The sequence below is a fragment of the Esox lucius genome, chromosome 21 (assembly GCF_011004845.1).
Source record: "Esox lucius isolate fEsoLuc1 chromosome 21, fEsoLuc1.pri, whole genome shotgun sequence".
Taxonomy (NCBI): domain Eukaryota; kingdom Metazoa; phylum Chordata; class Actinopteri; order Esociformes; family Esocidae; genus Esox; species Esox lucius.
In genome coordinates, this window is record NC_047589.1 from 20,303,788 (window position 1) to 20,375,876 (window position 72,089).

Genomic DNA, 72,089 nt, shown 5'->3' on the forward strand with positions numbered 1-72,089 from the left:
AACTGTTAGATAAACAGTCTGCAGTCAAAACATTGCACATCTCCCTGCTTTTTTTAATTTACCTGATTTGCCTTGATTCAACTAAATGTACCAGCTTTAGGTCTGTCTTGATACAGTGGATATAAAATGTCTACACACCCATGTTAAAATGCCAAGTTTTTCTGATGAGTGAACAATTACATTGAAAAACACACTGAAATCTTCAAGGGGGAAAAATTCAAAATAAAACCTTATAATAACTTTGTTGCATAAGTGTGCACATACTCTCATAACTGGGGATGTGGCTGTGTTCAGAATCCAGCCAAAGGCCCGACCTGAATCCAATTGTGGGGTGATCTGAAGAGGGCTGTGCACAGGAGATGTCTTCGCAATCTGACAGATTTGGAGTGCTTTTGCAAAGAAGAGTGGGCAAATATTGTAACGTCAAGATGTGACATGCTAATAGACTCCTTCCCAAAAATACTGAGTGCTGTAAAAAAATCAAAAGGTGCTTCAACAAAGTATTAGTTTAAGGGTGTGCACACTTATGCAACCAGGTTATTGTGAGTTTATTTATTTAAATTTTCCCCCTCGAAGATTTCAGTTTGTTTTTCAATTGAATTGTTTACAATATAGGTCACATTAAAGAGGAAAAAGTTCTGACATGATTTATCTTTGTCTCATTCTTTCACATGAACCTGGCATTTTAACAGGGGTTTGTAGACTTTTTATATCCACAAGTGCATCTGTGAAATTATTACAGTGTAAATGTAAATATCCCATCATTATTTATGCTCACCACCTCCCATTGCACCGTATATATTGTAATTTTATGCTAACTTCATGATGTCTGTGTTTTTTGTCCACAAACTTAAACTCTGATTATGTGTACATTTACATGGCAATCAAAGTTGATTTTGATGGTTCCAGTAATAAACACTGAGAGCATGTCTGCCTGTGTTTGTGTGTATGTGTATGTGTCCATGTGTGCATGGTTCCTCTAGGATTTTACATTATTTGATGGCCTTGTTGGATTCAGTCGAGCTACTGAGTTGTGGTGGTGTTTGTCAGGAGCTGCTGCATGTCTGTATGCAGTTCATCCACATTGGGGAAGAGATGCTTGTCCTTCTCGGTTCACTGTTTCAATGCAGGATACAGTATTTTGCATTGCTAATTATTGGCACAGCCAGAAGAGGATTGGACACCCATCAGAGTCTATCTCCTCTAGGCTTCTTCCTAGATTGCAAACCTACTAGGCTGTTACTCCTTGCCATGTGTTTCAACTTGTTGTTGTTGAATGGTCTGTGAGAAACACTACATTTGAAATGAAAAGCTGATAACAAATCTCAAAGCAAAATGACAGATTTTCAAATCAACACCCTTGTATTCGGGCATTTCTTTGTATTGTATGCCAGACTTCAGCTTTTAGTTATAACTATGGGAAATGTGAACTTCCTAATTTATTATGGAAGCCTCTGACCATTAAGCCACCTCAGTTAGTTAGTTGTGTTAATGTAAGTTTGTTTTGTTTTCATTTCTATTTTTCAATAATTGTTGAATTGTCTCCAGGACTTGCAATGAGTCACCAACTCCACCTGAGGTGGAATATTAATCCTTAAAGTCATGTTTAAAGGGATAGTGTACCAAATTACAAGTAAACAGATTGCTTGCTTTTATTTTATTTACCGGTCACTGTTTCCAATTTGAGCGTTTTGTAATTTCTGTAATCTATCCAGTCCTGAAATCCCTGTTATTTTGGAGCATCATTTTCAAATCATGGAAAGGTGACTTTGTTGAGCTTTGCAATCAATTTAAAATACTTTAAAATTATTTAGACATTACCCTGCTTACAAGATTAGAAAGTCAATATGTTATTTGTAGTTTGGGTGTACTATCCCATCACGTACAGTTGATTGTGAAGGTAATAGGGATCGGATAATGCCTCGAGAGGGATTCTGTTCAGTCGACTTGTTTCACCAGTGGTTAGCTGGCAGCAGGTAGCCTAGTGGTCAAGGGCATTGGGCCAGTAACTGAAAAGTTGCATCTTCAAATCCCAGAGCCAGCTATACCAGCGCCAAGCAAAGTCTTCTGTGCACTAGGTACTTCCCCCAATTGCTCCTATACTGTAAATCACCCTGGATTAGTCCACTAAAGGGCTTGAATGTAAAATGAGGTGGTTCCCTGATTACGCTGATTTTCAATAAATAGTTCAGCTCCCTAAAGTGATCTTAGGACCAATACCTGGCAAATAACAGACCTTTTTTGAGATATCAGCCCAGCAGATGAAGGAGGTGACTGCCACCCACCTGACTCCACACCATAATAATCACTAATGAACAGTATGAGTTCATTGTGACCATCGTCATGTCACTCCAGTTGTTTGCAACACCAAAGGAGCATCATTATCCTCCATCTACATGATGCATAGTGCCCAAGTAAACAATCGCATGTATTAGCTCAATGATTGCATTCTAATTATATCAGACATCTAATTAAAACCTTCATTTGGAGGTAACTGTTGACTAGTGCACTCCAATAAAAGATTGCCTTCTAAATTGGTGAGAAAGAGAGCGATGTATGCATGTAGGAGTTCTTCTCAAGATCGTTGTTATTTTACTTCATTTTTCTTTCACCAAACGGTATTGATCAATGTTAAAAGAAGTTAACAAGCCCATTGCATTGCCTAAATCAAAGATGGAGCAAAAACTGATGTATTTAACATTTCTCTCTTCTTCATTACCTACCTCATCTCTTTACAGTGTCAATGTGTCTGAGATGGTTAACAAGAAGTGGAGAACCATCCGTGCTATTGTCGGATGAATGGCTTGCAAAGCATCAGAGATGTGTTTCATTAGTAATCCAACTTTGATGTTCTTTAACGTACAGTTGCTCCCATGTGTACAGCCCATAAAGAGAAAAGTGAAAACATATCTGTTGAATTACAAAGAAGCCCCTCATACTGTGTCCTTGAATAACCTTCTGTAACCTGTTTCTGTTCCATCCATCACACACAATCCCTCTGGAGTTCATCAGGAAGAGATGATACAAGCCTTGTCAAAACCGATGAAATGTAAGCCTGCAATAGTACACAAAACACCGTAAAATAGAGACCCTGAGGAACCCTACTAATCACTCTAATAGAGATGTCGGCCAATGCTGAACTTTCCTAGAACAGATTGGTGGATGAATTTTGCTTGTTTCAAGCACTTCTTTACTCGTAAGCGGAGCCAACCAAGAAGAGCGAATGTCTCTGACTGACTGACTGAAGCGGACTTGTGAACTATAGGTCCGGAGATCGTATCTCCGCGCAGGCGAAGCGAAGTACTCATTATTCCGTATAGATGTAAACTTTGCTGACAAAAAAAAAGTTAGTAAATACCAGTAAGCCTATTGTTGGCTAATAAGCTGTTTAAACGGCCAGTGGCAAAAGCTAACAGTTCATTTGTGGTGGAGGTAAACTTAATAAGAAACATTAGTCATTTCACCACAATGCTCAATAGTGTTTAGCAACTGATGAAATGCGTAATGCTGTAGCGTTATGGTCAGTGGAAGGTTCAAGTTCAAGTATTTATTTTGTTTCCACGATTCTCTCGTCGTTACACTTGATGAAAAAGTTAGTTACGTCACCTTTCTTGATAGTTATTGTATCAATGTTATTCACGAATGGAAGAAAAAATACGTTGTTATGCCATGAAAGAAAAAAATACGTTCTTATGCCATGAAATTAAATAGCTTTGGCAGACTCACTAGCAATTGCTCAATTCCTATAACTAGTCCAGTAAGTTAGTAGATACTGGTAAAGCCTATTAATGGCTAAAAAGCTGTTCAAACGACCAGTGGCAGAAGCTAACAGTTCGTAGACGCTATTTGTGGTGGAGTTAAACTTAGTTAGAAACTTTAGTCAGTTTAACTGTATCAATATCATTCACGAATGGCCAATTAGCTGTTAAAATGACCAGTGGCAAAAGAGGATTTGTTCATGGACACAAGAGGCTATACTGACACATGTGAAACATACAGCTCTATGGTGTAGTAGTTAGCGACACAGCCTTTCACATGGGTGACCTGGGTTTGAATCTCAAGAGGGCGATACTTTCTATTGGGGTCCGGCTGAACTAGGTACAGCCTGGTTTCTTGTTTTTTTACTTGTTTGGTTTATTTCCGAATTTTGAGTTTTCAAAACCTCTGAACATGTCCAGTGACGTTGGGAGTCCCAAAATAAAGTTTGTTGACACCGCAGCACAATACAGTCTTGGATGCACATGCTAATCAATAACAATGTCTGTTTATTTCACTTCTCTGCTCTTCTTGTTGACAGGGGCTCACTTCCAAGGGAATTGTCAGATATGATTTAGTATTGTTACATCACCATTACTGTATGTAGAGGTTAAAGGAAGTAACATGGTGGCCACTGGAAGACTGTTCTAAGATCCTGCTGGTTCCTGTTTGGTATTCATGTTGTTTAAAAACATGGAGTGATATGAAAGATTCTATTAGACCTTGACCATTGTCATGCATACTTTAGGTCCGGGCATATTTGGAAACGTACACAATTTTCATAATTTTGTCTCTGTATGCCACCACAATGGATTTGAAATGAAACAGCCGAGATGCAATTGAAGTGCAAACTTTTTGCTTTAGTTCAAGGGGCTGAACAAAAATATTGTATAAAACATTTAGGAATTGCAACCATTTTCAAACACAGTCCCCTTATTTCAGGGGCTCAAATGTTATTGGACAAATTCATGTTAATTTCTAATACTTTCTAAGTCTGGAACGCATGGACATCACCAAACATTGGGTTTCCTCCTTTGTGATGCTTTGTCAGGCCTTTACTGCAGCTGTCTTGTTGCAGCTGTCTTGTCTCTAGTTGCTGTTTGTTTGTAGGTCTTTCTGCTTTAAGTTTTGTCTTCAGCAAATGAAATGCATGCTTGATCGAGTTGAGATCTGGTGATTGACTCAGCCATTGCAGAATATTCCACTTATTTGCATTAAAAAACTCCTGGGTTGCTTTTGCTGTATGTTTTGGATCATTGTCCATCTGTAAAGTGAAGCGCCATCCAATCAATTTTACTGAATTTGGCTGAATCGGAGCCGACAATATATCCCTATACACATCAGAATTCATTCGGCTGCTTCTATCACGTCATCAATAAACACTAGTAACCCAGAGTGATTGGAAGCCATGCATGGCCATGCCATCACATTGCCTCCACCGTGTTTTCCATTCCAAGTCTTCTCCATACTTTTTTGTTCCCATCATTCTGGTACAGGTTGATCTTAGTTTCATCTGTCCAAAGAATTCTGTTCCAGAACTGGGCTGGCTTTTTTTAAATGTTTTTTGGCAAAGTCTGATCTGGCCTTTCTATTCTTGAGGCTTATGAATGGTTTGCACCTTGTGGTGAACCCTCTGTATTTGCTCTCATTAAGTCTTCTCTTTATGGTAGACTTGGATAATGATATGCCTACCTTCTGGAGAGAAGATTTTCTTGGCTGGATGTTGTGAAGGGGTTTACCTTTACCATGGAAATTATTCCACCACTGTTGTCTTCCATGGACGTCCACAACCTTTTGTTGTACAGAGCTCAACAGTGCATTCTTTTTTTTTCTCAGAACTGTTGATTTGGCCACTCCTAATTTTCCTGCTAACTCTCTGATGGATTTTAATTTTTGCAGCCTAAGGATGGCCTGTTTCACTTGCATTGAAACCTCCTTTGCCAGCATGTTGTGGGTTCACAGCAGCAGCTTCCAAATGTTAATTCCACACCTGTAATGAACTCCAGACCTTTTATCTACTTAATTGATGAAAAAATAACAAAGGAATGGCCCACACCTGTCCATGAAACAGCTTTTAAGTCAATTGTCCAACTACTTTTTGTCCTTTGAAAAAGAGGGGGCTACATATTAAAGAGTTGTAATTCCTAAACCCTCCAATTAGGATGTGAATACCCTCAAATTTAAGCTGAGAGACTGCACTTTAAGTCTATACTCATTATTTAACTGTAACTTGAATATACTTTGGTAAACAGCCAAAATAACAAAACTTGTCAGTGTCCAATTATGTCCGGACCAAACTTTGGTCATCAAGGAAGGCTGTGGCAGAAGGAATGCAATTTTATTTTGACAATTCATAAAAAGCTACTTTTCCAGGCAGTTTTAAAATATTGGCTTTTACTCAGTTTGGTTTGAACTATAATCTTTCATTAGCAGCTGTTAAGTAATTTTAATCCAGGAATGATCAGATAGAGAGAATTGGAATTTGGGAGAGAAATGCTGAAAGATTAGGAGACAAGAAAGAGAAAAGGACAGAGAGAAAAAGAAAATGGAAAGAGAGATAAATAATTTTAAAAAAGGAAAGAGAGATAAACAGTGTGTGTCACCACCACAGCAGGGCAGTAACAAGAAATAGAAATAGCAATGCATTTGAGACCTTTTTATACCATTTGACTGTTTGAATCCATGTTATTCACCAATAGCATACAGTGCAAGTCAACTTTCAATCAGAGATCAAACCCACACAGAATGCAAAGAGAACAGCACCTCTGCTCAATGGAGGCCACACAGAATGAGGGGAAAAGACAGCATCATAATTCCTGAGGAACACAAAATAATCTTTGATTCCATAAAGTTGATAAGCATCACTTTCTAGGGTGATGGGTTGCTCCTTAAAAAGTATTTTGGAGCCACGTGGCCCCAGGGGGCAGAAAGCTGATGTTGGGTGCTGGGCCTACAATACAACTGCAGGATCTAGATTAGATTAGGAGGGTCAGCAGAGATTCCAGTCTGAAAGAAGATAACCATGCAATTAATGAGCCTCCCTATTCTTTTCACCTAGTCCTCCAATGATAATTAGACTAATGGTTTTACCTACCTTTATTCCCACACTTTTGTTCTTTGTGATCAGTGTTTTGCAAGATTTGCAGATTTATCCAAACAAGCACATGTCACTTCAGAGTGGATTTGCATTGCTCCCATGGTGTTGTTTCATGTGTTCATGTTTCATGTTTTGAGAGATGCTCTCACACCAGAGGCTGTGCTATTCCTTATTATCGTCAGCTCACTAGAGCTCCGTGTTTGATACAAGTGCTTTTAATTTTTGCTCTTTAGCCCCGACTCTTTACTGTGATGTATGCATCAAATAAACTTTGACGGGTTATCTCTCCTCTACTATCTCTCTATTTAATTTTGTCTCTCTCTCTGGCCATCTCCTGACAAAATGGTATGCACCTTTCTTTAATCTGACTGGGTCCACTGCCAAGATTGTTGCATCTCTTGGCAGACAAAATGGTATCTCCGCAGGGATGTGCCTTCCTCCCAAAGGTGTACTTTTTACTTTTTAAACATCTTATGCTTATTTTATCTTGTACATTCAGTAAAATGTTAGAGTCATGTGCTTATATGTACACAGATAACTATGTTAAAGGCATTTACTCTCAGGAAAGATAATGTGGTTTTCCATTTATAAAGCAAAGATAATCTGAAACATTTGGCCTACACAGATAACCGTTCCCACATGGTTGTTTATTGCTTAATTACCTTTGATCCAAAATAGATTGTTGTTAAATGGATCCGACCAAGACGTGTTTAGAGAAGGACAGATATACATCATCTATGAATATACAAACCCGATTCCAAAAAAGTTGGGACACTGTACAAATTGTGAGTAAAAAAGGAATGGAATAATTTACAAATCTCATAAACTTATATTTAATTCACAATAGAATATAGATAACATATCGAATGTTGAGACATTTTGTAATGTCATGCCAAATATTGGCTAATTTTGGATTTCATGAGAGCTACACATTCCAAAAAAGTTGGGACAGGTAGCAATAAGAGGCTGGAAAAGTTAAATGTACAGATAAGGAACAGCTGGAGGACCAATTTGCAACTTATTATGTCAATTGGCAACATGATTGGGTATAAAAAGAGACTCTCAGAGTGGCAGTGCCTCTCAGAAGTCAAGATGGGCAGAGGATCACCAATTCCCCCAATGCTGCGGCAAAAAATAGTGGAGCAATATCTTAAAGGAGTTTCTCAGAGAAAAATTGCAAAGAGTTTGAAGTTATCATCATCTACAGTGTATAATATCATCCAAAGATTCAGAGAATCTGGAACAATCTCTGTGCATAAGGGTCAAGGCCAGAAAACCATACTGGAAGCCTGTGATCTTCGGGCCCTCAGACGGCACTGCATCACATACAGGAATGATACTGTAATGGAAATCACAACATGGGCTCAGGAATACTTCCAGAAAACATTGTCGGTGAACACAATACACCGTGCCATTCGCCATTGCCGGCTAAAACTCTATAGGTCAAAAAAGAAGCCATATCTAAACAGGATCCACAAGCGCAGGCGTTTTCTCTGGGCCAAGGATCATTTAAAATGGACTGTGGCAAAGTGGAAAAGTGTTCTGTAGTCAGACTAATCAAAATTTGAAGTTAATTTCGGAAAACTGGGATGCCATGTCATCTGGACTAAAGAGGACAAGGACAACCCAAGTTGTTATCAGAGCTCAGTTCAGAAGCCTGCATCTCTGATGGTATGGGGTTGCATGAGTACATGTGGCATGGGCAGCCTACACATCTGGAAAGGCACCATCAATGCTGACAGATATATCCAAGTTCTAGAACAACATATGCTCCCATCCAGACATCGTCTCTTTCAGGGAAGACCTTGCATTTTCCAACATGACAATGCCAGACCAAATACTGCATCAATTACAATGTCATGGCTGCATGGAAGAAGGATCAGGGTACTGAAATGGCCAGCCTGCAGTCCAGATCTTTCACCCATTAAAAAACATTTGGCGCATCAAAGACCTAAGACAGTTGAGCAACTCGAAAAGAATGGGACAACATTCCTAATCATAAACATGAGCAACTTGTCTCCTCAGTCCCCAGACGTTTGCAGTCTGTTATAAAAAGAAGAGGGGATGCCAGACAGTGGTAAACATGACATTGTCCCAACTTTTTTGAGATGTGTTGATGCCATGAAATTTAAAATCAACTTATTTTTCCCTTACAGTGATAGATTTTCTCAGTTTAAACATTTGATATGTCATCTATGTTGTATTCTGAATAAAATATTGAAATTTGAAACTTCCACATCATTGCATTCTGTTTTTATTCACAATTATACAGTGTCCCAACTTTTTTGGAATCGGGTTTGTAAATATATATATATATATATACATATACATATATATATATATATATACATACAGTATCTCATGGGAGTACACCCCTCACATTTTTGCTAATATTTGATTATTCAAATTATTCAAGTTTTCATGTGATAACACTGAGGAAATGACACTTTGCTACAATGTAAAGTAGTGAGTGTACAGCTTGTATTACAGTGTACATTTTCTGTCCCCTCAAAATAACTCAACACACAGCCATTAATGTATAAACCGCTGGCAACAGAAGTTTGCCAGCGGTGTACTCACTTTTGTTGCCAATGGTTTATACATTAATGGCTGTGTGTTGTTTTATTTTGAGGGGACATCAAATGTACACTGTTATACAAGCTGTACACTCACTACTTTACATTGTAGCAAAGTGTAATTTCCTCAGTGTCGTCACATGAAAAGATATAATCAAATATTTGCAAAAATATGAGGGGTGTACTCACTTCTGTGAGATACTGTATATACATACACATACAGTATATCTAATATTTTATGAAAAAGAAGTTCACAGAACTAAAAACTTAGTTTCTGTTCATGTTTCCAAAAGAAATTATACTAAATGGAGACAATGATTTATTGGGAGGTGCAGTGACCCTGTATCATTCTGTTTATTTTATTTCATCCTATTACAAATTAAGGTCAAGTGCTTCTTTTCTACAAATTCAGAAGCCATTTATAACTGTTTGTTCACAATTTTAGAATAAATCATATTAGGGCGAAGTGCAAGTCACAGTATATGAGTGTGAAATTATTTATTTATAATTCAGCAAACAAAATAGTGTGGCCTAATGTTATAATTTGCTTATCCATCAGTAACCTTAAACATGTACTGCTGACACATTGATGAAGTTGTCAAAACAATTTCCAATCCTAGACACTCTTGACATAGTTCAACGCAATATCATGGATTAAAACTCCATATTATGACATTAACATTCAGTAAGTCAGCAATTGGAATTCTGAATAACTTATTATAGGTACCAAAGCAAAGGAAACCTTTTGATTTTTTTTTTTACATATCTCTTCAAACTGCTTAATCAATAGCTAAATTGCATTTATGCAACCATCCACTGACATTGACTTAACATTTGTAATCTTTTGTAATCTTTCAAAGTTTGTGTGGATTGCAATGGCAAACAGAGATCTGACCTCACTGACTCCTAGCACTTTCAATTAATGGTAGGAGTCCAGCCAGGCAATGTCAGAGAGGGCAATGATGGAAATTGGTGTTATTGGATTGGAATGATACTGTAGCTTCTTCTCAGCAGAGGGTTTTATCCCAGCAGGACATCACAAAGCTGTTATTCTAACATGAAGCATTTCAGAGGGCTTTATGTGGATCAATGTGATGTGATGAAGTACAGTGTAGGATCTCCCTGGAGCTATGCTGAAAACCTCATTATCTTATCAACAGACCTCAGATGTATGGAGCCCCAGAGGTGACATTAAGGGGAAAAACGTTTCTGTTACCTCAAAATAATGTATTTGTCTCGGTTGATATCGTCTGTACTGGTGCAGCCTTCTGCAGATAGTCGTGGCTAACATGTCCATGCTTATGTTCTTGAGAATGCTGCTGATCTGTTTGTGATAATTTTTTTCATTATGGTAACCATACTTCGGTCAATTCATTATAGATCCCTTTTTTATAAAATGTTTATTGTTATTTTGTTTTTATAGATCACAATTCACTATAGATCCCTATAGTGAATTGATATTTCAGTCAATTCACTATAGATCCCAGGCCATTTGCGATTGCTAACCAGTATTTTTTCCTTCTTTGTAATTACATTCCAAACTGTTGTTTGTGAGGATTTTATGGAAAGCCTATAAAACATCAAATGTATCCCTGTTCCAAGTATATGGACTTTCTAAGTATATGGACTATCATAATACTATTATAATTGTTATTATATATAAACATCCAACTTGAAACAACTTCAACATAATATCATTCCTATCAGTCACCATCCTATATCCTGGTATTTGCATGTTCTGTACAGTCTGCCAGAGATGCAAGTTGGGGATAGTATAGCACAGCATAAATCATGCTGACTCCATACATATAGAAATTATTTTGATTTTTGAATTTCCGAAGGCACAGGTGGTGACACACAGGAATCACTAATTCCCTGTCATTATAAATCAGGCCACGGTGTTTTGCCCTGCCACTCGCTCTTTCCCTCCCCTATGCAACCCTTTTTTCTGCATCCCTCAATCTTGCCATCCCTTATCTCTCTCTCTCTTTCACTATTTGCCTCGGCGGCTCCCTCCTCCTTCCCGATTCATTCTTCTATCTGCCTATACACTTTCCACCTCTCTTTTAGATGATAAACGGTGCCAGGTCAAGCAGTATGGAAAACCTTGCTGAAATCCATTTGACTCCTAGAAAAAAGGATTATGGTTCATAATTGACAGAGGGCAACAGGATTTGGTGGGATTTGTAGCCATCTGAACAATCCTCTGGTCTGATATCCATCACTATGAGGACCAGCTTGTTCTTCCATTGGCACACCTTCAACTCCGCCCCATTTAAAGCCCAGAACATACATTTAGTTTTTATTAGCGTGTATGACTGAACACTGAGTAAACACAAGTCACCACTTACACTGCCTCCTTTCAATCAAAACAATATTGCAGTATTTCAGTTGTAGCTTTTTTTCCCCTGTGGTCAAATAAACTCACAGACTGGTCTTAGTTATATAAACAAGGGGGGGGGCATAATGTATTTATACAATGGAAACACAAGACATGAGACTTGACATGAGAAGTGTAGGTTACCCCAAGGGCAGGGCTTTGAAGTGGTGAGGGCTGGGATTCAGTGTCTTTCTTCTTTTGAAATGAGGGCCCTAGGTTCTCATAACAGCAGGCGTAAAGGAAGACAGAGGAAGGGGATCACCTCATCCCAGCTCTTTGGGATACTTAAGAGGGCTAGAGTGTGATTCAGAGCCAAAAGAAGGCCAGCAAGGATGATTGACCTTGTTGAAGCCAACAGGTCAAGTGGGAAAAAACAAGTGGTAAGGTGAACATTAGTCAACAACCTGTGACAGATTCAAGAGCAATGATTCCCCTGGCTTTGGGCGTGCTTCCAGTGCTAGAAGCTAGACACTTGCTCTTCCATCCATTCAATTATTTATCCAACAAAGTGAGAGTTTCTCTGGCTGTGGTCTGTAGGCCATAGATGCAGCACAGTTCATCACTGTTAGGGCTTTGGTCTTCCTATGGACGGGCTTACAGGGTAAAGGGTTGCACCATGAAAACATATTTGAAAAGAATGGAAGATCTGGCCAATGTATGGGGCTGGTTTTGCAGGTACAGATTAAGCCTAGTCTAGGACAAAAAAAAATCTAGTTCAGTAGATAACGCCACTGTGATTGTTGTAGTCCTAGACTAGGCTTAATCCATGTCTCCGAAACTGGCCCATATGGTTACATTAGAGGTTTGTGGGAAATATTAGTGGATTAACAAAATTACAACACAGACTTATGTGTTTGATCCGTATTTTTAGAACAAGTAAACAGACAAAAAAGTGAAGTGCAATTTACTGTCAACGGAAAACCCAGTATAGAAAAAACAACAATACATTAACATTATACAGACACAATTAAACCAAGTGCCAGAGTGGATAGATTACTGAATGGCGTGTGTCGTTACATCATAAAAATAAAAATAATTGGAAATGAAGCCGGCGAAGTGGAAATAAATCAATCAAGTCATCCTCCTCTTCCAACGCGCTGAGGAGGAAGAGAAGAGATCTAACAAGAGACATCCATCAGGCCAACGCACTATAACTCGGTAATGATGAAAAACAAAGCACAGCAAAGCAGTGGAGCAGCTGTAAGTGTCAGCTGCATTGAGGGAGCTGCTCTGTTAGACAGATACTCAGTATTAATGAGAAGTGGGGTGGCAGCGTTGGCATGGCGATGTCACAATGGAGGGAAAAATGCTACACAGCAAAGTGAACGAAAGACTAGAGAGGTTCATTCATGTCATATGATGTTATTGGGAGGAATAGTTTCGGTGTGCTGAAGCAATGTGTTAATGTTAAGAAAAGGAGTACAGCATGGCTAAGCTACTGTATGACAATTTTGACAGTGTAGTTCCCCTTTTGAATTTGAAAGTTTATGTATTTATAGGACTACTTGAGTAAAATAATTTGTACACATGTATCAAAAGTACTTTGAGATCAAAATGTTTCAGTCAAACCATATTGTATTATTCATCCAACACAGATCGTACATTTTTCCAGCAAAATTTTAAAAAAATCCATCGGGAATTGGCAATTATACAAAAGACGGATAGTTTATTCTTCCATTTAATATAGATGTGCAGTAATTCACTGATACAGAATTGGACCTTGAGGCTTCTGCAAAAAAGAACACGGCAGCCTTTCACTGTGACCATTTGTTTGTTACTGTGCCTACTGTAACTACTTCACTATTAAGCAATAACAATTTGAAAATAAATCCAGAATGTTTTGCATTTACCATCTCCTCTTCTGTGCAAGCTTTCATTTTACTGGCATGCCATGCGGAGCTCTGTTCATGTCAAATGTCAAGAGCAAATAAAAAAGCCTAACCACAAATTACTTGACATGACAGTGCTTTGAAAGATTCCGTGATCCAGCAGAATTCGTGAAGCTGCCGCAGTCGAACCATTCTGACTAGTCTACAGACAAAGTGATGACAAAACTGTCTTTTACAAAACAGCATATTTAGAAATGAAATAACGTGACTCAAACGGCTTAGTTTTTTCAGACAGGTCTTAGGGTCTGTGCTAATGTATTTAAACCGGTTTGCGAACGCACGTCGCTCCCCATTTAAATGACGTGTACATGGACAGAAGTGAGAGGGGAGCACATTTGGATGCGGCAAGTGACACGCGCAAGGAGCTTCGCCCACACAAACTCTGACTTCAGCTCGGCACCACTCTCTCCCCTTGGCTGTTTCATTAGCATAAGGCTGCCATTGCCTGCCAGTAAAGAAAACCAAAGTATATCCTGCCCACACTTAAAGTGAAGTGCCATTTGAATGGCAGTATATTGTGAATGAGGTGTCTTTTAGTCAGTATGTAAACAGGTTGGTGGGAACAAAATTAATGGAAATTGGAGCCCTGGAATGAACTCCTCAAGTTAACTTTGAATAGCATTATAATCACATTTCCATACTACAGTAATTTCTGGTCTGAGGTTTCATTTGTCTAATTCCATTATATGTAGATTAGAACAGTATGTATGTAAAAAGATAATAACGGTAGGCTACCATGAATTGAATAGGATTTGTTCAACAAACACCACAAAAATCATATAACCAATTTTATCATTTTGCACCCATCATGTTCGAATAAGCTATACATTTAGTTGAGCTTGAATGAATTTGGATACGAATGTTAACTGTGGTCAATAGACTCAGATTGTGGTCTCTGGACTCGGACTGTGATCAGTAGACTCGGACTGTGGTCAATAGACTCGGATTGCGGTCTCTGGACTCGGATTGCGGTCTCTGGACTCGGATTGCGGTCTCTGGACTCGGATTGCGGTCTCTGGACTCGGATTGCGGTCTCTGGACTCGGATTGCGGTCTCTGGACTCGGATTGCGGTCTCTGGACTCGGATTGCGGTCTCTGGACTCGGATTGTGGTCTCTGGACTCGGATTGTGGTCTCTGGATTGTGGTCTCTGGACTGGGATTGTGGACTCTGGATTGTGGTCTCTGGACTCGGACTGTAGTCTCTGGAATGTGGTCTCTGGACTTGCTAGCAGCAGTGACATGGAATCTAAACCATTTCATAGACTGCTTGCAGAGTACGGTCACATTTGAGCATTCTGTAATTTTCCTTTTCATAATTATTCAATTAAAACTTTAATGGGATAACATATTCTGTGTCTTAATAATTAAAGTAAACCATAAATACTGTAACAAATTCCTTGTAATCATAATGTTTTGTCAGGCTACCGATAGATTGTCAGACCAGTTACCAAGATATTACTAGATCAAACCTCATAGCTGGCAAGGGTGAAAAAACTATTCTGTCTGGGAGCAGGCAGTTAAATATAATTGCTCATAATGGCAGCCCTCTGCACCTGTCCTATTTGGAGGTGTTGGGTTAAATGCAGAGGCCAAATCTCAGTTAGACCTTATGTGCAAACTGACAGATTTTCCATCTCCCTAATTATATAACAGATGTTTTAAACAGTCATGCCAGTTGATGTCATCTTAAAATGACTAACTTTACATTATTATGAAGCCATTGGCCAGGTCAGTTAATTGGATAACTTACCAACCATAAACATAGAAAATCGGTTGCCGAAAGCCGACAAGCTGTCATGACTAATTTGGGTATCTGAATCTCCATAAAAACAACCCTGTGACGTGAGTCTTCTTAAATGACAGACTAGTATTACTATTCGTTGTGATAAAAGCCTCTCTATCAACTAAACGTAACACTTTATACATAACTAACTTCGACACGTTACAATAACAGAAGTGATGACGCATGAAAGGAAGTGTGCAACATGATTGTTCATTCATTGACAAATGGAAACTGAGCGAATATATATATATATATATATATATATATATATATATATATATATATATATATATATATATATATATATATATATATATATAAATATATCCTAAAGTGGAAATGGACTGAAAATCCATGTTTTAAGTCAAACGAAGCTAACACAGTGTGGTTTGTGTGGCTAACAAGATTAGCACGCTTGACTTCAATCGCAGCTGAGTAGTAATATTGTGACATACTGCATACAAGATTCAACCACTTACCCCACTTGTCCAGTTTGGTCTTCCGTCCTGAGCAAAGAAAAAAAAAGACATTTAATGGGCTTGGGAGGTCTTAAATAGTCTATGAATCCTGCCAAATGCTATAAAAGAGCGTTTTTCTACTGATACGTTATGACATCTCCCATCACGGAGAAGGAAAAGTAATTGTAGCACCTGCCTACATTGAGGGCAGAAACAAAGCACATTTGTTTAATAACAGTTCCTATGCCTGCTTAAAATATGTGTATGAGTGACCAAGCACAAATATAAAACTGTGATGTTCTGTTGTTTATCTGGAGAAAGGGAGACCTCTAGTGGTGACTCAAAACGTAATGTTTATATTGTACTAGCAGTCTTGCTACAGTTCGATGATACATGGTGAAGTCAACGGTCACATATTTTCTCTCTGGATTTAAGTTGGCCAGAAAAACGTTTGCCTGTAAGTACGAGCCCATATAGTTATCTTGACATTGAGTACTACAAATAGTAGTAATGACGTCCTTTGTTAATGAAGTTAAGTTGTTTTAAATGCGTGTTTTGAACGCATATGCTAAACGTTAGCATCGTAATGGAATTGTCCATAGAGGTTAGCATTAAACTAGCGCATTTGTTTCATACGTTTTTAACAGAAAATATATCAGTATTGTTCTTGAACCACGTCTGTAACCGAATGAAATACTGAGATGTATTCTTTGTTCTTTGCAGTTTTAGAGTACTTCTCGAGTAATGTTTGGAAAGGATACACAAGCTTCATTCTTGACTTGAGGAAACTATCTGCCGAGCTAATGTAACAGGCTAGACCGTGCCACACACACACAGAAGCGGGGGCAGAACAAAAACACAACTGACATTTTTGGAAAATATATTGCTAAAGCATGGGAAGAAGTGCTACTGCTCAATAATGTATCTACAATGAATAATTGTTGTGGGTTGCGACAGCAGCCACACTTCAAATACTTACCAAGTATTTCTGAAGTGCAATGTCAAATAAATATATCCAGTTTTAATAAACCAGTAGATGTTAAACCAGTAGATCGGGGTGTCGAGGTACACAACATATCAGCCAATCAGGGGTGCATATGTCCAAATCTTAGTATTTTCGAATGCCCCAGTAAAATCTGACTCTACTTCTTTTCTATATAAATCTGAAATCTGAACACACTTCTTCTTCAACCAAATAATTCATTTTAATGAGCCTAAAGGCACACAAGAACAGGTTTATTTAAATCACATTTAAAATAAGTATATAGTTAGAATAGTGGTTTATGTTTTGTAAGCAGAGCTATCAGCAGAGTAAAGATGTAAAGTGCATATAAGTCTACACCACCTTGATGTTCTGTCTGTGTGTCAGATTGCCATGCATTTGAATTTGGATTCAGTTCTTACTTACTTCACTTCTAATTATAAAATGTAATCATAAAAATGTAAAACTGATCATACATGATGAAACTTAACTATTAATGGGTCAGCAAACCACATTGTCCATTGCGTAAAAAGCCAAATATAATCTATCCTATACACTAATGAACCAAAACATTGTGACAACCTGCCTATCAGGTGGTTGACCCACTGAGGACTGAAGTCTACAAGACTCCAGAATTTGGAGGCCAGGGCAACACATTGAACTCTTCATTATGTTCCTAAAACCATTCTCAAACTATGTGTGCAGTATGGCAGGGTCCATTATCCTGCTGAAAGAGGCCACTGCCATCAGGGAATACCATTGCCATGAAGGGGTGTACCTGGTCTGCAACGATGTTTACGCAGGTGGCATGAGTCATATTGACGTCCACATGAATGCCCAGACCCAGGGTTTCCCAGTAGAACATTGCCCAGAGCATCACACTCCCTCCACCAGCTTGTCATTTTCCCACAGTGCATCACTACCCCAGGTAAATGGCACACACGTACACAGCCGTCGCGGCCTTCAACGTGTCAATTGCAGGTGATTTCGCCAGTGGACAGGGGTCATCATTGCAGCTATGCAGCCCCATATGCAGCAGGGCGCGATGCATTGTGTGTTGTGACACCTTCCTCCCGTATCCATCATTAACAGCAGTGCCACTGTCCGTGGTGCTGAGTTGCTTGCCAGTTTCTGTGGTGTTGATTCCCTTGTCACTGTCCATGGTGTTGATTCCCTAGTCAGTGTTCGTGATGTTGATTCCCTTGTCACTGTCCATGGTGTTGTGTCCCTAGTCAGTGTTCGTGATGTTGATTCCCTTGTCAGTGTCCGTGGTGTCGATTCCCTAGTCAGTGTCCATAGTGTCGATTCCCTAGTCAGTGTCCATAGTGTCGATTCCCTAGTCAGTGTCCATAGTGTCGATTCCCTAGTCAGTGTCCATAGTGTCGATTCCCTAGTCAGTGTCCGTGGTGTCGATTCCCTTGTCAGTGTCCGTGGTGTCGATTCCCTTGTTAGTGTCCGTGTTGATTCCCATCCCCAACTTGTCCCAGGGTCTTTCGGGCCTGCAGTGGGGAAGTAGTTCTTTGGGGTGTTGATAATGGTGACGCTACCAGGTCTCCCATTTCTGTACTATGTTCTCAGTATATCTCCTCTGTAGTGCACCTATCACATTTCATCCTTACCCAACTCTAATCTTAACCTTTTTAACATTTATCTAATTGATTTCTTCCTTCAGGGCATATTTGAAATATTGTCCTGTACATGAATTTATTTCAACATCAGAAAATAATTGTCTCCTGTATTCACTTCTTCCTTCAGGGCAGATCAGAAAAACATCATGTTCCGAACACAATTGTTTGTTTGTGTGTGTGTGTCACAAATCTCTATTTGCTCGTAATTGCTTCAAGCGATTTGAGTCTATTTCATGAGTACCTGTGATTGGGTGTTGGATAACACATCATTTGGAGTTACACAGCATTTTCTCTGGGGTGGAGTCAGCCTACAGAGTGGGCCATATGTGTACCTCAGGTATGATGTTGTACCTCAACATCATACCTGTAACATTGCAGTTCAGAGGCAGGACACACGTGCAGGGAGAACAGAGGAATTTTAACAAAAATATCTAAATAGCAACAAAAACTGAAAAAACTGAACCCGGTTACAAAAAAGGAACAGAATTCAATCCATGACCAACAGGATACACTTGGGAAGAAGGAACTTAAGTAGGGAACTTAATCAGGAATGCAGGTGTGGGCAATAACAACAAACAGGTGTCTTTGCTCCAAATGAGGGAGAGCTGGATTTCCCTGCCATGTCAGGCTATGCCAAATACTGCTGGGAAACCCTGGATCATGTTTTTTATTGATTTGGGTAAAGCCTCTGATTCCATAAAACAACTCATCCTAATTACCAGTCTCTGCAACCCAGAGTTCTCAGAGGACTGTCTAGCCTGGTTTGACTGTCTAGCCTGGTTTTAAAAATATTTATCTGACTGTGTACAATGCATCAAATCTGAGGGCCTCCTATCTTAACCTCTGTATCTACCGTATAAGAGTTCCTTTAGGTTTGATTGGCCATATTCTATTCTCTGATGTTCATCATGTTGCGCTTGCTGCTGGTAAGAATCCCATTTACTATTCTGCTTCTGCACTGAGTTTGCAAAAACTTCAAAAATGCATTTTAAAAGCATGTTGTCTATTCTATTGGTGGGTCCAGAATCCCCCCCAGGCCACTGAGGAGCACTGTAAGCAGGAGGCTGTGTTGACAGCAGCTTTGCTCAACTCCAGTACTTCTAACTCCAAACACTTCTTATATCTCCACCAAACTTTCCGGGAGCCAGCTATTGGTTTGGAATGGGGGCAGGGATTTGGCCAATGCCTTGGGTCCAAAGGAGAGCAAGACTGGGCCAAGCGTTCCACCTACGACAATATCTAATGGAAATCAAATGAGCTAAATTATGAATCGCTCCTAAAAAAAATAAGTAGGAGATATTGCTGTGAATACAGTCAAGGCCAAATCACGAGTTCAACCGATTGCACAGGAAGTAAGTATAAAACAGATTGTTGAGTGGCAGGTTACTTAATAGGTTAATAGGAGGTGAATTACAGTGGCTCTCAAAAGTATTCACCCCCTTGGACCTTTCCATATTAGTATGTAACAACATGAATTCAAAATGTATTTAATTAGGTGTATTTGCCACAGATCAATACAAAAAGTCCATAAGGTCAAAGTGAAAAAATCTACAAATTGTTTTAGTATTCAACTACAAAACAGAGAACAGAAGACTAACTAGAGTTGCCGTGGGCATCTAGGTGTCTTACCTGACTAGTTACCTGACTAGTACCCATGTCGACTGGATAAAAGCTTGTTCTAGACAGATTCACAGCTATGCAATATTCTCTGCATTTGTTAATAATGGTCTTTATTGTACTCTGGGGTGATATTCAATGCCTTGGAAACTCTTGTATCTTACTCCTGATTTGTGCTTTTAAAGATCCTTCTTCCGTATTTGCTTTGAACATTCCTTCGTCTTCATTATGTCGTTTTGTCAGGGATCGTACTAAACCGCAACGGAAGCTCCCAGAGACAGGTGTATTTAACCTGAAATAAAATGAAATACCTTCATTGTACACAGGTGGACACCGTTCAACTAATTATGTGACTTCTAAAGACAATTTAGACAGCACACCTCAGTCAATTGTGTCAGAATTATTTTCACTTTTATATTTGTAATTAATTACAACAATTTGCAGATTATTATTATTATTTTTCTTCACTTTTGACATTTTGTACCTTGTTTTGTAAAAACTCCTAATTAAATCAATTTTGATGTCATAATATGCCAGAATAAAATATGGAAAATTCAAAGAAGGGTGTAGGCGTTGTCAATATATTTAAGCAATTAGATGAGATGGGGTGTGGTGTATAGCAAATATACCGTGGCTATATGAAACAGTAAAATGTACAAATGTATTCATATACTGGGCCTAAAATCATGGCCCAAACTTGTAACGTATGTCTCTTTCTTAAATTGATGACTGACGGTACAGTGTTTGGATTCTGGAATTATTTTAGAGGATAAAATGCTCAGCCAGATAGTGTGAGGTTCTGTCCTGTTCGGTTTTCATTTTGCTTTTGTTTTAGAATGTAGACTGTTCTGTTTGGTTTTTGTCCTAAGATTTTGAATGTATCTTGCCCTCTGTATTATTGTTTTCAACTGTGTCTTGTTTGCCCCTCGTTGTGTCCCTATTTAAGTTCCTCCTGCCCAATGTTTCTTGTTGGTCATTCATGTGGCTTCAGCTGTGCTGCTTGATTAAACTACGTTTGCTTTTGAAACCTCTGCACTTGCGTTCTGCGACCCATGCCGAATTCTGACAGGTAGCCAACAGAAGCACTGAAGTGACTGAGAATCAGCAAAGAAACTCATGTAGTTGTGCCACACCTCGACATTATTAAAATGATTTGCAAAATCTAAAGGCTACTGGGACTACTAGGCCCACAGCAGTCATAGGTTGTGCTACTAAATCACTAGTCATTTTAGACCGATCAGTCACAACATTATGACCACCTGCCTAATATTGTGTAGATCCCTCTTTTGCCACCAAAACAGCCCTGACCCATCGAGGCATGGCCTCCACTAGACCTCTGAATGTGTGCTGTGGTATCTGGCACCAAGACCTTAGCAGCAGATCCTTTAAGTCCAGTAAGTTGAGAGATGGGGCCTCCATGGATCGGACCTGTTTGTCCAGCACATCCCACAGATGTTCGAATGGAGTGAGATCTGGGGAATTTGGAGGCCAAGTCAACACCATGAACCATTCCTGAACCATTTTTGTGGCAGGGCACATTATCCTGCTGAAAGAGGCCAATCAGGGTATACTGTTGACATGAAAGGGTGCACATGGTCTGCAACAATGCTCAGGTAGGTGGTACGTGTCAAAGTAACATCCACGTGACTGGCAGGACCCAAGGTTTCCCAGCAGAACATTGCCCAAAGCATCACATTGCCTCCGCCTGCTTGCCTCCTTCCCATAGTGCATCCTGGTGCCATGTGTTCTCCAGGTAAGTGACACACATGCACCCGGCCATCCACGTGATGTAAAAGGAAACATGATTCATCAGACCAGGCCGTGCCCATTGATGGCTCTTTCAGCAGTGGACAGGGATCCCCATACACAACAAACTGTGATGCATTGTGTGTTCTGACACCTTTATATCAGTACCAGCATTCACTTTTTCAACAATTTGAGCAACAGTAGTTTGTCTGTTGGATCGGACCACACGGGCGAGCCTTCGCTCCCCACGTGCATCAATGAGCCTTGGCCGCCCATGACCCTGTCGTCGGTTCACTGCTTTTCCTTCCTTGGACCACTTTTGATAGGTACTGACCACTGCAGACTGGGAACACCACACAAGGGCTGCAGTTTTGGAGATGCTCTGACCCAGTCGTCTAGCCATCACAATTTGGCCCTTGTCAAAGTCGCTCAGAACTTTATGCTTGGCCATTTTTCCTGCTTCTACCACATACATTTTGAGGACAGAATGTTCACTTGCTGCCTAATATATCCCACCCACTGACAGGTGCCATGATAACGAGATTTTCAGTGTTATTCACTTCACCTGTCAGTAATCATAATGTTATGGCTGATCGGTGTATGTATACCTATAATTATAGGTTCAGTATAAGGCTATCAGCATATAATAACTATGTAAGGCGCAAAATCCAGTTTCAATGATCTTTAAGAGTATTGGCGTGCAATAATAGGGCCCTGCAACACTTGTACTCAATATTTTCATCATTGGGCAATTTGGTGCCACTGGAAAGTTTCATTAGGCTTTAATTTCCTCCTTGGCTAAAGGCAATATGCTATTGGTTGCATTCAAGACAAGGTCATTTTTATTTATCACTTTTTTTTTTCAAGATGCTGTCCCAATTTGTATCCACTGATTGGTCTTTTTCCAATCACATCAGCACCTGTTTTGCAAAGAAATGTAGACTTTTTTCAGTATTGAACTGAGTGTAAAAAATGCAAACACTATACTGTCATTAAGTTCCTATGTGTGTTATTAAAAATAGCTTTCAGTTTGAAAAAATATGGATCATCTGCTTTTTTCTGCCGATTTAATGTTATCCCATGAATGTTGTAAACTTGTAAGCTGTATCAAAATATGGTATTCCACTATCTCCACTATTTAATGTCTTGATGGGAGAAACTCTTCCGGAAGAAGTAATGTCTGGGTGTGTGTCTTCTATCCATCATGACCTCTATGCTTGGACCAAACCTCTAGAGGTAACTCTTATACCAATGTTATATTATTTGCCTTTTATTTGTTGTCTGATAAAGCTTTCAGCGAGTATAGACCAAGGACACTTGTTCAGCCCAGTCAGATAATTGCTTGTCGTCCACCTCTCTATAGCCATTTCATAAAGCACCCATCTACCTGGAGCCAGTGACAGAGCTTTTCAACAGCAACAGCCAAGGATGATTCATGGCATGAAGGTGTGAAACAGTGAAAGGAACTTTCTTTCACACGGCACGACTGACCTACGCAAGCGGGCACTAAATGACAACTCGATGTAATGAGATGTGACGTGTGGGTAGAGGAGGTCCGAAAGACTGGAACACCTTTTTTTCACCAAAATGCCGTCTTCCACCTTGTAAAAGCTGGACTGTGTTGTCACCCAGGTCTGGTAGTCCTTTCCATACTGTACTGGGTCCCCTGTGCCCAATAAGAAGAAAATGGAAACCGGCAAGGAGAACACAATCATCTCAATTTCTCAGTTTAATGCACAGAAGTGTATGTTCTGCAATGGATGACAACATTTTCTAACTCTGCCAATGTATTTGAAAGGTATGCGTTAAATGATCAAGTATGTATGTCATGTTTAAAACAAATGTGTAAATATAGAGGTGTCCCTTTCCACATCTTTTATTAAAAGCTGCTGTGATGGGGAGGGACAGGGGGAAAGGCACTGTGTTTATGGCACTGGAGGGCACAGTGTTTAGGGCACTGGAGGGCACTGTTTTCAGGGCATTGTGTTTAGGGCACTGGAGGGCACTGTTTTCAGGGCACTGGAGGACACTGTGTTTAGGGCACTGTTTTCAGGGCACTGGAGGGCACAGTGTTTAGGGCACTGGAGGACACTGTTTTCAGGGCACTGGAGGGCACTGTGTTTAGGGGATTGAGTTTAGGGCACCGTGTTTAGGACACTGCTTAAGGCACTGGAGGGCAATGTGTTTAGTGCACTGGAGGCCACTGTTTTTAGGGCACAGGAGGGCAATGTTTTAGGGCACTGGAGGGCACATTGTTTAGGGCATCAGAGAGAGTTTTACTGAAATAAAACTTGCCTCCAATTTTGGTAATATGTTATAAATTCCATAATCAGGAATAAAATGTATTTATCTTGTGATGTGATCTCAATACTGGGTTTGTGTTCTCCCAAGACAGATATTAACAATTCTGTTAAATGTTTTGTTTTTTTGGAGGAATACAACTCATTATATATGAATATCACATTTGGTAATAGAGTATGAATTATGTTTATGGGCTATTGATTTTGAATCATTTGGGGTAGTTCTAGGATTAAGTGGCTAATATAAGGTTTATCTAATCCTAGCTCTCTGTGATATCAGTGTAATCAATCAAGTCTGTGGACTTAAATTCCTTATAACACCTTGACCTCCGAATGTTTTTTTAAAGTAAAAAACTAAGTGTTCCTCCAGGCATCACTGTGCTGCCATTTATATTGTCCCCAATTAGAGGCAGCTGCCCTGTGTTGCCTCTAATTGGGGGCCCTATTTAAGTTGCCCATCAGTCTGTGGATCATTGTTTAGAGTTAGCAGTCTGTGATTGCTGTTCTTTAGTTTCAGTTGGTGTCTCTCCTTTTGTTTCTTTTGTTGTTTTGGTTCATCTGAGGAAGAAATAAAAGGATGTTTCCTTACAACTCGATCTGCACCTGGTGTCCTGCCTGCCTATGACCATGACCATTTTCTTTTTAAATTTCAAAATTATAATCCATTACTCTGTTAATAAAATAAAATTAAAACAGTGTACATGATTCAGAATCTTTAGAGCATTACTTTTCTTGCTGCTACCAAATGTACCAATTTCCATTGATAAGATTAAATGGCTCTCATGATTAATGTACCCTCTAAACTGTGTACATGTTCAGCCATGTAGGTCCTCCAGGTCTGCTGTGCAAGAAGAAATGCCAGCCCGCGCAGACCTACAAAATTAAACTTTACATAATTCGCCCTGTCAGTTAGTGCTATAGAAAACAAACGGCCTTGATCATATTTACAGAGTATCAGAAACATTTTCAATGAGACAAACCATGACAACCAATCTCACTTTTCTGTGTCTGTAATTTTTTTTGTAGGCAGAGCAAATCAATATAAATGCGTATGATATCTTGAGTTGTGAGTGCGTGTGTGCGTGTGTATCTGCATGTGTGCGCGTGTGTGCGTGCGTGCATGTTAGCGCTAAAACCAGCTCCTAATTCTGTGAAAAGTTATGAGCAGTCAAGAGGACTCCTTAGTCACTAAGACCAAATCACAAACAATCTGCCAGCAATCCGCCTCCTAATCAGGTCATCGTTTTAAAAACGTCTATTGATACTGAGCTTTTAAAAACATATTGGCTTAATCGCAAGGGTATTATGATCATAGTAGAGCTAATCAGGGATGCAGTCACTTCACTGACAAACAGAAACAACAACATCGGATATCAAGGTTGTGACAACTCTACACTACTTGGCCTCAGGGAAAATGCAGAGCTATGCAGTGCAGATGGACTACACATATCCCAGTCATCTGTCAGTAGAATATTACATTAAACAATAAATGCTACCCCCAGACCCCATATTATGCAAACAATTATTCGGTTTCCTCATGATGTTCGCCAACTACAAAGAAACAAAGCCGACTTCATGGCTATAGCTTGACCACCCGGTGTAGTTGGTGCTATAGATGGGACGTAATTGCACAAACTATTGCACCATCAAAATATGAATTTGCCTTTCTTTACAAGCTAGAGACTGACAATTAGCTGAACATACATTGACTAGTCAGTATATCAATCTTGGTTTCATGTTCAATTAGTGACACTAAGCCTACATTTTTATTTGAATGTGTCTTTATTTCAATATGGCAACATGACATATCCTTCTACAGTATTGATAAGGTAAATTCACTGACAGAGACCCCTCCCTATCAGCCAGTCACTGTGTAAGATTGTAAGATTGTTTGTGGAACATGACATCATCCATAGCAACAGGGTCAACCCTGCCCTTTCTCTTAGCTTAAGACTTAGTAAAAGTTGGTCTTAGCAGCTTTGTGAATAGGTTTTAAGATGATACTCTTAGCAAGGAACTTTTAGTGCAGTCTAGCTGTCCTAGAGGTAATATAAAATGTTTTGTGAATACAGCCCCTGGCTGTTCCGGAGTCTACACTGAAATCTAAAGAGAACCGGGCCTTTGCTATACATGCCCCTAGACTCTGGAACAGCCTACCAGAGAATGTCAGAGACGCTACGTCAGTGCATTCTTTTAAATTACACCTAAAAAATTATTTTCATGAGATGTCTTTCGCAAATATTATATCATTGTGATTTTGAATTTTGTTACATTTTTTACTTCCTATATTTTCTTAAATAATGCATATGATGTTATGTATATATGTATTTATTATTATTTTAATGTGTTTCTAGTTTTAATTTGTATTGTGTGTAAAGCACTAGTGTAAAAGTCATTATTATTTATATTAAATGTTGATTCCCTACACTGAAGAATAACATTATTTCAATGATTCCCTACACTATTAGTCACTTGAATAGAAATTGAGTGAATTGAATATTAGCAACCATTTGACCAATAGAAATTCTGCATGTTAGGATGCTCTTTTGAATACTCCCACAATCATTTCTGGTGAATAAATATAATGAAGCAATATCAATCCAATATAACTTATGTACTTTTTCTCATATTACAATGCATAAATTACACAAAATGACCATTTAATGCAAATGCACTAAATATAATCTGACTCAATACCACAGTTACCTATCTACTACTGAACGTAACCATTAGTTAACCGTTGCTAGCTAGCCAGCTAACTATTACAGTGGGGAGAACAAGGATTTTATACACTGTCGATTTTGAAGGTTTTCCTACTTACAAAGCATTTAGAGGTCTGTCATTTTTATCATAGGTACACTTCAACTGTGAGAGACGGAATCTAAAACAAAAATCCAGAAAACACATTGTATGATTTTTAAATAATTAATTTGCATTTTATTGCATGACATAAGTATTTGATCACCTACCAACCAGTAAGAATTCTGTCTCTCATAGAGCTGTTAGTTTTTCTTTAAGAAGCCCTCCTGTTCTCCACTCATTACCTGTATTAACTGCACCTGTCCACACACTCAATCAAACAGACTCCAACCTCTCCACAATGGACAAAACCAGAGAGATGCGTAAGGACATCAGGGATTGTAGACCTGCACAAGGCTGGGATGGGCTACAGGACAATAGGCAAGCAGCTTGGTGAGAAGGCAACAACTGTTGGCGCAATTATTAGAAAATGGAAGAAGTTCAAGATGACAGTCAATCTCCCTCGGTCTGGGGCTCCATGCAAGATCTCACCTCGTGGGGCATCAATGATCATGAGGAAGGTGAGGGATCAGCCCAGAACTACACGGCAGGACCTGGTCAATGACATGAAGAGAGCTGGGACCACAGTCTCAAAGAAAACCATTAGTAACACACTACGCTGTCATGGATTTAAATCCAGCAGCGCACGCAAGGTCCCCCTGCTCAAGCCAGCGCATGTCCAGGCCCATCTGAAGTTTGCCAATGACCATCTGGATGATCCAGAGGAGGAATTGGAGAAGGTCATGCAGTCTGATTAGACAAAAATAGAGCTTTTTGGTCTAAACTCCACTTGCCGTGTTTGGACGAAGAAGAAGGATGAGTACAACCCCAAGAACACCATCCCAATCATTAAGCATGGAGGTGGAAACATCATTCTTTGGGGATGCTTTTCTGCAAAGGGCACAGGACGACTGCAGCGTATTGAGGGGAGAATGGATGGGGTTATGTATTGCGAGATCTTGGCCAACAACCTCCTTCCCTCAGTAAGAGCATTGAAGATGGGCCGTGGCTGGGTCTTCCAGCATGACAACGAACCGAAACACACAGCCAGGGCAACTAAGGAGTGGCTCCGTAAGAAGCGTCTCAAGGTCCTGGTGTGTTCTAGCCAGTCTCCAGACCTGAACCCAAATGAAAATCATTGGAGGGAGCTGAAAGTCTGTATTGCCCAGCGACAGCCCCGAAACCAGAAGGATGTGGAGAAGGTCTGTATGGAGGAGTGGGCCAAAATCGCTGCTGCAGTGTATGCAAACCTGGTCAAGAACTACAGGAAACGTATGATATCTGTAATTGCAAACAAAGGTTTCTGTACCAAATATTAAGTTCTGCTTTTCTGGTGTATCAAATACTTATGTCATGCAATAAAATGCAAATGTATTACTTAAAAATCCTACAAAGTGATTCCGTCACTCACAGTCGAAGAGTACCTCTAGTAAAAATTACTTGTACTCCCCACTGTATGTTACCCAAAGCAAAATAAGTTCAAAACGTTACCACCCCGGTCATAGAATGTTCCAAAAACGTCCCTCTAGCAGGCAGGGACTGCAGACAGCAGTTACAGGACAATAATGATCATACAGGACAATTACACCTAAAGGATTGTTAGGAACACCTGTTCAATTTCTCATGAATGCAATTATCTAATCAACTAATCACATGGCAGTTGCTTCAATGCATTTAGGGGTGTGGTCCTGGTCAAGACAATCTCCAGAACTCCAAACTGAATGTCAGAATGGGAAAGAAAGGTGATTTAAGTAATTTTGAGCATGGCATGGTTGTTGGTGCCAGACGGGCCGGTCTGAGTATTTCACAATCTGTTCAGTTACTGGGATTTTCACGTACAACCATTTCTAGGGTTTACAAAGAATGGTGTGAAAAGGGAAAAACATCCAGTATGTGGCAGTCCTGTGGGTGAAAATGCCTTGTTGATGCTAGAGGTTAGAGGAGAATGGGCCGACCGATTCAAGCTCGTTACAACCGAGGTATGCAGCAAAGCATTTGTGAAGCCACAACACGCACAACCTTGAGGCGGATGGGCTACAACAGCAGAAGACCCCACCGGGTACCACTGTTCTCCACTACAAACAGGAAAAAGAGGCTACAATTTGCACGAGCTCACCAAAATTGGACAGTTGAAGACTGGAAGAATGTTGCCTGGTCTGATGAGTCTCGATTTCTGTTGAATTTGGCGTAAACAGAATGAGAACATGCATCCATCATGCCTTGTTAGCACTGTGCATACTGGGGGTGGTTGTGTAATGGTGTGGGGGATGTTTTCTTGGCACACTTTAGGCCCCTTAGTGCCAATTGGGCATTGTTTAAATGCCACGGCCTACCTGAGCATTGTTTCTGACCATGTCCATCCCTTTATGACCACCATGTACCCATCCTCTGATGGCTACTTCCAGTAGGATTATGCACCATGTCACAAAACTTGAATCATTTGAAATTGGTTTCTTGAACATGACAATGAGTTCACTGTACTGAAATGGCCCCACAGTCACCAGATCTCAACCCAATAGAGCATCTTTGGGATGTGGTGGAACAGGAGCTTTGTGCCCTGGATGTGCATCCCACAAATCTCCATCAACTGCAAGATGCTATCCTATCAATCATAGGCGCCGATTTATGTTTTCCTCTGTGGGTGCTCATAGGCGCACGCCATTTATATATATATATATATATATATATATATATATATATATACACACACCTATATATACCTATATATACACACCTATATATACCTATACATACACCTATATATAAACGCACTACGCACACCTATTCATTTACTTATTAATAAAGCCGTAAAGAAGATCTTTCAAAATTTACCACTTATCACAAATACAGGATTGGAGATGAAAAGTTTAACTGACATGTAGGCCTAACCGCGATCAGTTCGTGGGAAATCAATGTTTTGCGCTATTATCTAAATATCGATTAAAAAAACCGACACATATAGTTTCTGGGAGTTTCTCCCTAATTTCTGCTACGAGCTAACATCCACATAACCAATCACAGTGTGACAGACGCTTTACATATCACCAACGGCAAGTTGAATGTAGCCTACTGGCGGTCTGGCACACGTGGGTGCTCGTGCTCGGTATTTTCGTGTGTGTTCGCTATTTTCCGTGGGTGCTCGCTATTTTCCGTGGGTGCTCGAGCCCTGGAGCACCCACGGTATCGGCGTCTATGCTATCAATATGGGCCAACATTTCTAAAGAATGCTTTCAGCACCTTGTTGAATCAATGCCACGTAGAATTAAGGCAGTTCTGAAGGCGAAAGGAGGTCAAACACAGTATTAGTATGGTGTTCCTAATAATCCTTTAGGTGAGTGTATGTTAGTGCCTAAATCAAACTCCTCAAATGCTTCAACACAGGTTATACATATTACCCAGAGAGTATGCTTCATATTTCTTTGCCGCATACACAGCTGAAATGTACAGAATATATTGATATAGCTAACTAGTTCACTGAAATTATAGAAGGAATTACAGAATGAAGAATGGGCTATTTGATTATATTTGTGAAAGTCAAAATATGGATGAATTCTGGATACAATTGTATGGCTCCCCTCCACATTAGCGATTTTTTAGCTGCCTCAGGATATCCCTTACCACGCATTTCTGGTCTTGGGCGTAATTTTGTCAGAAATAAAAGGGCCGGGTCAGGTCACAGTGCACAACAGTCCTCCTCTGTAGTCTCTCCGTGTTTCTTATTTCTTTATGAGCTTGCGCAAGGTACTTTGTTTCAAAAGCTCTCCCATTTTTCTACGTACATATCTCATCTTCACTCTAGCTCTTTTCTGTCACCGATGATAAAACCGATAGGATTATGCATACAATTTCGTTAGGTTAATTAAAATTCACACCCATGCTCCAAAGCAAACATAGAGAATATGTAGCAGTTCGCCCTGCAGGCTTCTGCCCGAAGATCCAGATCTATGAGTAACCATTATCATCAACAGGCCCCTGGCCTTCAAAGGATGACATATCAATATCCTGGGCTTTCTGCGATTGGCCAGGAGGATCTGTTAATCACTGCACTGACCGCACAGCGCCAACTATGGGCAGTAAGGCCATTATGGGAGACTGATTGAGGGCAAGGTGATGATAACACACCACATTGGTCAGTCAGAAATCTCAGACAGCTCTCCCTTCTTTCTTCCTTTAGAAGAGAAATGTGCCTTCATTACAGGGTCTAAATATAGGAAATCAAAGGGAAACGACAGCCCTCGAGATGGAACACCATATCCCCTCCTCTGGTTGAGACCATTAGAAAGGCCTGTGTGGTTCTTGCTTTTTCTAGTCTCAGGATCCTTTTATTTTTCAGGGCTCTATGGGAGTTTGTGAGGTCATTTCCCCTGGACTGGTAGATTTAAGAACATTTGAACAGACTGCAGTTTCTCTGTATTTTGGTTCAAATGGCACATGATGAAGGGCAATGAAAACTTGAGATTATTTCTAATCATGTTTTGAATAACTAAGTAAATGCAGAGTAGGAGTCAGAGGACGTTTTACAGAGGTTAAATCCATAATTTTGTACTTTTTTCTCTCTTTATCTTGTAATATCGTAATGTGGCTACAGTTCAAATGACTAAAAAGGAGACCGGCTTACATTATATTGATTGAAGTACTTGAGTTATGCAAATATCTATTTACATTGTGCTTTAATGCAATGGAAATTTCTAATCCACTGCATCATGTTGCACTAGGCAACCATAACCCAAAAACATCAATCAAATGTATTTCATATCAACTGCTGATTTGAATAAACCATCCTTTTAGCCAATCAGTGCTGTGTTGGAAAATACTTCAAATTAGTTTTTCTAATGCCCACACAATCAGATTGAACATTTTCAGGGTCACGGGTGTTTGTTTTTTACTGTAAGGAGCACATATTAGAAATACAGTAACAGATTTAAAATAAAATGCCAAAGACTGCATGGAGGCTTTTAATCATTTTACTTTTTTTCTCTTCCCAACACAATGCAAATAATTAGGGGCTGAGTCAACTTATCCTGAAATGATTGTTATTTTGTAGCAGCCCTTTCTGTCTCTCTGGGGACATGCTTAGCGTAACATTCACTGATTGTCCCTTTTAATATTTTCGTTTTTTTCAGGACCACAGCAATTCTACTTGTAAATCTCGTCAGCCTGAGTTGCCATGGCAATGTGTTTCTGTGCGATCGGAAGGGAGGTGATGCTGTTCTGCAATAGAAGCAGTCTAGAGCAACAATGACAAAACCGTGATTACTGAGAGGACAATTTCAAATGACTCATTAAATGAGCACCCAGTTCCATGCACAAGTTGAACTCTCCTTAAAGTGGTGTGGGGACTTTAAAATGTGTTAGGTATGTCAAATGAGTGAAATGGAATTACTGGCATTTTCAACCAGCATTGAATGCCAACAGTCCCAAGTCAAGATGATTTATTCTACATACAATGATTAGATAACAAAACACAGTTATGTTGTTAATTTTCAGATGTTAAATATCTAATCATATTTTTAGATATTATAAAATAATATAAGGATTTTCAGTTAAGAAAAGAACTGTAGAAACAGAGTACATATTTATCACTGAGGCATTTCAGCAGCATTGATATACTCCTGTTGAAGGACTGTTTACAGTTACACTATCTGACGGTCTTTGACTAAGGATTAGAATGGACTGCATTTATGTTTTGTAGTCAGGCTCAATACACTGCAGGCTTAAATTGTTAAGGGGATCGGGTGTCCATATTAAGACCTCATCCTCAGTTCCAGAAAGAGGGGATCTCACCCAAAACGTGTGAACGAGGATAGGTTTTACTAGCGGATGAGATGTGTTTCACTGATTCTGCATGATGAAAAGTAACTATTAACCAGTAATAGTCACTTTCCATTTCTACTTCCTATTTATTACTCAATGTTGAACTATGACTTAATGTTTAGACCTCTACATGCAGTGTTTTGGAATTCCAACTGATTTCTGTATCCTGTTTCTGGCAGGGCCTAGAGCAATGTGCTTCCCTTCCACAAATGCAGCAAACAGCAATAGAAGGAATCTAGGATATATACTATATATACACAGTGGATATAAAAAGTTTACAAACCCCTTAAAATGCCAGGTTCTTGTGATGTAAAATAATGAGACAAAGATAAATCATGTCTTAACTTTTTTTTTTCAACTCAGGATCATCTGGTTGCATAAGTGTGCACACCCTTAATACTTTGTTGAAACACCTTTTGACTTTATTACAGTACTCAGTCTTTTTGGGTAGGAGTCTATTAGCATGGCACATTTTGACGTGGCAATATTTGGACATCTCCTGTGCACAGCCCTCTTCAGATAACCCTACAGATGCTCAATTGGATTCAGGTCTTGGCTCTGGTTGGGCCTTTCCAAAAGCTTTCATCTTCTTCTGGTGAAGCCATGGTTTTGTGGATTTGGATGTGTGCTGTGGGTCTTTGTTGTGCTGAAAGGTGAACTTCATCTTCAGCTTTCTAATGGACGCCTGAAGGTTTTGTGCCAAAATTGGCTGTTATTTGGAATGGTTCATAATACCTCCCACCCTGACTAAGGCCGCGGTTCCAGCTGAAGAAAAACAGACCTAAAGCATGATGCTGCCACCACCATGCCTCACTGTTGGTTTGGTGTTCTTTAGGTGATGTGCAGTGTTGTTTTTGCGCCAAACAAACCTTTTAGAATTGTGGCCAAAAAGTTCAACCTTGGTTTCATCAGACCATAGCACATTTTCCCACGTGCTTTTGGGGGACTTCAGCCGGGCTTGGATGTTTTGCTTTTTAAGAAAAGGCATCCGTCTTGCCACCCTACCACATAGCCCATTCATATGAAGAATACGGGAGATTGTTGTCACATGTAGCACATAGCCAGTACTTGTCAGAAATTCCTGCAGTTCCTTTAATGTTGCTGTAAGCCTCTTGGAAGCCTCCCTAACCAGTTTTCTTCTCATCTTTTCATTAATTTTGGAGGGATGTCCAGTTCTTGGTAATGTCTCTGTTGTGCCATATTTTCCCCTCTTGATGATGACTGTCTTCACTGTGTTCCATGGTATATCTAATGCTTTGGAAATTCTTTTGTACCCTTCTCTTGACTGATATCTTTCAACAATGAGATCCCTCTGATGCTTTGGAAGCTCTCTGCGGACCATGGCTTTTGCTGAGATACAACTAAGAAAATGTCCGGAAAATCCTACTAGAACAGCTGAACTTTCTTTGTGATTAATCAGAGTCACTTTAAATGATGGCAAGTGTGTAATCACTTCTAATAAACATGAGTTTGAATGTGATTGGTTAAATCTGAACACAGCCACATCCCCAGTTATAAGAGGGTGTGCACACTTTTCATTTTTACTTTTCATTTTTCACCCTTGAAGAGTTTGTTTTTCAATTGAATTGTTGACATTGTAGGTCACATTAAAAGTTAAACTTCATCATATATGTTTGCAAATTAAAAGAATACATTTTAATTTGGAAATGGGTTTTGTATTTTCATGATTGGGGCTTACTGGCCTATTGCATTCAGTGAATAGAATGACAAGCGTTATTATTTAGCAGTTTATTTTCAAATATATTCTATTGGCCTGGTAGAAAATTCACCTACAGTAGCCTACGTGGATAGTATCTGGACACGGTCTCTTCTGGACTCAAGCCATCACATTCTTTATGTACCAGTGGGTGTGGGTGCTTCTCCTGGACACATTATTCTGAGCCGGTGGGCTTCGGTGGTCCTGATGCCCAAAGCATAGTCCAAAGTATGTGAGAGAAGGTAAACCGTCTGTGCTCCCAATCATTACTCACTGAGTGGTCCTCTCCTTGTGGTCTACATTTCCCATCCTCATTTCCCATCCTCTGCTGAAAATCATTCTAAAGCTTGCTCCATATTCCCTCAACACATTTTAATAACAAATAACAAACACTGCTACTACTGTAATTGTCTAGGTTACCATTTACTTTTCAAGTAGGCTGAGAAGAAGCACTCAGTACTTCCACTGCCTGTCGTAGTCTATGCAGGAATATAGAAAGGTGATTAAGGATACTGTTTAAACTGCTTTGCACTGTAACGAAATGAAGCACACTCCACTCCAGCTCCACTGCACTCACACTCTGGCTCGGGTCTGTTTCATTAATTCACAATGTTATCAAAAAGCATTGAGGGATTTGATGTTGTGCGCATACATTTTCATGTCTTTTCTTCTCTTTTTGGAAGTAGACTAGCCATTAGCGAGCAGACATCTATCTGTAAAGCATCTATTTTACAATAATTAACTCTTTTAATAAAACAGGTTCACACCTACACTCCTACACACTCACACACCTCACAAAGACACACACCTGCAATCAAACCAAAAACTATGATGGACAACATTGAGCACCATGATCTGCAGTACAGTAGTCTCCAAGACCCACAACATAAGTTTGCAAAAATAAACCTGTACCTTTGTTCTGTCGTGGATCTTTGTAGTGAAAGAAATTAAGGTGAGTATCTTTGAAATCAGTGATTTTATTTTATTCTGAGCTTATTTTATTCAGACTTAAACAGCATAATGCAACTTTGCTGAATCCTCCCCTTCTGAGGCATATAGCTGAAATATATATATATCTCATCTTCATCCGCTTATCCGGTATCGGGTCGCGGGGGCAGCAACTCCAGCAGGGGACCCATAACTTCCCTATATATATACACTCACCTAAAGGATTATTAGGAACACCTGTTCAATTTCTCATTAATGCAATTATCTAATCAACCAATCACATGGCAGTTGCTTCAATGCATTTAGGGGTGTGGTCCTGGTCAAGACAATCTCCTGAACTCCAAACTGAATGTCAGAATGGGAAAGGTGATTTAAGCAATTTTGAGCGTGGCATGGTTGTTGGTGCCAGACAGGCCGGTCTGAGTATTTCACAATCTGCTCAGTTACTGGGATTTTCACGCACAACCATTTCTAGGGTTTACAAAGAATGGTGTGAAAAGGGAAAAATATTCAGTATGCGGCAGTCCTGTGGGCAAAAATGCCTTGTTGATGCTAGAGGTCAGAGGAGAATGGGCCGACTGATTCAAGCTGATAGAAGAGCAACTTTGACTGAAATAACCACTCCTTACAACCGAGGTATGCAGCAAAGCATTTGTGAAGCCACAACACGCACAACCTTGAGGCGGATGGGCTACAACAGCAGAAGACCCCACCAGGTACCACTCATCTCCACCACAAATAGGAAAAGAGGCTACAATTTGCACGAGCTCACCAAAATTGGACAGTTGAAGACTGGAAGAATGTTGCCTGGTCTGATGAGTCTCGATTTCTGTTGAGACATTCAGATGGTAGAGTCAGAATTTGGCGTAAACAAAATGAGAACATGGTTCCATCATGCCTTGTTACCACTGTGCAGGCTGGTGGTGGTGGTGTAATGGTGTGGGGGATGTTTTCTTGGCACACTTTAGGCCCCTTAGTGCCAATTGGGCATGGTTTAAATGCCACGGCCTACCTGAGCATTGTTTCTGACCATGTCCATCCCTTTATGACCACCATGTACCCATCCTCTGATGGCTACTTCCAGCAGGATAATGCACCATGTCACACAGCTCGAATCATTTCAAATTGGTTTCTTGAACATGACAATGAGTTCACTGTACTGAAATGGCCCCCACAGTCACCAGATCTCAACCCAATAGAGCATCTTTGGGATGTGGTGGAACGGGAGCTTCGTGCCCTGGATGTGCATCCCACAAATCTCCATCAACTGCAAGATGCTATCCTATCAATATGGGCCAACATTTCTAAAGAATGCTTTCAGCACCTTGTTGAATCAATGCCAAGTTGAATTAAGGCAGTTCTGAAGGCGAAAGGGGGTCAAACACAGTATTAGTATGGTGTTCCTAATAATCCTTTAGGTGAGTGTATATATATATATATATATACTCCTTAAGATAGCATGACAAGCTAAAAAAAAAGAACAATAGAATGCACTCTACATAGGATGTAGAAATCATCTGCCAGCACATACATAAATGTACAGACCATGAGAATAACAGGAAACATCTGCTTCCCTTTTTCCTACACATATTGAAAATAAATTGCATGCATTTCTTTTCTCAGACAGCCCACTTATTAAGATGGGGAGTTTAACAAAAACATTCATATAGTGCAGATTGATATCACATTCTAGATTTTTACATCACAATTCCCTTGGCCATTAAAGGCCTGCAGAGCAGTGGTCTATGGAGAATTAAATATGCCATAATAGGCAATAAATAAACATATAAATAAATACATTTATACATTTTTAAATACTGAAATAGACATTTCATTTGGACAGTGTGAAGTTGTACATCGTTCAAATGCAATGGGGCGGGACCTAACCCATTTGATAGAAGTGTTCTCATTGGACAATAGGGTTTTATGCTTGGAACTCTGTGATTTGACATTTGAGTGCAAACTATCCGATGAGCGCTGTCAATCAAGAAGCACACAAGTTCCGTTGTTTCCTGTTCAGTTAGCCATCTTACCTTGTCCTCCAACATTGACCACTAACCAACAGTAGCAACCAGTCAATAGATGATAACGATATTTCAGTTGCACAACGCACTTGTTTTGGCCACCCTGTTTTGGCCCAACCTGCGGAGAACAGAAGGGGAAAAGCGATTTCAGTAGGCTATCTCGTCAGGGCCTACTCTGACGAGAAAGCCTGTCTGATTGCGTAGCATGTCTGATTGCGTAGGCCAATGTTTACTTGACCTGGCCCAACTCCCTATGTTTAAAACCTTGTGTCTGTATTTTATTGGCAACTGAAAAACATTGCAACAGTGAAATCTTTATCTTTATGGATGTTTACAAATGACTCTAACTTGTCAAGGCTCACGCCTACTATTGAGCTATATAACGGTGCTGGCAGCATGGCACAACCAACACACAAACACTTCTCCGGTCCTCCACCTGATCGTGTGGTTGCCGCGATGAAAGTGACTGAAAACAGGCCACATGCAAACAAAATAAATTCTCTGGTTCAAGAGTTCTCAAAGCGACCCAATTGTGTATCCATAATGGAAAAGGAAACAATGGAACTTTGTGTACTTCGTGTGCTACTTGATTGACAGCGCTCATCTGATAGTTTGCACTCAAATGTCCAATCACAGGGTTCCAAGCATAAAACAGTGCAGTCCAATGAGAACACTTCTATCAAATGGGTTAGGTCCCGCCCCATTGCATTTGAACAATGTACAACTTCACACTGTCCAAATGAAATGTCTATTGCATTTGGACGACACTCAAGTTTACACCATCCAAATTAAATGTCTATTGCATTTGGACGACACTCAAGTTTACACCATCCAAATTAAATGTCTATTGCATTTGGACTACGCAAAACTTTCACACCATCCAAATGAATTGTCTATTGCATTTGGATGAAGCATGAGTGTACACAAACCAAATGCAAAATGTATACATTTACTTATATTTTTAATAATGTAATTATAATGTAATCTTTTTATTAAAAAAAAGCAATCTAAAAGAAATGTACGAGTGGGACATTCGGTATGATTGAGGTGTTCCCATTCCATTACAACCATGCACACTGAAAACACTGTGACTGGAAACTTGACCCTCCACTCCTTGAACAGCGTATATTTATCCAGAAGAATCTGGCAAGTATTGGCTGGTTAACAGATGCAGGTCTTGTAGACGTTTTAGGTACAATTTGTAGGCACCATAAACTTGAAAATATATTAAATACTGTTCAATTACATCATACACGATATTATGCCATGATACAATGGTGAAACAAACACAACATACCAGTAGCCCAACTCACGGAGAATAGAAAGGAAAAGGCGATTTCAGTATCTCATCAGGGCCGCTCTGTATTAGGCATGTCAGATTGTTTATGTCTATGCGTAGTCTGCGTGATATATTCAGGCCGATTCCCTTTTTGAATGGGTGTTGGGAGTAACGTTTTGTTATGATTGTTAAATCCGATTATAACAGGCAAATGGAAAACATGACTTGAGTTGTGTCTGTTTTGTCCAGCCTGCCGGGCCTGGCCCAGCTCCCTATGTTTAACACCTTGCGTCTATTTATTCTATCGGCAACTAAAAACATTGCTACGGTGAAATCTGTATATTTCATACCTTGTAAAGGCTTACTCCTACTATTGAGCTATAGATCGGTGCTGGCAGCCTGGCAAAAACAAGACACACCCACTTTACCAGTCCTCCACCTGATTACGCACTTGTCACAATGAAAGTAGCCTAACTGAAAACAGGCCACATGCTAATGACATAAATTCTCTGGGTAAATAGTTCTCAAAGAGACCCAATTTTATATTCATAACGGACAAGGGAGTGCTGAAACTCTTTTGTGTGCTACATGATTGACAGCCCTCGTCTGATGGTTTCTTCTCAAATGTCCAATGACACTGTTCCAAGCATTAAACACAACATAACTCAAGTCCCTTTTAACTCCATCCCTCCAAATACCACAGATTCAACAACTTCTCCCCTACGTACTGCAATTTTTTTTTTCTTAGAATATACGGATATGGCCATTACCAGCCTTTACATTTAAGAGGTTATTACAGGTGTTTTAAAAACATTTTGGATCATCTTTCTTTGGCCTATAGCGATTAATCAGACAGATCTGTTCATCAGTTTCTTATTAAAAAGTTATTCATCTTCTGTATATCATCACCCATTTTCAATTCTTTGGCCATGACATTCCCTTTTCCACCCAGCTTCATCAGACAGAGTTTCCTGTAAACAAAACATATCATATTCCCTTTCTTTTAACCATGTGAATACAAATCTTTGTTTTATAATCAGCTAAGCCATTGCAATTATAGCTTGCTATACTAACGTCACAGCTTATCATTCAGATAGGAAGTACATTTAGTGGAACTAATGTATTTAAGACTTAAAACATAAAGGCCCATGGGTTTCCAAATATACTCTGCCCATTTTGCTTAGCTTGTTGTTATTTGTGTAAAAGCTCATAGTCATAAAAAAAACAAAATCTTTGTGTTTTCCTTTTTTTGAATGGGATGAAGTATTTTCCTTTGATTGATCATCTCTCAGGGAAATTGATAATTGATTCCAAATGGATTCCCTTTGAGCACACTTCATTTTTGACCAATTATATTTGCTTATAATGTTCAAACTTTGCGATCATTGTCCATGGAAATCTTGCTTGTGCTATTACGTGCTGCGATTCATTGCACACATTCAAAGGTCATTTGACAGTCTTTAAGGCGGTTTGCATAAAATTTGCATAGAATCTTCAAACAGAAGATGTTAATTTTCTGTGGTCTGGTTTACTGGAAAATTAAATTCTCCCTTATTCCCTGTGATTGTATTCCCAACAATGATTCATTTACCGCACATGATTTTTCTTGATTATTCAGTTTGGCAAAATGTTTTTAAAGATGTTTTTTTCCCCACAAAAGGCCTAGGAACTACAGTGAGGGAAAAAAATATTTGATCCCCTGCTGATTTTGCATGTTTGCCCACTAACAAATAAATGATCAGTCCATAATTGTAATGGTAGGTTTATTTGAACAGTGAGAGACATCCAGAACATCAAAAATCGTATAAATTGATTTGCATTTTAATGAGTGAAATAAGTATTTGATCCCCTCTCAATCAGAAGTATTTCTGGCTCCCATGTTTCTTTTATACAGGTAACGAGCTGAGATTAGGAGTACACTCAGGGAGTGCTCCTAATCTCTGCTTGTTACCTGTATAATAGACACCTGTCCACAGAAGCAATCAATCAATCAGATTCCAAACTCTCCACCATGGCTAAAACCAAAGAGCTGTCCAAGCATGTCAGTGACAAGATTGTAGACCTACACAAGGCTGGAATGGGCTACAAGACCATCACCAAGCAGCTTGGTGGGAAGGTGACAAAAGTTGGTGCGATTATTTGCAAATGTAAGAAACACAAAAGAACTGTCAATCTCCCTCGGCCTGGGGCTTCACGTAAGATCTCACCTCGTGGAGTTGCCATGATCATGAGAACAGTGAGAAATCAGCCCAGAACTACACGGGAGGATCTTGTCAATGATCTCAAGGCAGCTGGGACCATAGTCACCAAGAAAACAATTGGTAACACACTACAATCCTGAAGCGCCCGCAAGGTCCCCCTGCTCAAGAAAGCACATGTACAGGCCCATCTGAGGTTTGCCAATGAACATCTGAATGATTCAGAGGAGAACTGGGTATAAGTGTTGTGGTCAGATGAGACCGAAATCGAGATCTTTGGCATTAACTCAACTCACTGTGTTTGGAGGAGGAATGCTGCCTATGACCCCAAGAACACCATCCCCACCGTCAAACATGGAGGTGGAAACATTATGCTTTGGGGGAGTTTTTCTGCTAAGGGGACAGGACAACTTCACCACATCAAATTTTGGGTGAGAACCTCCTTCCCTCAGCCAGGGCATTGAAAATGGGTCGTGGATGGCTATTCCATCATGACAATGACCCAAAAAAAAACAGCCACAGCAACAAAGGAGTGGCTCAAGAAGAAGCACATTAAGGTCCTGGAGTGGCTTTGCCAGTCTCCAGACCTTCATCCCATAATAAATCTGTGGAGGGAGCTGAAGGTTCGAGTTGCCAAACGTCAGCCTTGAAACCTTAATGACTTTAAAGATCTGCAAAGAGGAGTGGGACAAAATACCTCCTGAGATGTGTGCAAACCTGGTGGCCAACTACAAGAAACATCTGGCCCTCTGTGATTGCCAACAAGGGTTTTGCCACCAAGTACTAAGTCATGTTTTGCAGAGGGGTCGAATACTTATTTCACTCATTAAAATGCAAATCAATGTATAAAATGTTTGATATGCGTTTCTCTGGATTTTTTTTGTAGTTTTTCTGTCTCTCACTGTTAAAATAAACCTATCAATAAAATTATAGACTTATCATTTCTTTATCAGTGGGCAAACATACAAAAGCAGGGGATCAAATATTTTTTTCCCTCACTGCATGGCCACAGTTTTCCCCTGGGTATAAGAAAAAACACATTCCCAAACCTGAATCCCTTGAGTGTCCTTCAGGCATCATCATAATGGAGAAGGATTGTAAATACCGAATTCAAAACCATTTCCAAAGAAACAGCTTTTTCTTGGCCTTAGTTAACAAAGTTATGTAAAATGGGACAAAAAGGAAAGAAGAAAAGATGCTTTCTCTTTTTTTGCTAAGGGACGGTGGGGGGACCGAGCGGGGGACCGAGCGGGGGACCGAGCGGCTTTTTCAGAAATCCCTCTTCACATGTGTGATTTAAATAGGAGTGTGCGCATTGGCAGCGTATTCAATAGACTGGCAGCTAACGCACTGGAGTCCTTGGTCTGCAAAAATCACAAGCCGTTCATGAACCCTCATCGCCCCTCCTCCTCACTGGTGGATGGTCTCACATGAAATGGCTGACAGCCATTTGAGAATTGCATTTAAATCCCTGTGGTTTACGCCGCCATTTTTATTCTGTTGATCTGAAGGAGAGGAGGACACCCACTATCTAATTGCAACCATAATGTGTCACTGTCGCTAAGCAGTATAGCCCCGCAGCTTTGAATGACACTAAGAACAAAAAGGCAGTTATGTTTGTCGAAATGCGCTTGATCCAATGATTTATTATTGAATAGCAAGAAAAGAGAGACGTGGTTAAAAAAGTAATTTCATTGCTACTTTAGTGATTAAATAAAACATTAAGTACATGGTTGAATAAGATGATGAGCCATAAGATGATCTTTTGACACTGATAAACCAAAAAAGTATGACCACCTGCCTATTAGGCTGTTGGTCCTCTGTGTGCCGCCAAAACAGCGCCAGCCCACCGAGGCATGGACTCTGCAAGACCATGAAGGTGTCCTGTGGTATCTGGCACCAAGACATTAGCAGCAGATCCTTCAAGTCCTGTAAGTTGCAAGATGGAGTCGCTGTGGATCGGACTTGGTCCAGTACATTCCACAGATGCTCAATCAGATTGAGATGTGGTTGAATTTGGTGGCCAAGGCAACACATTAAACTCTTCATCATGTTCCTCAAGCCATTCCTGAACTATGTGTGCAGTGAGGCAGGGTGTATTGTCCTGCTGGAAGAGGCCACTTCCATCAAGGAATATCATTGCCATGAAGGGGTGTACCTGGTCTGCAACGATGTTCAGGGACTGTAGGTGCCGCGTTTCAAATTGACATCCACATGAATACCCAGACCCAGGGTTTCCCAACAGAACAGTGCCGAGAGTATCACACTTCCTCCATTTAATGTTCGCTTACCATTTAATCTAACCAGACCTCCACATGTGACCATGTTAGGCGATGATCTACATTATTCACCTGTGATTGGTCAAAATAATTTCAGTGTATTGCTCATTGAACATCTGATCGGTAAACGTCTTGCCATACATTGCCTGAAGTCGTAAACCGATAAAACAACATTGCCATAACTTACACAGCAAGGCAAGGAACATGGCCATGGAAAGGGGAATGTCCTTGAAAAGATTTTGTACGAAGTGTTGTCATTAATCTAGCAACCATGTTTGTCATTTCCTGGTCCAAGTATTATTAAAAATGTGTCTTTAATGCTTATTTTTTGTCCCTTGAAACCCCCCCCCCAAGCCTACTAGTTGGTCTTGCTTTTCAAAAACTGTTGTAAATAGTGGCACTTAATGGTTTACTGCAGAGAATAAGTAAGTTGAGTAAAAAGAGAGTTCAGTGCAGTGAAGATAATTTAGAGATTCCTGAGTAGGCAGCAGGACAGTTGCACCTTTTCATTTGACAAAGACAAGTGGATAACCAACTGGAGAGAAACAGGAAAAGGAGGAGAGGACTTTTGAAATGGTCCATTCTCTGGTCCATTCTCTGGTTCTCTGAAAGTCAGAACTATAGATGACAGCACCAGTGTACATTCCCAGGTGACTGGGTGTGGTCATAGCTCATCACGGTTCATTGGCACAACTGGGAGCGTACTCTGTTGCTCATCTGTGCTTTGAAACACTGGATGACTACATCAGAGAGAGAAGTAGAGAAAGAAAGAGAGTAGGCGGACTCAGGAGAGGAAGAGAAAGAAGCACAATGATCTGTAATGAGATTCTTGACAGTGTACATGACCATGTTTTCTACATTGTATGACAATGAGGAATGCGGCACTGATATTACCATCAAATCTGAGCCATTAAGAGTTGCATCTGTTGTCCGGACTTTCAGAAATTAAAACTGACAACTGTTTACTGTGCTGACCACTCTGTTTTCTGTACTAAATATACAGCTCCGGAAACAAATAAGAGACCACTGCACCTTTTGCTTTCCTTCCCAAAAAAGTTGAAAAGGAAGGTTCCTCACTCAAAACGTTCCTTTTCAACTTTTTTGGAAAGGAAAGAAAAAGATGCAGTGGTCTCTTAATTTTTTCCAGAGCTGTATATGCTTTAGCACATATAGGGCACTACAGGAAAATTACATGAACTTGAGACATGTATTCGTATTGTATAAAATAAATGTTTCCTAATTTTGTGGAATAAAAAAGAAAAACAGTTGATGGTGGTGGACCATGTGTGATTTCTGAGGCAAACAACTAGTCATAAGCAACATAAGCATTTGCCCAGGGCCGGTGACGGCTAAGGGAATTCAACTGAAACAAAACTGAATTTGAACATTTTATTATATAACTAATAGGAAAAAAAAACTCATTACAAAACACAGAGCTACAATAACCCCAAGTACACATTCAGAAAATCTGTGTTCTTGCTTACGCATAACCTTCATGAGAGTTAGTGCGCTAATAGAACAACTTGCACATGAACACAGATATTTTGAGTGGAATACATTTCAAGCAACATTCCCAGATATGGAGAGAACATTCATGGCGTTTCACTTTAGAGAATGGACAAAACAGAACAGGACAGCTTTGGGGCTCATTTGAATGGATGCCAACAGTGTATAGTGAGGTCATGTTTTACATCTGTAATGCTAGAGGAGGGCCCTTCGCCACTGTGAAACATCCCCTTAGGACCAATGGTAGGATGTTCAATGACAAAACAAACCTCCATAATTGATATTTGCGTCTTGTCTACCAAACTGTATTTAAGGCCGTCCTTGGCCATTTCACTTTTCTCGCAGTATGATGAATTAGTATATGATATACAATGAGCACAAACTATTGTCAAGACCAGTCCTTGAAGCCAGAGTGGGGGCTAGAAAATAACATTATGTAGATGAACGTGCCAAGAATGCTGTTTAATTTGGGATACATTTAGATAATGTCGGAACAAATAACACAAATATGGACAAGGCATGCTTTAAAAAAGCTATTGGAACCCATTTGCATTGCATTAAAATTGCTTGATAACTCAAGCAGTGCTTAAATGATTCTTTAACAGTCTGCTCTGCAAAGAGGGAACATCCGGAAAGGGTTCGCTGGAGGGAGGATACTTTAGTTCAGTTTACATTTTGATTCACACTCACATATCCAACATAAGGCATTTTATAAATGATTGTGACAGCAACTGCATAGAGAAGTGCAGTGTTGGTTTTTTGGGGACAAGAATCCATTTATTTTGCCAGCTAAACACAAAAAGACAGCTTAAAATATTGAATTTGGTGTTCGGGTATGTTTAGGAAAGAAAGATGAATTGCGGAGTACTTTGAAGTTCGGACTACTCATAGTACAGCAGACAATCCATTTAGCTCCATCCAGCCAAACAGCTGCCCCTGAACTAAGAGTTCAAGAAAGAATCCTCTTGATGGATGGCTTGGGTAAATGAAAACTTGGCCCAAAAGGGGAAAAAAATGCCCTACCCCTAAATGACAGACAGATCCTAAACATCTCATGCTTTGGTGAGAAACGCATTAAAGACCAGTCAACGAGAGTGAAGAGCTTCCCTCCCCCTACAGGAACATTGCAAAGTGGCGTCCTCGTTCTGGTGAAATGACAAGCGTGGAATATCACACGCCAGTTAAAGCAGACACCCGGGGGCTTGGAAGAGTGACATTTAATGCCCATCAATGAGAAGGATATAAAGCTGAAGCTGAATTGTTCACCCAGTCACGTGACTTCAGAAGGTCCATCCACTCTCCACAGTGAGCTATTAAGATGGATAGGAGCAGTGCAGACACATTCAAAGCCTTATAACGGTTCAACAGAAACCACTGGTGAGTGGAAATTATTGCTGGAACGGAGTGAATGTCATGGTGTCAAACACTTGGAATTGGTGTGTTTAATACACTTCGATTAGTTTCATTCCATTCATTACCTTAAGCCTGTCTTTCCCAATTTAGGTGTCGCGGCGCACCTGGGACCAGAACCTTGAAAAAGTGAAATTCTGAGTGTGTGTAGATAAAAAGGGTTGCATTTATAGAAGCATTTCTAGAAATTGTATTAAGTGTAGGCTCTTAAATAGTTGACAGAGCAAAGTGAGTCCAGCTACAGTATGTACTGTACGTACAGACCGGGGCTAATACAAACACAGCTCACCTCATTGACCTCAACAGCAGCTCAGCGCTTTGGGTCATTCTATCCCTCAAACTAAGAAATGTTTTAAACAGGCATGAGGAGGCCCTGAGCAAGGTAATACATTTTTCACATGTGCACATTAATCATAGTGGAAAATTGAAAACACACTTTGGTATAAAACATTCAAACAACCCTCAGCAAACTGAGGGAAATGTATAAGGAGCCAGTAGCACGTGTTCTGCTGGTGGACGTTAACAAGGCAACACAGGGCAACGCTAGGTTGAACAGTGGAGAAGCGAACCTTCAGAACTGTTTTATATTTGCTAAGACCCAGCCTGATCTCCCAATAAAACGTGTCCCATTGTGGAGACTGCAGAAACTGTTTCTACAGTAGTTTTGAAAGTGAAATGTTTTCTCATTCTTGCATGATATAGGATTTCAGCTGCTCAATAGTTCGGGGTCTTCTTTATCATATTTTTCATTTCATAATGCACTAAATGTTTTCAATGGGTGACAGGTCTGGACTGCAGGCAGGCCAGTTTAGCACTCTTAAACTATTGCACCATGCTGATGTAATTCATGCAAAATGTGTTTTGGCATTGTCTTACTGAAATAAGCAAGGCCTTCCCTGGAAAAGACATTGGATGGCAGCATATGTTGCTCCAAAACCTGTATATATTGTTCAGCATTAATGGTCACCCATGCCATGTGCACTAATGCACTCCCATACCATCACGGATGCTGATTTTGAACTGTTCGCTGATAACAAGCCGGATGGACCTTCTCCTCTTTAGTACGGAGGACGTGGCATCCATGATCCCCAGACCCTTTGCAATTTTACACATTGAAACATGTTGCTGGCATCGAATTCAAAGTGGGCATATATTTTTCAAGGGACAATAAAAAAAATGTGTTTCAACATTTGATATGTTGTCTTTGCACTATTTTCTATTGATTTATTGGATTTAAATGACTTGCACATCTTTGCATTCTGTTTTTATTTCCATTTAACAGAGCGTTCCAACTTTTTTTCGAAACAGGGTTACAAAAAGTATTTCAAAGAAATAACAGAAAATGGGCTTTTAAGACCAGCATCTTAGAAACATTGCTCAGGCACTGATTCCAGTTGATGTCAAGTTTTTTAAGCTGCTTGGGGAGATGTCTACTATTATTGTCTAACTAAAGCTATTATGCAAATTTGACACCGTAGCACCATAGACCAGACACACTGCCTTCACGAATTGCATGCATTTTCTATCATTTGGAAGCAATCAATAAGACTGACAAGTTTCACCAAGACTAATTCCTGTTTTGCTGATGTACCACCTATGAAACAATGCCTTAGAAATCCTCCTGTGAGTGAATAACCAATAATGAAACCCCGTAGGCTTCAATAAGTTGTTTGGGCAAGGGCGGCTTGGTGTAGAATGATGGGAAATAATTAGACTTGGATTACAAAAAAATAAAACTATCTGAGAATGGACAAGATGGTCACTTGGTGAAAATAATTGAAATTGGGGCTGAGTGAAATTCACAAGGGAAAATAATAAATGAAATGCAAAATAGAATTGCATTAGCTGCAGGGCAGAACATCAATCGCCTTAGACTATAATTTGATAAGTCACTAATTAAGTTACTGTCCAACATATTGGAGCCCGGTTCTCCCTGCTGAGACGCTGGAGAGTTTGTTGAAGCTTATATAGGACTAAGGAGGTCTCTCTCTTTCTTCTTGTGGCATATCGATAAGACAACCAACACAGTGTTACGCAGCAGCAGACTGGACTGCTCTTTACCCATGGATACAGGCTGTGCCATTGGGATGGAAGGACACAGTAAGAGGCCATTAGGACCAGCAGTTGGAGACAGTGGCTTAATGAGCCCAACGATATGTAAATGTAACATGGATTATTGGCTGACATAACATAATTCAGCTTGAGAAAACTGCCTTGTGTAATGATGGGTTGAAACAAGTCAAAACTGAAATCCTACCCATCCGTATGTGTTCGAGCAGCCCCCCCGCCTGGGATCACTCTTATATTTTGTCCAAAGATGAAACGAGTGTCTTTCCACAGGGGAGCACGTTAAGCGTCTCTTTTCACGCTTCCAATTTACCAGGGTGTCCTGGCTGCCAAAGATGACCACAGGTGTGCAATCAGACAGCTTTTCTCAGCTGGTTGAGATAGCTCTAATCAAGTGTGGCCTCGGACAATGGGCTGTCAAGAAGACCCCTGATCAGACAACTGTATCTGCCAAACTGAGCACCATGTCTTTAGGGCATGGTAACTGGTGTACATGTGTGATACAACAACCTGTTTATGTGGATGTACAAGTCAGCTAGATGTTTCCTTTCTGTGTGCCAGCAGACCTTCCGGGTCCCGCAGACTGCAAAACCCAGAAACATGACAAGAATTTTGTGTTGACAATATTTCCAGCGCACCGTTCTCACAAAGCATGTGTTGTTTCAATTATGACTTTCAATATTTTTCAACTCAGTAATAATCCCCAAACGAATTATATTCATCTGGAGTGTGAAACACTGTCGTACTCCTGCATCTAAAAAATTGTGTCCAGATATGATGTTCGTTGAATTATCGTAACATACCATTTACTAATAGATTCCATAATGGAGTTCCAGACTTCGGTACTTGTGCAGAAATTAAAATTGAATCCATAAATATTCTAGAAAACTGTCAAAGAGGTCCATAATACAGGGTTGGCTCTTTAATGGGATCCTCCAACGAAACCCCTAATTCAGGGTTGATTGTCTGGACCAGTGCCTTCCTCTTTTTCCGCTCCATCTTTACTTTTGATTAACAAATTCTGGAGGTGTGGGGGGTGAGGAGGGGAAATCATTTCTGTCAAGTATTAACATAAGTCAAGGGCTGGTCTGGTGGACAGCATTACCCTCTGGGGACTGAGCAATTCTCAAGGGCTGGTCTGATGGACACCATATCCCTCTGGGGACTGAGCAATTCTCAAGGGCTGGTCTGGTGGACAGCATTATCCTCTGGGGACTGAGCAATTCTCAAGGGCTGGTCTGGTGGACAGCATTACCCCCTGGGGAATGAGCAATTCTCAAGGGCTGGTCTGGTGGACAGCATTACCCTCTGGGGACTGAGGGTAACTTTTTTTTCAGTTTTCACTACTCTTACATTTGGGCTTTTAAACAATATGTAATGTTTATGACATCAAATGATTCAAAAGAACCTCAGTTATACAAGCATGCATGAAAATGTACTTAAAAGGTAGTATTTGAGTGAAAATGCACAATAAAGTAAATTATTTCATAAGCAAAATCAGACTATTTCTATACACTCACCTAAATGATTATTAGGAACACCATACTAATACTGTGTTTGACCCCCTTTCGCCTTCAGAACTGCCTTAATTCTACGTGGCATTAATTCAACAAGGTGCTGAAAGCATTCTTTAGAAATGTCGGCCCATATTGATAGGATCTTGCAGTTGATGGAGATTTGTGGGATGCACATCCAGGGCACGAAGCTCCCGTTCAACCACATCCCAAAGATGCTCTATTGGGTTGAGATCTGGTGACTGTGGGGGCCATTTCAGTACAGTGAACTCATTGTCATGTTCAAGAAACCAATTTGAAATTATTCGAGCTTTGTGACATGGTGCATTATCCTGCTGGAAGTAACCATCAGAGGATGGGTACATGGTGGTCATAAAGGGATGGACATGGTCAGAAACAATGCTCAGGTAGGCTGTGGCATTTAAACCATGCCCAATTGGCACTAAGGGGCCTAAAGTGTGCCAAGAAAACATCCCCCACACCATTACACCACCACCACCAGCCTGCACAGTGGTAACAAGGCATGATGGAACCATGTTCTCATTCTGTTTATGCCAAATTCTGACTCTACCATCTGAATGTCTCAACAGAAATCGAGACTCATCAGACCAGGTAACATTCTTCCTGTCTTCAACTGTCCAATTTTGGTGAGCTCGTGCAAATTGTAGCCTCTTTTTCCTATTTGTGGTGGAGATGAGTGGGACCCGGTGGGGTCTTCTGCTGTTGTAGCCCATCCGCCTCAAGGTTGTGCGTGTTGTGGCTTCACAAATGCTTTGCTGCATACCTCGGTTGTAAGGAGTGGTTATTTCAGTCAAAGTTGCTCTTCTATCAGCTTGAATCAGTCGGCCCAATGTCCTCTGACCTCTAGCATTAACAAGGCATTGTCGCCCACAGGACTGCCGCATACTGGATGTTTTTCCCTTTTCACACCGTTCTTTGTAAACCCTAGAAATGGTTGTGCGTGAAAATCCCAGTAACTGAGCAGATTGTGAAATACTCAGACCGGCCCGCCTGGCACCAACAACCATGCCACGCTCAAAATTGCTTAATTCACCTTTCTTTCCCATTCTGACATTCAGTTTGGAGTTCAGGAGATTGTCTTGACCAGGACCACACCCCTAAATGCATTGAAGCAACTGCCATGTGATTGGTTGATTAGATAATTGCATTAATAAGAAATTGAAAAGGTGTTCCTAATAATCCTTTAGGTGAGTGTATAACACTGTACATAGCAGTAATAAAAAATAAATACAGTACTGCAGCTTAGCAGCAATATTGGTTGTGCTGGAGATGTCATTCATATTCACAGCAGGTCCCTTGCACCGCTGCAACATCTTCTCCCACCTGCACGGTCAGTTGCCTCTTTCTGGTACCTGGGGACCTGGTTCTGGACAGCCTCATCAGTGGCATCCCGGTTGGAAGGATTCTTATTGCTTCTGTAATACAATAATCAGATATTGTACTTAAATGGTCTGACATGATTTTGAGAATTGCATGACATTCAAGACAAATGAAATGTTTCATGAAGACAACATGCTAGCGCAACTATAGTCTTGTTTTTACATGATTGTAGAGCCAGCTGTGCCCTCGGCTTGACATTCTTTTCAGTCAGACGTTTATCAGAAGCTAAAAAGCACAATGAAATGTCAATAGCTTAATAGTGTAATAAACAAAACTGCCATATACATGTAATTTCAGAAAGGCTGTACAGTATTGCATTACAGCTGTGCCCTCTGCTCGACCTTCTCTTCAGTCAGCCACTTGATCTTCTCCAAATGTTCTGAAAGTAAAGACAGTTAATTATTCAGTCCTTAATATCTGGTTATTTTACCATCCGAACTCAAATCGCAGTGTGTGCCAAAATGTTCATTCGTACCTTCATGTGCAGAGCTAAAACATCCCCCTACCTCTGCCTTCTTGCCCTTAAAAATAAATTCAAATTGACAAATAAAATTGGAAGCAACATGCTTTAATAACAAGTTAAGCATCTGGGTTAAGTGAATGAACCCACACTTACCTATGTAGCAATCCTCTACATGGTGGCGTGGAGTACCTCTCTGGTGCCTTGGAGTACCGAGCTTGCTCCATCCTAAAAATAAACATAAAAGTTGGTGAACAGGTAAATATGGTGAAACCAAGTAAACATTGCAGCAATTACGAGATCAACATGTAATTCACATACCTCCAGGGCTGCAATCCACAGGGTGTTGTGGTGTAGATGTGCGTTCTTGGGGTGGTAGGGGCACACGCTGGAACGATTTTCACTCCTCTGGCGATACACACGTGTCTAGGAAAAGGTTTTGTACACATTTAACCCTGCAAAACATATTTTCATTCCAAATTTCATTTCAAATTGTTATTATGTTTTCAAATTCACCTGCATGCTTGATGAGCTTATAAGGGACAGCCTCCCAGGTGTCTTCAGGTGGTGAACGAGTTCTGGCAAACTTGTCGTGGCTGAAGGACTTCCTGCTGGTGATGCTGTTTGGTGGCCAGTAGCACAGGGCGTGGTGACCTCCTTTGAGTCACAGGCGTGGAACTGCTGCCACACAGTCATCCTCCTCCGGGAACAAAACTACAGAAAACGTCATCACCTGAAAGCAATGTTTAGAAAATAAGTTTAAAAAACCGGCAGCATAAGACACACACAGGCCAGCTAAGAACAATGTGGATACACAAAGACACCTCAGTAATGGAATTGAATCAAGTCCAGGTTTAGCTAGTCTATCTAAATTTACTGCCAAGAGTAACGTTATCCACATGATGTGGATAACGTTACACAAAGAAACACGATTTAGCCAATGTTACGTATCAGTTGATAAAAGTTACAAGGAGTAAGCACATATTATAAAATTCTAACTTGTTGATACACTAAGAAACACGATTTAGACAAGTTAGCTAACGATGTTACCATACCTGTTCAACTGTTGAAGAAGCACAAAACATCCGAACTTGAGGATAAACTAAGAAACAAAAAATAGTAAGCAACCAAACTTGTCGGCACACGAATAAACAAGGGTTACTGTAGGTATTTAATCTCAGGCCAACGCTGTTATTTTCAAGCTCAGTTTCTATAACTTGTTTTCCCGCCAATGGTTTAGAACTTGCGTTCAACTACCAGTGACTATGACTAAAGAATTCAAATGTTAATAGAATATACACTCACCTAAAGGATTATTAGGAAAACCTGTTCAATTTCTCATTAATGCAATTATCTAATCAACCAATCACATGGCAGTTGCTTCAATGCATTTAGGGGTGTGGTCCTGGTCAAGACAATCTCCTGAACTCCAAACTGAATGTCAGAAGGGGAAAGAAAGGTGAATTAAGCAATTTTGAGGGTGGCATGGTTGTTGGTGCCAGACGGGCCGGTCTGAGTATTTCACAATCTGCTCAGTTACTGGGATTTTCACGCACAACCATTTCTAGGGTTTACAAAGAATGGTGTGAAAAGGGAAAAACATCCAGTATGCGGCAGTCCTGTGGGCGAAAATGCCTTGTTGATGCTAGAGGTCAGAGGAGAATGGGCCGACTGATTCAAGCTGATAGAAGAGCAACTTTGACTGAAATAACCACTCGTTACAACCGAGGTATGCAGCAAAGCATTTGTGAAGCCACAACACGCACAACATTGAGGTGGATGGGCTACAACAGCAGAAGACCCCACCGGGTACCACTCATTTCCACTACAAATAGGAAAAAGAGGCTACAATTTGCACGAGCTCACCAAAATTGGACAGTTGAAGACAGGAAGGATGTTGCCTGGTCTGATGAGTCTCGAGTCCTGTTGAAACATTCAGATGGTAGAGTCAGAATTTGGCATGAACAGAATGAGAACATGGTTCCATCATGCCTTGTTACCACTGTGCAGGCTGGTGGTGGTGGTGTAATGTGTGGGGGATGTTTTCTTGGCACACTTTAGGCCCCTTAGTGCCAATTGGGCATGGTTTAAATGCCACGGCCTACCTGAGCATTGTTTCTGACAATGTCCATCCCTTTATGACCACCATGTACCCATCCTCTGATGGCTATTTTCAGCAGGATAATGCACCATGTCACAAAGCTTGAATAATTTCAAATTGGTTTCTTGAACATGACAATGAGTTCACTGTACTGAAATGGCCCCCACAGTCACCAGATCTCAACCCAATAGAGCATCTTTGGGATGTGGTGGAACGGGAGCTTCGTGCCCTGGATGTGCATCCCACAAATCTTCATCAACTGCAAGATGCTATCCTATCAATATGGGCCAACATTTCTAAAGAATGCTTTCAGCACCTTGTTGAATCAATGCCACGTAGAATAAAGGCAGTTCTGAAGGCGAAAGGGGGTCAAGCAGAGTATTAGTATGGTGTTCCTAATAATCCTTTAGGTGAGTGTAAGTAACATCAAATAACCTATTTATCATGAAATAATGTAATACAAATGTGATCATTATAGATATTGTCTGCTTTGCGTATTTGTAATGGGAGAAATGTTCCACATGGTTTTCTGGTCTGAATTAAATGATAAATAGAATAATGGGTGTCAAAAACATATTGGACTGCTTGCACAAAAGGTGAATTATTTCATTATTTTGTTTATTTATTGTGAAACAATTCATATTTGTGTAAGAAAAGATATCTGTTGGAAAAAAATATCCGTATGGTTGTGTTGTGGTCAGAATTCAATGATTTACACTCACATAAAGGATTATTAGGATTATTAGGATTATACACCTGTTCAATTTCTCATTAATGCAATTATCTAATCAACCAATCACATGGCAGTTGCTTCAATGCATTTAGGGGTGTGGTCCTGGTCAAGACAATCTCCTGAACTCCAAACTGAATGTCAGAATGGTGGTGTAATGGTGTGGGGGATGTTTTCTTGGCACACTTTAGGCCCCTTAGTGCCAATTGGGCTTCGTTTAGATGCCACGGCCTACCTGAGCATTGTTTCTGACCATGTCCATCCCTTTATGACCACCATGTACCCATCCTCTGATGGCTACTTCCAGCAGGATAATGCACCATGTCACAAAGCCCGAATCATTTCAAGTTGGTTTCTTGAACATGACAATGAGTTCACTGTACTGAAATGGCCCCCACAGTCACCAGATCTCAACCCAATAGAGCATCTTTGGGATGTGGTGGAACGGGAGCTTCGTGCCCTGGATGTGCATCCAACAAATCTCCATCAACTGCAAAATGCTATCCTATCAATATGGGCCAACATTTCTAAAGAATGCTTTCAGCACCTTGTTGAATCAATGCCACGTAGAATGAAGGCAGTTCTGAAGGCGAAAGGGGGTCAAACACAGTATTAGTATGGTGTTCCTAATAATCCTTTAGGTGAGTGTATATATGATTGCATTAACCTCTTAATATATTTATAACTCTGTGTGAATGTTCTTAATTCTGACTGTAGTTGTAGTGTTATCCCACCATTCATAAGCTTATTGCACTGATGTATCTATGATATTCAATAACTATTGTTTGCTGCTAGGTCATACTTATGTATATTACTGCCATTCTAGCCCTTGTTTATTTTGTATTGTATTATGCTTATTTTGTACTTTCACATTCAAATACTGTAATTTTATATCTGTTGCTGGACAAGTTTTCTTCATTTGATTTAGTAATTGTTTTATTTCAATTCATTTGCACATGTTTTTTTGTATGCATCTTGCACTTTTTGAAATAAATTATTTAGATTTTATTCAGTTCATTGTCATTTGTGATAAAACCAAAATTATTATAAATAAAACCTAATATTGGGGCGTGAGGCATCCTGCTGTGTTTAGTGCCTAAAAGCTGCAAGCCACCGTCAGGCCTCTGGTGAGCCGCTGATCAGGGTATTGTTAGAAGGCAATGTCATGAAAGCGGCCCACCGGCCGGCCGACTGCGACGTGCGCTATAAAGAAAACGGCTGCCACCGGCAGCCCACTGGCCGGACGCTTTGCAGAAACGCTCAACAGCTGCAGCGGCAAAAAGTTAGTGGGCTGCGGTGGGCCACTGGCATGTTGCTCGCTGGGTACCAGCTATATTTGGAATCCTATTGTGCTCCATGTCGTTAGAGTGTTCTTAGCATTCGTCCTTTGTGTTCTGGTAGCTATGCAGCGTGTGAAAGCTGAAAAGGACTATGGGTACATTGAGCAAAAGTGTTTTCAAATTTTGCCATTATATACTAATAATAATCTGTTGAAAACACATATCCTTTCTTTGTCTGTGTTATACGTTACTGTGCGATGCATTACTGTGCGATGTCTTAGCATGCTAAGTTAGCTTACTGCCTATGCCTCTTTGTGTTCTAGTCACTGAGCACATTCAGTTGTTGCTGTCACGCAAGAGCTCATCCATTGGTCAGGTGCACTAGGGGCAGGTTGCATTTGGACTGGATGAGGACAACCAGGAAATGCCCTGACGTCCACAGAATTCTTCTTCAGGTGTGGCTGGTGTGTGTCTCTGACGTCCACAGAATTCTTCTTCATGTGTGGCTGGTGTGTGGCTCTGACGTCCACAGAATTCTTCTTCAGGTGTGGCTGGTGTGTGTCTCTGACGTCCACAGAATTCTTCTTCATGTGTGGCTGGTGTGTGGCTCTGACGTCCACAGAGTTCTTCTTCAGGTGTGGCTGGTGTGTGGCTCTGACGTTCACAGAGTTCTTCTTCATGTGTGGCTGGTGTGTGGCTCTGACGTTCACAGAGTTCTTCTTCATGTGTGGCTGGTGTGTGGCTCTGACGTCCACAGAGTTGTTCTTAATGTGTGGCTGGTGTGTGGATCTTTGGTTATTTTCAGAATACTGTGGCTCCTGAAGTTCCATTATGGGCCCTCTCTCAGAAGTAGTCTTTGACAATAAAGTATCCCGCCTCTGCCGTTAACACCTTCCAATTAAACTCTTACATTTGTTGTCTCTGAGGTGACACATTCAAGTGAATTATGTGCTGGACAATGGAAGGGAAGGGGGCGAGGGGCTCCGCAACAATCAACAGCACCTCTGCTGCAACAAAAAGCCCCCCATTGTTGAGGTGTTGAGAGTGATTCATGGCCCTAAATCTCTCAAGGCCACAAGTTTCTAATAAAGGGTTGCCGTGTGGCGTTCTCTGTCTCTGTCACATTAAAAGTAAATAAGACTAATGGCGGAGCGCAGCAGGGCTCTGGAGAGGGATAGAGTGCTAGTGGCTTGACTGAGGGTAGATGTGTGAGCGCCTGCTAACTACCTCCATCCTGAACACCCATTGTTGCATATGTTGAAGAAAAGGCGGTTGCCTGTATCGCGTAATGACACCCGTCAGCTGACATAACAATAGATACGATTGACTCCACAATGTGAGATGCTGTGCGTACAGTATCCTGGAGTGGTTTAAATCATGTCCATATCCCGCCGGCATACATCCTAAGCCTCGGGGTAATTTCACAACATGGCTGGAAGCGAGAACAAACACGACGGCTGGGGTGTAAGGGTAAACAACGCGTGAAAGATTAAACCATTAAACTCAACAGACTCATTAAGAGGGAAGGAGCATCTACGCTTATCCCTCTGCGGCGTACTCATTTGAATTTGTCCGCCTCGGCTCTTTCGATTTCTCGCATAATAACTTGAATCAGTCTCTTATCAGGGCTGGTGTCCAATGGAGGGGGGAGAGTGGCAAAGTGAACTCTTTTTTTTTTTTAAAGTACACAAGTACACGGTTCGTCTCAACCCATTGGTTTGTGGTAATCGTGTGAATGGGAATAGAGGATAGCGTTTCATCTCTTGGGCAATGACGATATATGTTTTTTTTTTGCTGCTGTCAAAGTCTCAACTCTGTCGACCTCTCTCAGTGCTTGACTTAGTCTCAGTCTCTCTCCTCTCCGTCTCTCTTGCAGGTAACCTGACCGCTTTGCGGTAGTTCTCCCTGGGAGCAACATATGGGCAGACGGTTTGCTGAATATAAATTCGGGTTTTGGTCCCTGGTGAGGGATTATTCGGGACAGTCAGGGCTAGATAGCCAGAGACTGCATTGACCCCCGGTAACGTTACATGTTTCCAAACTTTAAGTGGAGGCTGTCAAACATAGTTTTTTCCGTTTTTAAAACTACTTGGAAACAATTTCTTTAAAACATTAACTAGCACATTGTTCAATTCTTATACCTCTGGTAACAACAATTGTTTTGGAAAGATTAACTTTGAAATACAGAAGATCATACTAAATAAATCAGGACAATCACCCTAATTATGATTTATAAAATATGGATTTATCGTGTGTTAAAGCCATGTTCTTCAAAATACCTAGGAAAAAAAACTACAAAGAAGGCAAGGGGTTAATATGTCAACTCCACACTTTGTGAATGTCTAGGAAGAGAGGCAACTGCCTTTTGCTGCATTTCAATGATCAGGTACAAATGGTGGTTCTTTGGTTAAGATTGATGTCTTCTATTTGGTCTATGCAGAGCGAGAAGCACTGAAGGGATAAGTAAAGTGGGACTTAAAAGAGAAAATGTCCTCTGCATTTTATTCCCATTAGAGATACTGCTTCTTCACCTTACAGTCATGGGATACATTCACATTTAGACATGATGTGACTCGTTTTATTTCTGGCACCCTGGTCAGTCTCCCAAGGAATACTGACATGGAATTAATTTTTGAAAAAAGTTTCAAAGCGGCAACTTTATTCTTAAAAATAATTTATTACTAATGTATGCCACTTCTCAGGGCAAGCTTCTTCGTCTATTTTTAACAACAGATGGAATTAGAGGCATCCTAAGCATCTGCAACCTTCCAAGGTCAAACTAACAGGTTTTGGGGCATCTCTTGTTTGTTAAGCAACAAGTTTCATCTATGAAACAACTCTGTCTACCTCCTGAGGTAGTTGGCTCAGGCCATCTCATTAGGGATCTATTTTAAGAGCAAACCGAGACCAAGTGCACTATCCCACCACACTTGGTAGTAAAACAGCTCTGGTACTTAAATCCAGAGGTCATACATCCATACCAGGCCAGTATGGCCACACCTGTACAACAAGGTCTGGGGAATGTATTTGACAGCGGCGAAGATGTGTCTATAATTACCATTTAGGGAATGTATCATTGCTCAACATCAAGGTGTTCCTAAGTTAGTGATCTATGTATTCTCAGATTTCATATCAGTAGTCAAGATGATTGGAGTGGAAATGCCCGGACAGCGCCAGCGATGATTCTTAAAATAGAACGAATCCATAGCACACTTTGATTCATGACTCTCAAATGCAATTTCCCAGAGACAAAAAGGTAGCTGGCACGCAATGACTTTCACATACTGTACAGAGCAGAGAAAACCTGTGCTAGCCGTCTCTCAAAGGCGTGGACGTGCCTTTCTGCATCATATCGATGAACCAAATCAAAGTCAAAGTGAACAGTCGGAGATGTCATATATTTTGTTCACTAACACAATGCTGTCGCCATTGCACGAGGTTAATTAAAACGGCCACCCTAAGTGAAGTGCTGTGTTCTTGGCGGAGTTGGATCACATAGTCGCCCCGTCTGTAATTACCATGACGGGCAGTTAAGGGCAGGACGCCTTCATGGTGCTGAAGCCTTTTAAACACACACAGACAGCGTAGTGCAGGTAGGCAGAAGGTGCGGCTCTGAATGTGTCTGACTGTTTCAGATTCAAATGAAAGGCAAACATTGCAGGTAACCGTGTTGACCGAGGCTGATCTGCTGAAGCTTTTCCACAGCCCTGTTACAGCGGCAGACTTTGAGGACTTGAGCTAGCAGATATAATCCACAGCAAGCAATCCTGTCCCAGGAAGATAAGCATCCATTTCAGCACAGTGCCAGGTAGCTAAACTGGATGGCATATTTAATGTTGTTCATCAATACAGCCCTACACAGAGATAATGGATGTTATGAATATTATCACAGCTGAGAACAATTCAAAACAATACACAGACAGCCCACTGACCTAGTTAGTTGATGGTACTGCAAAGCCACATGAAAACAGATATACATTTTTCCTTTTTGTGAATTCTGCAACCTCTGGAATGCAAAGTTTGTGATGTCACTTTGAGGGAGACATTGAGGTTATTATCTGAAGTAAAAAATGAAAGGTTAACAACCTTAGAATACATGTTCATCATGAAACCTGATTACCTCCCGATGACCTGGATTAGCACAGAAAACTACAACAGCAAACAATTTACAACAGAATATAATCAGATCAGGGCCAAAATGTCTCCGCTAAGGCTTAAAGTCTTTGCATCTCAGCGCAACCTCTCCCAATCAACATTGAATGAGTGAGAGAGAGATGCTCATGGTCTTGTTAAAAGGGTCATTGGTGGTGCAAAAAAACACTGCACACTTCTTACTAATCAGGGAATATCTTGATGTCGTCCTTCTTTACCAGCCGATAAGAGAACTCAATCTAGCTCATCCAAAGTGATGAGCAGGGACATTGGCAGAGCTGTTATTGATGTGGCTGTGAGAGCGAGAGAACAAGAATCAAGGTTGGAGGTTATTTCTAGTTGATTGTTATATTGAATAGAAATAAGAGCCTGGCTGCAAGATGCTGCATGGCGCTCCTTCAACTAGCAGTGTGCCTCTTGCACCGTGCGTGCGATTTTTCTGAAAGTTAAGGTTTGGATGTTTGCCAGTGGTGTTCACTGGCTTCATGTTACCCTGGCCTGGTGTGTTTTCTGTCATCTCTGTCCAGATCACAAATGGCCCAACAAAGCATAAACGTCTTACAGTGTCTGATCAGTTATTGTCGGGCTGAGATTAGGGTGTCTTTTTACAGTATCCACAGGATGGACTGTTGAAAGATAACACACTACTATCCATGTTTGAAACCTGTTCTCTGATGGCAACTTTGATGCTATCTAAATGGATGTATGATCCCCCGGTATCTGTTCTACGTGAATACTCAAGTAATGAACAAAAAGGTTTTATTAGCTCTCTGCTGTCCCTCATGCCGATATCAGACGGGGGGAATTCTGTCAAAGGCATGAAATGATTGTGGAAGCATTCTAATGGGCTGGGTAGAGTATTCCAAACAACTGCCATAATAAACAGTTGTTACGTTTGCCGTATAGCCATTCCTCTGTGTTTCTAGCTGTTGGAATGTAATTGGTCTCTACTTTGGAATTACCGTGATGACCTATGGGTGCCCCTGTACGTGCTGGATGGGCAACACCATTAGGAAAGACAACAACAAACATTTTTGATATGTTTAGCTACACACGTTAGCAAGCCGTGAAAACAGAGTTCCTCATGTGTTCCGGCCTACCTAGCCTACACACTATAAAAATATACACATTTAACACAGTTGATTTCAAATGTTGCCAATTTATTACAATGCTAAAAACCATACTTGAAGTAATTTTTACTTAGTATATGGAAAATGATTTTACATAAATTTTCTAACAAATTATTCATTAAAATCTCTAGAACATATTTTGTAGGTGACTAATTTGGCCAAAACAGTCAGTATTAACTGTTCTGTTTTTGTTCGGTTTAGATTTTGCTTTTGTTTTTGAAAGTGGCCTGTTCTGTTTGGTTTTTGTCCTTTGATTTTGAACGTAGCTTGTCCTCTGTAATATTGTTTACACCTGTGCCTGGTTTGCCCCCTCGTTGTGTCCCTATTTATGTTCCTCCTGCCCCAGTGTTTCTTGCTGTTCATTGTTGCCTTGCCTGTTCTTTGTTCCTGCCGTTTTGAGACTTCTGTGTTTCAACCGAGTTTGTTTATTAAAATACCTTTTTGTTTAAAGCAACCTCAGTGCCTGGGTCCTGCTACCCATGCCACATAATGACATTAATGCTCTCTAGAGGCACTGTTAGTTAACCATAAATACAATTTGGAAATATAATTTATAGCAACTTATTTTTCACAATTTCAGTTGTAACAATATACACTACTATTACTATACCATCACCGAATATATATATTTTTTTCAAATGCCTCAGCTAATTCTTTCAACATTACTCTGTGTTGACTGTTATGGAATTTTACTGAACTGATGTGTTAATGAATTATACAGTATATATTTCTAGTTAAGTATTGATCTGATTGGAAAGTACAGTCTGTATAGGCAAGAGGAATGGCAAAAGTGCTGGTGGTGTCATAAATGTGGGAGAGTAAGAACATGAGGTATTGATGTTGATGTAAACCGTGGGTGGGGGGGGGGTAGGAATGGATAGGACTTAAGTGAACATGCTTTGTTGATACCAAGACAGCTGCACAGTATCTAACCACACTCTGCTTCCTTTATGTACAGAAGAGTTTCTTACCCGCGTCAGAGATGTTCACTGTACCTGTATTCAGTATATCTCTCTGTTCGTAAACAATAAACTGCTGTTGTGTATTAGAGATTTGCCTCAGCCTGGCGTCGTACTGTTCTAATGAATGGACCACTGAATTACCATCACAAGACCTGAGAGAAATAGATTTGCTTTCTAATTTTGCTTTCTATAGTGGCATTAACGCAGCCTGTCCTCTCACTCATTTACTCTCCACATTCCACAGTGAGCGTGCCTGTATTACAACAAAATCATATCTATCTGAAGATGCTGGCTGATTTACTCCAGCTGAATATTCTAGTTTCATGAGTTCTGGTCTGGTCTGTGGTTGTTCAACTTTTGATTTCAAATATAAACATGTTCGATGTTATAAATCGTCTCTTTTCTCAGCTTGCCTCTATTATATATGGTTGGATCACAATGCCTAGGGCCTAGAGACCCTTCTCTGATTCATGCTTTATTATTTTTTTACCTTATGTTGCTTTCAAGTAATGCCTTGTAATTGCCTTGTTTAATGTAATCAATCTTTTTACAAAGTTACTCGCTTTGAAATTCTCTTTGATATAAGGCAGTCACTCAAAATATTTCATCCTGGGAGTTAGATAACATTTTAACACGCTTTGCATGTTTTAACAAGCTTTTTTAATTAATTTGCCAGGTTCTATACAGGACAGGACATAGTTGTACAATATCTATACATAAATCAAACCCAATCCGTGATTGAAAACACTGCACTGTATACCTTTGTTCGGCTCATTTGTCTTTTCCAAAGTGAGAGTCATATACAGGAAATATAATTCATCTCTCCCCGTTATGACTAACCTTTCCCAGCTGGCAATACACACAAAAAGCAGATCAATATTACTTTTACACGGGCAGTCTGGAATTCCAAAAACGACAAAGCAGAAATGCAGCCACCGGCTTTTGGAAGCTAGCGAGGAACTTTTTAGTTTGAACAATGCTCTGGAGATATTCTGGAATAAAGCAATCCTATATTTTTGGTTAAAATAATGTCATGTGGCAGATTCATTCTTCAAGAATCAATGGCTATATTTCACTTATTTCAAAGTCCAAAAACTGATGCGGCACCACTGCTGCATTTCCCTTTTAACCATTACAACCACATACCTGAAATGACAAGAGACCTAGCCATATACAGAGACAGATAGGCAGTGACAGAGGGTGTTTGAGCCCTGTTGATTTGATGCAACATATGGGCCAGTCTGTATGCATAAAGACAAATAAGGGGTGTTTTAAAGATGTATTTATAAATACTTTATAAGTCTTGGCAGAGAGGGACGGCCAGCTTTAATGAAACTGTCAAGGGCACTGAGACCCCTGATGAGATTTCCCAACGCAACATTAACAGCAGCCCTCGACCGGCGCTCGTGCCAAATATAATTAAGCTAGCATTACCAAGCCCTGAGTCCCCACCGGACCCATTCGCCTTCTCTTCCTATCCTTTGCTCTGTACTGCAGTGAATTAGGTGAAGATACTCCAAACACTCTCTATTCATTAGTTCTCAAATGTCTCCTCTGACGTGTAGTTTTCCTCAGCATAAACATGAGGAAATACCATCAAATGCCATCCGGGGGAACATGGGAGAAAAATGTTTGTGGGTGTAGCAGAATGTTTGTGTCAAGTCTGTGAAAGAGTCGGACGTGCTGATGAAACTAATTGAACCCCCCCCCACCCCCCACCCCCACCTCGACTGCAAGATGGAGTCTCCCTAAACACTCCATTACACTCAGCACTGTTTGTTTATAGGAGAGACAAGTGGATCAAACAAAAAGAGGTGCCAATTTGCATGACGCTCCCCAAGCGGTCTCCTGCATTGGTTTCCTTTCACAGTACCTTCTCTACACAATCCAGCTTACTCAGCGGATCCATCACAATGCTCACCTCTCACATAGACAATGGCAGCGGAACACAGTCTCTTGTAAGGCCTCAGACACCAGTTACAACAAACATGGACTTCTATTGATTCAATACGACAGGTCCCCTTTGAGTCTGATTTTAAAGATCTATGCACGTCCAGAAAATGCATGCAAGCCTTGTATTGATTCCTATACATTATGCACAAAGCATACCCATGGCTTAGATTAAACCTAGATTTGGGCCCACAAAAACTCGCTACAGATTAATTGCATTGGGCTTAAAAATGTTTAAATTGAAATTGTAAGTTTATCAGAGCGGTAAGCATGGGCTTTGTGAAAGACATTTCGGACACTGCAGTCTTTCAGTCACGTCAGCACACGATCGAATACCCGCATTAACATTTTCCATTATAACTTTTTTTTCTATTTGACTTTAGCGTGACCAGATCAATCAGCCGAAGGAATAGCAGCAGGCCCTCCCTGTGTGACGGAAAACAGTGCAGTCAATACAACAAACATTTGTAATAGCTAATGCATGTCAGTTCCATTGTGCACTCTGTAGTGTGAATGAAGAGGAAAAGCGAATGGGGGAAAAAAACTAAACATGAAATACCTTTTGATATTAACTTCCTGAAGTTATTTTCTAATTTCGCGGGAACGTCAAAAAAACTAAACCTTTCGCGATTGAACGGAAAAGCTATACCTTCTGTTGTGAAGAATGAAAAATAAGCATATAGATCAGCCACATTCATTCCTTTCTACTATTCACTATATAAAATAAAACCAAGTTATTACCGAAGAGAGCCTGAAGAGATTCGCTATGCCAGTTCCATGTTCTTTTTTCAATAAGGCCAGGTGTGAGTCTGCCAAACTAAATTAATCTGTGTCTCAATTTACTGTCACGTTAAGTGCGGTCATCAATTCAACCTAATGAATTATGACTAAGTTAAATGAATAAAAAATGTGTGCATATATTTGTGAATCGCAATGTGCCAGAAACGGACGCTATTTCCCTCAATGTTTCAGACAGTACACATCAAGGCATCACATTTAATTTGGTTGGATGAACAACAACAAAACATCTCAATATTTATCTGCTTCACCCATGGCTCCATCGCTACTTATCAGCATGTTTATAGCTATAAAAAAAAATTCTACCGAGCAACATGTTCATTATTATTTTAAACCCTTTTTTTCACTTAAAAGCTTGTTTATTATATCATGTTCATTACTACTTCATGAACTGTTTATTACATTATGTTTATTACCACTTTATAAACTGTTTGTTACATCATGTTTATTTCATATTTTAATGAGTTCATTGTTTTCTTTTCCTACCAGCCTTTGAGTTGATGTTCTAGCGTACTGTATTCAGTGGGGATTCTAGGGCTGGAGATTCTGGAGTAGTCCTCTGTCAAAGCCAAACCTAAAAATAACACCCCATGTTTGCTTTTCTACCACAAGCTGCCTCATTGTTTTGCATATGAATGTTTACCCCAATAAGCTTGTGAGTGTTGCTGCTTTCTGTTTCAGAGATTAATGAAGCTGGCTATGGCTCTGCGCTGAACCAGGTGAGTAATGGCTGCCGAACCAGATCATCCATCAGTTCTAAGAGAATGTTGACACTATGGTCTGTGTGAAAGTGTAAATCCTCGTAGCCCTGTGTATGTTAATGTCTAAGCAAACACCAGACCCTGGTGCATAAATATGAATAAAGGATGGCTGCCCGGCCCTAAATGAAGTTACAGGAGTAATGGGGCGGAACCAAGTTGTTTGTCATGTTGTGACATTTAGGAGGGCGACGTACACATGGACAACTTTATCTACTATAACTTTATCTATCGCCTGCTGGGAACTGGAGTGATGAATAAAAACAGCCATGGTTCACAATTCATCCACTACTTTTACAAGAAAGACACTGTAGATCTGTGCTCAGCTACTGTATTGTAGCTTTTTATAGTTTAGGTCCCTGATCCTATTACTGTGGTTGTGACAGAACCTAATCAGCCCTTATCATGCTCATGCCATGCTTCACAGGATGTCCTTATGAACCAGGAGTCAGCTTATCATGACTCATCACTGCACATTCTTTCACAATACATTTTCAAGCACTCCAATTTACTTTTAATTCATAATTTATTACCATTTGCTTCCTAATTTGTTCTAATTAATAAACTACTAACTTATAATAAGCTACTAACCCACTTGCTGTTCACACCAAATCGAGCACCTTTTAAAACAAGACAACGTCCTAATTGCCAGATGAAAGGAAGACGTTTTGGGACTCATCAATCCATTCCCAATTAATTAATAGCAGGCACGTCCAACATTGGGTTGTCGTAATAACGAGGTGAGCCAGGTGATGCGTGCAAATGACAAGGGCGAAGTTGCAAGCAAGAGACTCTGGATCAAAGAGTCATCCATTTTACATGGATTCTACTGGGATAGTTCATTAACCCACCTGGAGGACTCTAATCTCTTACCCAGCATCCCCAGGGAGCATCATCACTCCTCAGTGGTGCTCCATAGACTACCATACACATAGCCACCCTGACTCTATATACCAGAAATGCAAGTCTGAAGACAGAAATTAACAGATGGCAATGCTCTTAGAGGGACACTGCCACTGTTAATGATAGTGAAGAATTAGCTAGATTGATGCATAATTACAATGATGATGGAATCAAAGAGTAAGGGTGTCTAAATGCCATTAGATGCGGCACATCTCCGGCACTCGTTGTCGTCATTGTGATCTTTCAAGACTGACACCACCCGTTTAAGTGGTGGGTTAGTGTGCTGAATCCAACTCTTCCTCCTCTGTTGTGGTTTTCACTTGGACCAGATTCTTATATCAGCCGCTATTTGAGTTTTAATCACACGGCAAACGAATCCCAGACGGATCAACCTTTGGGGGCAGAATGTAAGGGAAGATGTATATTAGGCAACAGGAACAAAGTATAATTGCAACGTCACTGATGAAGAACTGGGCAGGATTGCATGTCAGTGCTGACATAGACAGCATCACATATTTAGCATCCCTGCTTCCTCGCTGGCTTAAACAGTATTATGTCATTTACAATATCTCTGCTCTAATTACCCAGTAAGTCAGTGGTTTTATGTTTGCCCAAAATATTTGCGGATATTACTTGAATTAATGACTGGAGTAATTAGGACATCTTATTTCTGCATTCTATGAATAATGTTTAAAAAACATCAATTATGTTGTTTTTTTTTTTAAACAGAAATTAGTAATTTTTTTACAGGCAATGACAGTCTAGTGTAGAAGCTATGAAAAACTGATTGCAATGGGCCCTAGAGAAAATTGGTAAATTAAATAATGCATTGTATTAAAAATGGACTGGATTGAGGCTAACAACTACTGTAGAGTTTCTCTGGCTGGGTCCTATTTCTCTAAGACAACAATCATATCATTGACATCGTTCTGTCTATTTCCCTATCTCACTCTCACACCAGGTAGCTACATTACCTTCTACACTACCTAATTTTAACAACAGTGCCATCTCTCTTTCTCTGCTCATGCCTGCCTGTCTGTCTGTTCCTTTTCCTAATCCTTTCTTTCCATCAGTCATCCACCTAAATATAGACCTCTCTCCATAGGTGTCTCCCATGGATATGTAATTGGATATGTCATCAGCTAGCTAATTTAACCACATGTACAGGGTACTCTGGGGCTTTGATGTCCAAGCCTTGCAAGATGAATAATCTGCTTCAGACTGTATTCACTCAAATTTGTTTTACAATACAATTTGGACCAAATTGCATAATTGATCACCAAAAAATAAAATAAATGTGTTGAACCCGCAACATGAAAAGTCACATTATCATAGAGAATTCTTTCGATTCTCCTGAGGGAAATTGCACAAAACTACCAGAATTGTTTGAACAACATCATCCTCCTAACTAACACAATCTCTTTGCCCAGCCTTGAGATCTCAGAGGAGGCCCCTTGCTCTTGTGGCAGATGTTAAAGGGCGTTAGCCATCTGCAGACACATTGATAATGCAATAAGGCGAGTTGAAAGTGGCAGTGCCACACTGTCTCAACACTGAACCTGGCATGTGATAAGTAAGATCTGGCATGTGATAAGTAAGGTGCATTGCATCTCCATGCAAACAAATACAGTCAGGGATTTTTTTTTTGGACCAAAATAACATAATTACATCTATCGGGCCCGAATGTGTGAATGTGTTGCGCCTAAGAACAGTCCATATATGATCATATACAACACCCCGTGTGCCGTTGTTGCTTTAACAGAAGTAGCTGAAATCTCACTTTTTAGTTGCTGTGGAAGAAAGAGCCCCCCTATTCCACCACTGGGGTACTTCAGTGCGGAAAGAGCAATGTCTATTTCCTGACGACAAAGAACAAGCTCCAGGTTAATCAGAAGGCTCATGACAAGAACGAATGGAATGGTTGTGGCAGAGAAACCTGTTGTTCTATGAAGAGCTGGACGAGGTCCTCAGAAAATTACGTTTTCATGCATCCTCATGTAAGTACAGGTTTGCTGAGGAAGGGCAAGAAAATAAGTAGACTGCTTTCATTGAGCAGTTTGGTGAAGCCCTCTTTGGGCCTCTCTGTAAGTACCAATGTAAATTGAAACATTATGTTAACTGTAATGTAAAATTGGCCATATCTTTGTTATTCCTTTTTCTTGCATAGTCCTTAAGGGCTCATAGAGATATTGCTCACTGATGCCTTAGTCAATGCAAAATGTTTTCAAAAGTGTTCAGCTTCTGCCTTTAAAACCAACGTTCACTACATGTCCTTAGGACATTCCCTGTTTGCTGGGTATTTCTCTGCAAAAAGATCCCAATTGCCTGCCAACCAACATCAAGATGTGTCAAGTTAGTAAGCAAGCCTACAATACATTTAGACAGATCCCTAGAGAATAACTTATGTCCAGCCTTCCACAAAAGGTAACTTTCCATTTAAGTCAAAGAGAAGTTTAACCTTTTTGTAGGGTCTTGTTCCCAGACAGGTTTTCCCTTCCTTACTCTAAACAGGACGTTGACATATTTTAAAGGGGTTGTATTTTCTGGGAAGTCACCACGCGTGGAACTGTATCACTTGAAGGTTTCACAGAGTACAATTTATCGTCTCATCCGTTGTTTACAAGGCAGGCCCCACGCCGACTCGTAAAACCACACTGCAGACTACGAGGTCAAAGTCAGCAATTTTGTAAGTAAAATAGAGGTTGAGAGAGTGTCACGTTTTCTGCCAACCTGCACCTTTCCTGTCCATTTTGTTCTCGAGTAATAAAAAAGTTTATACCGCGCTTTCCGTGTTGACCACCATGAGTGCTTATGCTGCAGCTTATTAATTAACCACTCAATATAGCATATTACCCATGCAGTGCCCTCTGGAATTATTGTCGCCCTTGGTAAAGAGCAAAACAGGCTATGAAAAAATTACATTGTTGTTTATCAGCTTAGTCTTACAATAAGATAATGAGAAAAATCGAACCCTTTTAATTGAGGTATTTTTCTCCAAAAAGTACATGGGCTTAGTTACATGATGTCAGAGAGAATAACACGCTATATACACACATCAAGGTTTGCATAATCATTTCCATTGCGTCTGAATTTACACCGGCCTGTTTGAAACGTCCCATGCAGGACAATCAAGCAAAATGAATTCGCACTGCACAGAAACGTGATACAGATCCTACCTTGAGCTATCAACCGTGCAAACTTACAAAACAAAATAATCTAGCGTCTCAAGTCTTCTTTGATACGTCCTTTGTGCACCCTCCCCAGGCCAAGATAACAGCTCTGTCTTAGAATGCTTTATGCTGTGAGTGAACACAAACAAGGAATCTGAGACCATTTATCCATGAAGAATCACTCTAAAGCCTTACTTTAGAGCGAATTTACTCACTTGTGGAATCCTCTTCAGTTCACTCATATTTTCAATGGGGTTTAAGTCAGGGGACTGGGACGGCCATTGCAAAACCTGATTCTTTCAGAAGGCATTTTTGTGTACTGTAAGTCTGGATCCTTTTTCTACTAGAAGCAGAGACATTGGAAGATCATTTGATCAGGCTGTGCTGATAATGGTTCAGCGCTTAGTGGTATTGAACAGATATGGAATGGATGGGCGATGTGTGCCCGTCCTGAAACAGGCACATTTAGCTTTAAAATCACATAGAAAGAGTTCATTATGCAATATATCCTAACTGGGTTGCCAGGACCTTTCAAAAAAGAACAGCACAGATTACATATACAACAGCATCAACCACAGTGGAGTGAAGTTATTTTCTGCATGACCATTTCCAATTAAAGGTAAGCTTTCTCTCAAATTTTGACTGTAAGTTCAAGCTGATAAACCAATTACTTTTTATGGGGGATTTCTCTTTTTTAAGAAATAAACACTTTGGATCGCTCTGTTAATTTACAACCCTGTTTCCAAAAAAGTCGGGATGCTGCGTGGCATGCAAATAAAAACAGAACGCAATTCTGTCTTAGGCCGGGTGTCTGTTTAAACACCATGTGACAATAGCTGATGTAAACTGCATTGATATTAGCTATGCCAGGTCACATGAAAACTTGCATCCATGTCAGATCTAATCTAGTGAAAATGGAGGATTAGTTTACCTTGCTGTGTCTCACAGTATTTATGTGGCCTAGTGGAGCCAAAGCCAGGGCCGTTGCCTGACCCTTTCTCCCTGTTATGTCATTAGCCCACGTTGTAGAGCCTGTGATGATTGCCGAATATGATCTACTCCGTGATAATTCATCTTAAACAGGGTTGTCAGTTGGCTGTACCTCTCTGACCTGCGAGGGTCACACACCAATTATTTATAAAGCATCCAGGCCGCCTCATCCTGTAGTGGAATGAAATCACCATACAGTGTAATTAACATTCTACTGGCAGAGAGATGGCCCGACATGATAAATTATACACTTTGATGCATGGTTTTATTACAGGTACACCATTTGCATTATCAGTTGCAAAAGACCTGTCTATATTCACACTGTTTTCTCATGTAGACAGATTATTACTGGCATGCAATTGTTTTTCCCAGGGATAAATAGACTGGGAAAACGACATCAAGTCGGCAGGAAGTTAAGAATTTGCAAAATATAATGTAGCTAATAACATATATTAGTGCCTTGTTTAAAAAAAAGAAAAACACGCACTAACTGAGCCATTACACAGCTGGGAAAATGGGTGAATATTCTATTCAGTCTTTCCTCCCGTCCCCTCATCTGCAGTGTTCTCATGTTCCCGACAGGACAGATTCAGGGTTAGGAGGTTCCTCTTTGATTTAACTCGACCGAGCAGAGACCGAGGCTCACGGCCACGGAGCCGGAGCCGGCGAGGGTGCAGGAGGGGGCAGACTGGAGAAATTCTCAGGCGGAGGGTAATTAACTAATGAGGACGCCCCTCTGTGAGCGATGGCCGCCATCATTGGCCGGGATGTTGGCGGCGGTGGGGTGGGCGGAGGAAGCAGGCAGGTAACTGGACTAGGTTCATCCGTTCCAGGCAGACAGACGGGCCCCACTGACAGGCTTTTGTCCTCCTGATGGCTCTTTTCCCCCCCATTAACCAGAGGGCTGACGGCCTGACAGCGAGACAGACTGCAGACATCGGTCACTCCCATCAAGTGTGATGGGACGAGGCATATTAGCCTGGCAGATGATCTTCTCCGATTTTTCACTGACGAGATGTTTAAGCCGGCTGCCTTGCAGCCTACACAGCGTATTGAGTCAGCCGGCACTTTATGACCACTAGAGCAGCTCTCCGACTACACTCAGGGCTTTTTAATCACCTCCTCACACACACTCCCCCTCCCTCACTATCCATCCTCACAAAGACAAATGGAGATCACAAACTCCGGGTAGTGTGCCTTTGCTCATTTGCTGATTGAATAATTTATAGAGTAGTTTAACATGGTCTTAATATTTTTATGACACCTGGACCTCAAATTTATATGCGTGTAGAACGCGTTAGTGGTTCACATTACAGGCAAGTAGATGTTTCAATTTGGGCAGAGTCAATTTGCACCTTTTAAATTACAATCGGTTGGTTTAGCACAATATTGTGGTGATATTATGAACTGCCAAACCAAGTTGATAAGCATTGCTTCAGAAGAATGATTCACTTTATAAAGAGAGGCAGGGGAAACCTCCAGGTGGTCCTCCTCTACTCCTACTGTACCTAAGCAGCATGAAATGAAAACCATCTT